Genomic DNA, 71251 nt, shown 5'->3' with positions numbered 1-71251 from the left:
ATAGAAGGAACAAAATAACATGCATCTAATGCAATAAAAGCTCCACTAGGCAGATGTAGGGCGACCTCGCCAACAGCTAATACAGCAACTTTTGCTCCATTACCCATCTTGAGGTCCATCTCGCCTCTTTCTAGTCTCCTAGGCCTTGCCAGAACCTGCAACGAATTGCATATATGATAAGCACTACCGGTATCCAATACCCATGTGTTATCATAAGAGTATGACAAATGGAGACTGATCATGAATGTACCTGAAGCTTCATCAAGCTTTTGTTTCGCCCTTTCTGCAAGATACTCTTTGCATTTTCTCTTCCAATGCCCATCTTTACCACAGTGGAAGCACTGGCCTTTGTCCTTTGCTGGGTCTTTCTTAGCAACCTTTGCTTTACCTTGTTTGCCCTTGCCCTTTCCCTTCTTAAGGGACCTTTCTGCTTTCCTTTTCTTTCTGGTCTCACCAGTGTAGAGAATTGGCTTCTCTTCCTTAATAGTACTCTCTGCCTCCCTCAACATATTGAGGAGCTCTGGGAGAGTCACCTCAAGCTTGTTCATATTAAAATTCATTATGAACTGTGAAAAGGAATCTGGTAGGGACTGAAGCACAATGTCTACACACAAGTTATCCTCTAGGACCATTCCTAGACCTGTGAGTTTCTCTATCCACTCAATCATCTTTAGGACATGGTTCTGAACCGGTGTCCCCTCAGTCATCCTAGCGCGGAAAAGGCTCTTGGATATCTCATATCGTTGAGTCCTTCCCTGTTCCTCAAACAATTTGCGGACATGTAGGAGAATGGATCTGGCATCCATCTTTTCATGTTGTCTCTGTAACTCTGGAGTCATAGAGCCCAACATATAGCACTGAGCAAGAGTGGAGTCATCAATGTACTTCACGTAGCGAGCGATCTCATCCTCGCTTGCCCCTTCTTTGGGCGTAGGCATCACTGTATCAAGGATGTACACGATTTTCTCCGCTGTGAGAACAATTCTCAAGTTACGGAGCCAATCCATATAATTTGGACCAGTGAGGCGATTGACATCAAGTATGCTACGTAAGGGATTTGAAAGCGACATTTTCTGAAAATAAAGATGTAGCAGAAATGAATAACATGCAGATTTTGCAAGAAATAAACTATCAAGATATGGACTTCTATCTTAATATGCTCCCACTATTTTACTATCGAGTCACGCGACATCCTCAGCACGTGAAATGGAAGTCTCCGGCAGACTTCTAGTGGGGATCAGGATCCAATCAGCGTTTTAGTGTAACCTCGAGGGACTCGACCAATCACACTAAGCCTAAAAGGTAGGCAACTCTTGCCGATCACAACTCCTTGTGATTCCCGTCCTGTTCGGCCTCCGAATCACCATGGCCTCGAGGGACTCGACCAACCATGATGCTCAGTTAAGTCAACACCTTCGTTACAAGATGAGTCTGATTTGATGATATACCCTCGAGGGACTCGACCAAGCATACCATGCCCTCAGGTCATCGGTGACATCTCTATGTCGTAAGCAAGATAGCGAATCGCGATATAGGTGAGTCTCGAGGGACTCGACCAACTCAACCTACACCAGGAATCGGTTCCTACTCATAACGATGGAAGGCCACGTGGGTCAATCTAATTGCCTCACGTTTACCGACTTAATATTATCGAGAGATGTTTCTATGATTTGGTCTCCTAATATGACATGTCACACATATACATATTTAATATATATCTACATCGCATGCAAATATATATACATATCTAGTATGTGTATAAGCAATCACACCAGATGATCATGGACCACAACATAATATGATTAGGCCCGAGCCAGTAGGCCTAATCACTCACATCAAGATCTATGTGTGCAACGGTGCATCTCCATGCCCTGTGATCGTCCATCTCGTCCTCGTCGGTTCCGTCGACATCTTGATGCATCTCCATGCATCACGATCGTCCGTCTCGTGGGTCCCGCTATCGCATCCACGCTCCCGCTGCACCTCCTCATATGATTACAACTTAATCATAGGCACGCAGGCCCGACAATAAACGAGAAATATAATGGAGGTTCGCATACCTCAAAAATAATAATCACAAGTACACACATCACACGGTCCATGATCATCCGTCCACACATCATATATCACATGTATAAATAATCATCATCATGTAGGACTACTAGATAATAATAAAAATAATAATCAACTAAACCTTTTAATTAATTAATATTTTTCTGAAATCAAGGACATGTAGGGAATTTCTCAATTCCTAAGGGTATTTTCATAATTTGGACAAAAGATAGAAACTAGAATTTATCAAATTCCGAGGGGCAAAACTATCTTTTTCCCAGAAAACCCTAATGCCCTTTCCCCTTTTCGCTGCTGCCGCCAACAAGAAAACAAAAATCCCCGATTCCCAAAAAGATGTTCGTCGTCATGCGAAGATTGGTGCGCAAAAATCCGCAAAACACAAAACTGCGTATAGAGATTGTGTTACCTAGGGAGATCGTATATCCCTGTTTCCTTGCAGATCCTTAGGAGAGGGTGAAGGAGGTCAAGCGTCCTCCTCTCTAGCGGTGATCCACACAGCAGGGTTGCGACGACGCTCCTCAAAACTCCAGGCCTACTCTGAGGTGGAGAGGGAGAGGAGAATAGGAAAGGCAAGCAAAGACTCTAGCCTATGAGGCTGTGAATCCCTCCTATTTATAGAGATCCCGTGTCAAACCCTAATGGGTCCTTCCCTAGTGGGTATTGGATCTGCATCCAATAAGACAAGGGCTCAGTCGGATATCTCATATCCGAACCTCTACTCATCGCAATGCCTACCATATGTGTGTGACCCTCTAGGTCCAATATCGAGCTGGCCGTGAGTCATACCTGTCAGAACTCCTTCTAACTAAGTGAATTATTATCTCTGTAATAATTCACTCGACTCATCGACTACGGACGTACTAGGCCACTACGCCGTAGTCCCCAGACGATACAGGGGAATCCAATCCATTGGACATGTCTGTCCTCAGTTACCATGTACCTATAGTCCCTCATCCATCTAATATCCCAGAGACCGTATATCGAGCATGGTGCTATCAGACCCATACGGTTTCTACTCGAGTCTCGCTCTAATCGGATTCTCCCGGAGAACTCTTTCTCTCTCAACCCGAATGACCCTGGCCAGGGATTTGTCTGAGCAAGAACACATAGGATATTCCTCTCATGACGCCGAGAGTGGATGATCCTCTATTGACACTCAATAGCCCTCGTAAGGTCGACTACCACTCCCAATGACCAACTGTACTAGATATGGGGACAGCCAAACCTATAAGTCTGGTATCAAAGAGTGGAGCACTCATATAGGACATCCTTGGTGTCTCAAGTCTAAGGACCAGATACACCACTAGGACTACGGAATCGCTGTCTGACAATAAGGCATCATCAACCATCCAGCATTCCGTAAGAGGATCAATCAGTGAACTCATTCTCCAATGAGCACCTGTACTGTATCCCTAGTGTCCCTACACGAGCAGCTATGAGACCAGCTGCATCCATCATATGGACGGGTATACAGCACACTAGTCTATCCGGTTATCACGATGTCCCTCTCGAGTAACCTATGACCGGGATTATTTAGGATATGTGTTTAAAGGGGAATCGATCTCATTATCGTGATCTCATCACGATCCGATTCCCATTGCACAAATCCAAGGACATCACAATATATATATGCATTTATGCGATAGTTATAAAGTGATATACGCCAAAATATAATAAGCAAAAAGATTATGTATCAAGTCACACGTGCCATCACTCACGTGATTGGCTTGCTGGGCACATATGACTAGCACCCAAAACCAAGCATCGGTTAGAATGGAGGTGGACTCGGAAGAGTGCCACAATGCCATAGAGGCAGATCTACCAATCGCAAAGAAAAGGATGTAGATGGGAGGTGACAAATAGTAGGGTCATGGGCATGGCAGTGCTATAATACCACAGATGTGGGACTTCCATGAAGTCATCGATCCCTCAATGAGTGCTTGGTCATGAAAAAAGCTAAGGAGGTAGATAATGCAAAAGCAAACTCCAAGTACCGAGACAAGGCCGAAGAGTAGAGGCTAGGAAACTTCATAAGACTAGTGTCAACGAGCTTCTCATCAAGATAGCTGAAAGTGGAGGACTTCGGATCAATACAAGAGTGTTCGACTAAGGAATAAAGTAGGTAGTACATGGTGTTGTACCTTTGTGACTTAGAGGAGTAGGCAACAAAGATGATGGAGAAGACGATATAATCCTAAAGGCAACCAAAACTATTAAAGACTTGCTCTAAGTTGGAGTAAAAACTTCTTGTATTCCAGAAGTTCAATGGCACTATTTAGAAAGAGAAACTAGTTCCCTATGCTGGTGAGACCATAAAGAAAAGGAAGGTAGAGAAGTCCGATAAGAAGGGTAAGGGCAAGGGCAAGGGCAAATCGAGTAAAGCAAAAAATTATTAAAAAGGACCCAACAAAAGACAAAGATTAGTGCTTCCACTATGGCTAAGATGAGAATTAGAAGAGGAACTATAAAGAGTACCTTGCAGATAAGGAGAAACAAAAGCTTAGAAAAGCTTTAGGTACATTCATGATCAGTCTTCATTTGTCAAACTCTTATGATAACACATGGGTATTGGATATCAGTAGTACTTATCAAATCTGTAATTCATTGTAGGTTCTAGCAAACCTAGGAAATTAGCGAGAGGTGAGATGGACCTCAAAGTAGGCAATGGAGCCAAAGTTGTTACAGTGGTAGTTGGTGAAGTCACTCTACATCTGCTTGGTAGAGCTATTATTACATTGAATGTATGTTACTTTGTTCCTTCTATTATCAAAAATATTATTTTTATTTCATATTTGACAGTTAGTAGATATAAATTAGTTTTTTAAAACAGTGGTTGTTCAATAATTTTGGATGATAAGATTATCACTAGAGGAACATTGCATAATGGTTTATTTATACTAGACACTACTCCACATATCATGATTGTAAGTGTGTCTAAAAGTAAATGAGATGAAGTAAATAATGCATACCTATGACATTGTAGGCTAGGTTATATCCATGAGGGAATGATTCAAAAGCTACTGAATGATGGATACTTAGATCCATTTGATTATAAGTCATATGCAACTTACGAACCTTATCTTCATGGAAAACTGACCAACTCTCCATTTAGTGAAATTGGAGAGAGAGCCACTAGGTTATTGGAACTAATACATAGCGATGTATGTAGTCCCATGTCAACTCAGGTCATAGGTGGTTACTCCTACTTCATTACTTTCACTAACGATTTATCTAGATATGGACATATGTACTTGATAAAATATAAGTCTGAGGCATTCGAGAAATTCAGGGAATATAAGAATAAGATAGAGAACCAGATTTGAAAGAGTATCAAGACTCTTCGATCATATTGAGGAGATAAGTACTTGAGTATAGAGTTCACCCAATTCCTCAAGGACTATGACATTATATCTTTATGGATATCTCCTTATACACCTTAGCTAAATGGTATGTCCGAAAGAAGGAATCACACACTGTTAGATATGGTATGGTTCATAATGAGTTTTGCTGACCTACCTATCTCATTTTGAGGATAGGCCATAGAGTTTGCAGCTTACCTTTTGAACAGGGTTCCGACTAAGTCGGTAGTGTATACACTATATGAGATATGAAAAGGGAAGAAGCCCGATCTTAAGGTTGTTAAGATTTGGAGCTGCCCTGCCCATATCAAAAGACATAACCTCGACAAGTTAGAATCTAGGACGGAGCAGTGCAAGTTCGTGAGATACCCGAAGGAAATTTGTGGGTATTATTTCTATCACCCCTAGAACCAAAAGGTCTTTGTAGTCAAGAGGGCAGTGTTCCTTGAGAAGGAACACATTCTTGTTGGAGGTAGTGGGAGCATGATAGAGTTGAGTGAGGTTGGAGAACATAGCTCAAGCATTATTCCGCAACTAGAGTCTATTCATATACCTAGCACACAAGTTCCAACTTTACGTAGATTCAGTAGAGTATCTCATCCTCCTAAAAGATATGTGGGACATATTAGAAGAGAGGATATTTAGAATATTGATCCTCAAACCTACGATGAGACCATTATGGGTATAGAATCTGGGAAGTGGCAAGAAGCCATGAATTTTAAAATAGATTCCATATACTCCAACAAAGTTTGTAACCTAGTTGATACCTCGAGGGTCTTATACCCATTGGTTGTAAGTGGATCGTCACGAAGAAGATTAAAGTAGATGGAAAGGAGGAGAACTATAAAGCAAGGCTCGTGGCTAAGGGGTATCGTGAAAGGCAAGGAGTTGACCATGACGAAACCTTCTCACTCATAACTATACTAAAATTTATTCGAATTATATTGGCTATTACAGTACACTATGATTATGAGATCTGGTAGATGGGCGTAAAAATTTTGTTCCTCAATGATAACCTTAAGGAGGAGGTGTATATGATATAGCATAAGAGATTCATGTCCAAAGAAAGTCCAAATAATGTGTGTAGGTTGCTTAAGTCTATTTATGGACTAAAGTAAACTTCACTAAGTTAGAACATAATATTTGATAAGGCAATAAGATCTTATGACTTTGTTAAGAATGAAGATAAGCCTTGTGTGTATAAGAAAGTAAGTGAGAGCACTATCACCTTTTTGTTGCTATATGTGAAAGACATCCTAATCATTGGGAATGATGTAGGAATGCTCTCCATAATAAAGACTTGGCTATCTAGATATTTCTCTATGAAGGACTTAGGGGAAGCATCCTATATCTTGAGAGTTAGGATATCTAGAGATAAATTCAAGAGGATGATTGGCTTATCCTAGTCTAAGTACATAGACACCAATGTCAAAAGGTTTGGTATAGAAAATTTTAAGAGACGTCTCATACTGATAAGATATAGGATATCACTTTCTAGGAATATGTCCCCAAATACTCTTGAAGAAAGGGCAGACATAGATAGGATACTCTAGCCTCAGTGATAGGATCTATCATATATGCTATGCTATGTACCAAGCCTAATAATATATGGCATACTATAAGTGTTACGAGCAAATATCAAGCATATCTAAGTTTAAAACATTAGAAGGCAGTAAAGTATATCTTTAAGCGCTTGAGGACTAAGAATCGTTTACTGATATATGGAGAAAGTAGCTTCAGTTGAGAGCTACACAGACTCGAGTTTCCAGTCTAAAGTCGATAATAGCAAGTCTAATTCAAGGTATATGTTCACCCTGAATGAAGGAGCAGTATGCTGAAAGAGTTCCAAGTAAGATACTACTACTTACTCGACCATAGAGACGGAGTACATCACTATAACAGAGGTAGCAAAGGAAGGAGTCTGGATGAAGAAGTTTATCATAGATTTGAGAGTCATGCTAGGTAGCGAGAAGTTGATTCCCTTATATTGCAATAACAAGGGGGTGATTGCTAAAGCGATGGAACCTAAGCCTCATCAGAAGTCTAAGCATATTTTAAGGAGGTTCTACCTAATCAGAGAAATCGTGGCCCGAGGAGATGTACTAGTGGAAAGAGTTCCATATGAAGATAACATTGCAAATCCACTAACGAAGTCATTATCTCAGATTATCTTTGAGCATCATAGGGGTCTGATGGGGATCAGACATATGTGAATGGCTTTAGGTCAAGTGGGAGATTGCTACTCATAGGTGCCTTATAAGCTAATCACGTAAGTGATGGCACATGTGATAAGATATACATTCTTTTTACTTATTAATTATTTGGCATATTTCTCACTTTATATTGCTTATTATATGTATTATGATGTATATGGATCTATGTAATGGGAATCAAATCATGATGAGATCATGATAATGAGACCGATTCACCTTTAAACACAAATCCTAAATAATCTTGATCATAGGTTACTCGAGAGGGATATCGAGTTAACCAGATAGACTAGTGTATTATATACTCATACATATGATAGAGGCGGCTGGTCTCATAGTTGCTCGTGTGGGGATACTAAGGATGCAATACAGGTGCTTATTGGAGAATGAATTCACTGATTGATCCACTCACAGAATACTGGATGGTTGATGATACCTCATTATTAGACAATAATTTCGTTGTCCCAATGGTGTATCTGGTCCTTAGACTTGAGACACCAAGATGTCCTATATGAGTACTCAACTCGTTGATATTGGACTTATAGACTTGGAAGTTCCAGATCTAGCATAGCCAATCATTGCGAGTGGCAGCCAACCTTCTGAGGGCTATTGAGTGTCGATATAGGATCATCCACTCTTAGTGTCATAAGAGAAATATCCTATGTGTTCTTGCTTAAACAAATCCCTGGCCAGGGTCGTTCAGATTAAAAGAGAAATAGTTCTCCGAGAGAATTCGATTAGAGTGAAGCTTTAGTAGAAATCATATGGGCTAGATAGCACGATGCCCGGAACATAGTCTCTGGGATATTAGATAGACGAGGGATTGTAGGTATAGAGTAACTGAGAATAGATAGGTCTAATAGATTGGATTCCCCTGTCTCATCTAGGGACTACGGCGTAGTGGCCTAGTATATCGGTAGTCATTAAGTCGAGTGAATTATTATAGGAGCAATAATTCACTAAGCCAGAAGAAATTTTGATAGGTATGACTCATGACCAGCTTGATATTAGGCCTAGAGAGTCATAAACTTATGATAGTTGTTCGAATATGAGATATCTGTTAGAGTCCATATCTTAATGAATATCCAATAAGCTCCTAAATTATTAGATCTTATAGATGAGACCTAATAAGAGCTAATGATAGATTATTGGGTAGAGACTCACTAATTTAAGAGGCTAGGATAGTTGGATGAAGATCCAGTACCCAATAAGGCAGGATCCATTAGGGTTAAGTTGACAAGGAACCTCTATAAAGGAAACAAAGGGCCATAAGCTAGACCTCTTTTTTGCTGCCACCTCCTAAACTCCTCACCCCTTCTCCTCCTTAGCTAGTTGCCCTTACTTGAGGCATGCGGACAGCAAGAAGGGCTAGCCCCTTCTTGATTGCGTGGTGCATGCGAAGATGAGATCTATGCTACGATTTGAGGGGTGTCTTCGTAGCCCCTACCGTGTGAATCACAATTAAAGAGGAGGATAGTTTACCTCCTTCAACCTCTCCCATAGATCTATAGGATTTCAGGGATATTCAATCTCTCTAGGTAACACTCATCCCTTAACACGCGTGATTTTTTTTAGTTTCACGGGTTTTGCACACTAATCTTCGCATAACGATAAAACCTTCTTTCTGCAAAAAATTCTAAAATTTTGATTTTCTATGTTCCTACCGTATATGTATTATCACTCCAAATTTCCCAATAGAACGTGCTCGAGACATGTGAGTCGAGAAAAGCTGACCCACGCCAGCAATGTCCACCATGACGGAGACTTTAGGCCAAGTGTGTCCAAGATATGTAAGTTCATAAAGCCCAACCCACACTACTAGATTTGTCATATCGAAGCCTTCGAGCTAAATGTGGTTGAGGCATGTGAGTCGGGAAAGCTCAATCCATATCTCTAGGCCTGCTCTGAGGTAGAGAAGGAGAGGAAAATAGAAGAGGCAAGCAAAGGCTCTAGCCTATGATATACTGAATCCCTCATATTTATAGAGGTCCCTTGCAAACCCTAATGGATCCTCCCCTAGTGGGTATTGGATCTGCATCCAATTACCCAAGCCTTTTAGATTAGTGGATCTCTATCTAATAATCTCTCATAGGCTCTTATTGGATCTCGTTCATGGGATCCAATAATTCAGGAGTTTATTGGATATCCAATAAGATAGAGGCTCCGGCGGATATCTCAAATCCAAATTTCTACTCATCGCAATACCTACCATATGTGTGTGACCCTCTAGGCCTAATATCGAGCCGGCCATGAGTTATACCTATCAGAACTCCTTCTAACTTAGTAAATTATTATCTCTATAATAATCTACTTGACTCATCGACTACGGACGTACTAGGCCACTACACCGTAGTCCCCAGACGATATAGGGGAATCCAATCCATTGGACTTGTCTGTCATCAGTTATCGTATACATATAGTCTCTTATCCATCCAATATCCCAGAGACCATATATCGGGCATGGTGCTGTCAGATCCATACGGTTTCTTCTCGAGTCTCGCTCTAATCGGATTCTCTCGGAGAACTTTTTCTCTCTTAATCCGAATGACCCTAGCCAGGGATTTGTCTGAGCAAGAATACATGGGATATTCCTTTCATTATGTCAAGAGTGGATGATCCTTTATCGATACTCAATAGCCCTCGTAAGGTCGATTGCCACTCCCAATGACCAACTGTATTAGATCTGGGACATCTAAACCTATGAGTCTGGTATTAAAGAGTGTAGCACTCATACAGGATATCCTTGGTATCTCAAGTCTAAAGACTAGATACACCACTAGGACTACGGAATAGTTGTCTGACAATAAGGAATCATCAACCATCTAGTATTATGTAAGCGGATCAATCAGTGAACTCATTCTCCAATGAGCACCTGTACTGTATCCCTAGTGTCCCCACACGAGCAGCTATGAGACCAGCTGCATCCATCATATAGACGGGTATATAGCACACCAGTCTGTCCGGTTATCACGATGTCCCTCTTGAGTAACCTATAACCGGGATTATTCAAGATCTGTGTTTAAAGGTGAATTGATCTCATTATTGTGATCTCATCATGATCTGATTCCCATTGCATAGATCCAAGGACGTTATAATATATATATATATATATATATATATATATATATATATATATATATATATATATATATATATATATATATATGCAATAGTTAATATAAAGTGATAAATGTCAAAATATAATAAGCAAAAAGATTCTGTGTCAAGTCACACGTGCCATCACTCATGTGATTGGCTTGTTGAGTACCTATGACTATCAGCTATTAGATTTGCCACGGCGAAGACCTTAGGCCAAATGTGTCCGAGGCATGTGAGTTGGGAAAGCTCGATCTACATCACTAGGCTCACAATAATGGAGACCCTGGGCCAAATGTGCCCAAGACACGAGGATTGAGAAGGCTCAACTCACATAGAGGAAAGGAAAATGAGTTTAATGCCACACTTCGAACCTCCCAGATCGGAACCCCAGAGCATGCTTTCAGGGGGGACAATTGATGGGGAATATTTTAATAATAAATCTCCACTTGCCAACTAATGCCGATGTGGAAGAAAAGGGTCGATCGTCTCTCCCCTATCGTTAACATGGTGGTGGTTATAGCTTGTCGACCTCCACGGACAAGAGTCCATAGGAGGTTGTACGGACTTGTCTCTCTTTTGTCGCCCCCATAGACAAAACGCCAATGGGAGATATTGAGGTCATTATAGAATAGTCCCTCGACCAATTAAGTATCAAAATCGATTCTCGGTGTTTGCCCTAGGGGTCAGACCCTTTTCAAAGGACCTTTCACATCTTATATAAACCTCAGGACTTACTTAAGTGTCGGAGATATCGGGTCGAAAAACTCCTCTCGACATTTGTTTTTATGCAGGGACCCCCTGAGAAATCAAACCCCACCTCAGGCACCTCAAAACTATACAAAGATGACCTTAGAGCCACCTTAGCCATTTTGGGGTTGTCTCGAGAGATCCATAGACGTCCCTATGCCTTCGGGTCAAGACCAAGCCGTATTGACTCATTCGTCAATTTATATTTTTTTCTATTATTTAGTACTTATGTTATTTAAATTTGTGTATGCTTGTAATATTCTTTATATTATGTTGCTTACCGCTTATATTCTTTTTAGTATTTTATAGTTTAATTTATATATTTTCTAAACAAATACTTGTTTATAATTTTTTATTAAACTAGAGTGAATTTTAAGAAAAATCTCTTAGTCTTGAAAATTTTCTATAAAGCACCCATACTTATATAAAAAGATCATCTTATCTCTATCTTCATCGAACAAACCATTGGCTTCGCCTTGCATCATCGCTTCTTCCTCTTGGATCCATCATGCCGTAGCCCTTGTATCAACCCTCATATCACCTCCTTCTTAGCATGAGAGCTATAGGCAAGACGCAAATGGGAGGGGTTGGTGGGGTTCGCGGAGATGATGGCGATCCTCGCACCTCCTCCTTCCTCACTAAAGAGCTATGGGCGATGGGTCCGATGAGGCCTACTGGAGTTTGCAGAGGTGGTAACAACCCTTGCATCTACTCTTCCCTCATGCGAGGGCTGCAGACAAGGCGTGCAGGGACAGGCCAATGAGGTTTGTGGGAGCAATGACAACTCTCACACCCCCTCCTTCCTCATGCAAGAGTTGCATGAGACGGTAGCCCTCATGCCCCCTCCTTTCTCACAGAGCAAGGGCAATGCGGGGTGATATACGGTGGCACAAGGTTGTAGGTGAGCATGACAAGGGTAACACAAGGGCTATGTAAGGCTAGAGACAAAATTGGTTATTTATAAAAAAAAATATTTTGTGATAATTTTTCACACACACATAATTATTTTAAAACTTTCCCTTATATTTTTTTGATACGTTATACTTAATATGGTTTGAAATTTATATCATTTTTGTTTATTATACTGCTGTTTAGTGTGACTTCGACAAGAATTTATCATATTCTAGCAACATTCATACTCTTCTTGGAAGATGCCACTGGCCGCAGATGATCAAATCTTCAAACTTTGGCATTCCAAGGGACGTCAAACGTGAACACACGATCAGTTCGCAACCAGTGAAAACCACATGTAGCTGAAGTGGGAAGAGCAGCGGAAACTGTAGAAGCGGATTTGATCACCAAAACAACATGTAGAAACACATGTTGGAGCACGCAAAGTATGTGACTTCTTTATTCGAACTGTAGAAGCACTTGTCCGTGCCCCAATTTATCCTTTTCGCACTAATCCTCGTTCACCTAAACAGGATTCCCTACCCACAAGCTCAACAGCTCACTCACAACCCGGCATATTTGAAGATAAGCTGCCGCCACTTCTCTTCTTCTTCCCGCCGGCGCTCCGGACCGGGCATGAACACGCTCTCCGGCTGCGCATTGAGCGCCTCTTCCACTTCCTCCGCCGGGACCCCGAAGGCCATGGCCTTCGCCGCCCTGTCGAGTCTGTTCAGCACGTTGTTCCTCCCCGCGAGGTAGTACCTCCGGTTGTTCTCCGACCGTATCCCGAAGCAGAGGACCTGAAGGTTTTCGTTAGCAGCGGCCACGACTGCCGCCGGGTGCCCTGCGGGGATCACGAACACCGACCCACGGGAGACTCGCGATCTCACGGTCCGATAGCGGACGCGCTGCTCTCCTTGGGATCCCGTCTCCTCCTGGGTTCTGCGTCGCTCGGCGGAGCGATGGGGACAAGCCATCTCGATGTAGCCTCTTCCTTCCACCACCATGGCCAACTTGGTCGACCGGGTGTCGTAGTTTGGAGCCATCATTGATCGCTACACATAACAACCGCAGAGGATGAATGATGAGAACGACTCTTACAGTGTGCATATAACAGTGCAAAAAAAGAGAGGAGTGAGATCACCTCGCTGATGTTAGTAATGGATACGTCCACATTCAGATCCTGGAGCATCTCGCACTCGTTACCTGTGGCCTCGTGTAGTTGACCATGCTCATTCGAATGAGAAGGGCTATTCTCCAGCAGATTGTATGGCTCATTTGAGAGTCCAAAAGGCCAACTCTCGGTTTTGGATTCATTCAATGCTCTGATCTGATCCTCGGTTATCTTTATGATTTCCCCCTTCCGCTGGCTCCTAAACATCCTCTCTAGTTTATCCCACGGAGTCTACAGATCAAACACAGTACGGTTAAAGTCCTAAAGGGGGGAGAGTCGCTGAGAAAATAGAGATGGAAGCAGATCGGAACCGACATTGAAGGCAGCTTCCAGTACTTCGTTGCTAAAACTGGTGTAGAAGGTCTGTGGATTCCTCCCGGCTGCACCATGGTACTCCTACGTCAAAGAAACCATGAGTCCTTCACATTGCGCCGAGGACCTAATCCAAAGGAGTACACTGAATCCAATCTACCTCAATCTGCCCGGGAGTCGAGACTGGGTGGAGGAGCATGGCGACTCGGAGCCTCTCATTACTGGCTTTGTTGATGGCATACACGATCACCCCCGCCGGAACCCTCATGATGTCTCCTCTCTTGATATCGTGTGACTCTCGCCTCTCCTCGTGCAGCAGTGTTATCGTCCCACGCCCTGCACGTGACGGCCATGACATTACGTACGTAGAGACCAGTGGGCTTTGATCAAAGCTTGCATGCATCGACTGGTATACCTTGCATTACGTAAACCACCTGTTCGGCGTCCCAATGGCAGGGCATGATAAAAGTCTGCGGCTCCGCCTCCAACACCGCCAGGCGGTAGTTGTCGACGCCCAGCAAGTGGTCGGATCTCCGAGCAAACCTCTCCAGCACCTCCAAACGGCCGTGCTCCGTTCTGCTCCACTGCTGGTAGCTCCGCCGTCCGAAGTAGTAAGGGTTGTGCTCTCTTCCAGATTCTTGCTCGCCGGAATGGTCTAAGCACCGGTGCACGCATAGCTTCCTCTGCTGCTGCTCCGGAATGCCTCTGCACTCCATGACGCAACGCTTCTTCTCTGGATCAGATTTGGAGGATGAAGCCAAGAGGCAGCTGGAGGAGAGTAACAGGAGGAGAAGTGGGAAGAGGAAGGCTTCGACTCTTCTGATGGCCATTTCGCTTTGGCTTCTGGTCTTTGCGGGAGATGGATGTGTGATGCAATGTGAATGGCTAAGCGGATATTTATAGAGTTGAGAGAGAGACAGAGAGAGAGAGAGAGAGAGAACGAAGCGGGTTCGCCTCCGGACGCTCGGCCGCGTGCAATGTGCATGGCTCGGCCTGGAATGAAGGGAGCTCACGTGGAGCGTATGATTTGGTCGTCGGTCACCGAGTCGTAGGCCACCTGGTTCTATCGTTGCCAAGGACGCTTGAAACTAAATCGACGCTTCTCGTGTAGTGCTACTCGTTACTGATACATTTATTGCCATAGACCCTTGTAGGGTCCATGCAGTTGGGTTTCTAAACACGAGCAGGAAAGCAAATGGGTGGTTTACGAAAGCTATTTCCGTCTTGTGCTCATCATGGTGAAAGATTGCTCTCAATGGACTGACGATTGCAACGATGACCAGCAGATGACTACAGAAGTATCGTTACTCCTTAATTTGGGACCGTTAATTTAGAATTAAATATTTTTGATCATTGGAGTTTAATGATATTATCGTTCATTTGAGATTAAATATTTCATACCAACAGTTCAAACACAACGAAAATACTATCGAAGCTAATCCCAAGCTTGGACGAAAAAATATAGAGAATTACTTTACATCACTGATAACATAATGAATAGGAGATTGTCGGAAAGAGACCTATTGATATAATTCTTTATAAATCTCAATAGCAATAAAAAAAATCCATATAACCAAATCTTATTATAACCTAGCATTAGATAATACTACCAATACCGATGGAGCAGTTCGTATTGCTGCAATAAAATTGTGTAATTTCCAATTGAAAACGGATTGTCACTCAAAAATGAGGTAAAGTTAATAAAAAGCCAACTTAGAGTACCTTTGGCTGAAATTGACATTTCCACTTTGACATGCTCAATGCTGTTTAGACTACATATAACATGAATAATCTTGCTTGCAATCAACAAGTGAGGCTCTCTTGTGACCTCACTTGCTCTCAGATGATGAAAGTTCAAGTTTCGAACAAAGAAAATTAGGTTATTTTTATTAAAAAAAACCTTTTTTAAAAATTCTTAAAATATATCCATAATTTTTAATTTTTTCATTTGGTATTCTTTTCTTCTCTAATATACTAAATGTTTCTTATCACCACCACGGTGGGCATTATCAACTATCAACTCCGTCCCACTGTAGTCACCTTCAATCTTGTTGTAGTCGAATTCAGTCTCGCCACCTTCACTTTTTGCTTTCTCAGGAGGCCTCTACAACTTTTTTCGTATCATTTGGTGGTCATTCAGGAACCACAAACGTTCTACAAATAAAATCCTGTCTTCCTCCAATTCATCTGTTTCAGCTCCCACAAATATTTATGCAATTCATTCAGATTCATCACAGAAAAATACCTAAAAATCATAACTGTAACAATATAAAACAGCGACGAACCAGTGTTCCACAAAATTCTCCAAAATGCGGATAGAAATCCACTATCAGAAAACTTTTAATGTCAATAAAGGATTGATTATATGCAGAGCTCAGCACTAGACCACCCACTATTGGATAGATATATCTTGCTTACATTGCCACAGAGTTCAACAAAAGTTTTATGGTATTGACTCACTAAAATCCAAAATCATACAAGCCACAATCCATGGAGGATCAACCTCCTTTTGTAGAATAAAAACAGTCACCTCTGCATCAAGCTCAACATGTAGCGTCTTCATCCCTTCCTGTTTGGCATGAAGCATAGCCTCATTGATAGCAGCTAATTTATTATAAAGGTTTTCTTTTCCACTGATAAGGATACAGTCATCAATATTAGTCCTTAAGATAAATTTAATATCACCTTTTATCGGGTTCTCTTAAAAGAGTCATCCGAGTTCAACTTATATCGTGGTTGGAGCTCGCTTTATTTAACTGGTTAATTGTATTCATGTTTCTCGTGCACATTTGCACTTATGTTTATGTCGAAAAGAAAACACATACTTTAAAGAAATATTTCATTAAGGGTATAAAAGTCGACGCTCGGTGCCGGTGCCATGGGTCAGATCCTTTCTAAGCACATGCTTTCTTACGAACCTCCTCGAGAAGTCAAACTCCACTTCGAACACCTCGGAGCCACATGAAGACCACCTCGGAGCCATCTTAGCCATTTGGGGCTACCTAAAGAGATCCGTGGAGGTCTCTGTGCCTTTAGGTCAAGACCAAGTCGGGTTGACTTATTCGTCGATGGAACTTTCCTTTAATATTTTTGCACTAGAAGGAGATTCCTGAATAATGCACTAGATGAAACTTTACCCACTAACCCTCTCAACGAGCGCTCTAATGAAGAGACTCTACCCCCAACCTATAGCATATTTACACATGGTAGGCAACTACCCTCCTTTCCCTAAGCGGATACGTTCACTTCCGCTCATACATTGGGGCATTACTGATATCTACTCAATGACCCCAAACTTTCACCTTCGGGGATGAATATGAGACACTTGATTGTTCTCACTAAAGTATTCTTGAACCTCACCCATTAAGTACAGATGCTTATGGGTATGATATAGGTAATTGCCCCGCTCTTGCCCTAGCTAGCTCAATAGACCATGCTATTATCTTAGCCACAAATGACGTCTCAACCACTGGTGGCACTCACGCCTGTTAGGATTCCCCACCCCGATCTAGTGCTGGCAGCTTAGGACCATCCCCAGCCCGTTGAGCTACCAACAAAAGTTTTGGAAAACCTTAATAGAGTATTATACGCATAGCGAAAAAATAAAAAACAAAATAGGTTCCCATAGTTTCAATATCGGATCGTTGTGAGAAAATTGGTGTGTGAAAAATCATAAAATCGAAAATTGCTTAACATATGTGAGATGATATACTTAGGGAGATTATATATCTCTAAAAACATATATCCAAATATATAGATAAAGGAGATAATATGTTCTTCTCTCTAACGATAATCCACATAATAGGTCGTGTGATGACGCTCCACCTTTCGCTATGTGATCTTCCTCTCCTTTGCACACCATATGACTCTATCAAGATCAAGAATGGGCCAGCCCTTCTTGTTGTCCATACACCCCAAATAGAGCTATTGATTGAGGAGGAGAGGGAGGGAGGAGAGTAGGAGGTGGCAGTCAAAAGGAGTCTAGCCTTTGGCCTATTTGGTTCCCTCTTATTTATAGATGTTCCTACCCTATTGGGTATTGAATTTCTATCCAACAACCCTAGCCTCTTGGATTAATGAACCCCTATCCAATAATCATTAATTATGCTTATTGGGTCTTACTTAAAAGATCCAATAATATATGGGCTTAATAGATATCCAATAAGATATAGGCTCAATGGATATCTCAAACCTCTACTCATCTTAAGACCTATCATATATGTATGACCCTCTAGGCCCAATACCGAGCTAGTTGTGAGTTGCACCTATCAGAAATCCTTCTGACTTAGTGAATTATTATCTCTATAATAATTCATTTGACTCATCAACTATAGACGTACTAGGCCACTATACAATAGTCTCCAGATAATACAAGGGGATCCAATCTATTGGATATGTCAATTCTCAATTACCGTTTATCTATAATCCATTATCTATCTAATGTCCTATATATCGTATATCGGGCATAGTGCTATTAGGCCATACATAATCTACTCGTGTCTTGCTCTAATTGGATTCTTTCAAAGAATGCATTTCTCTCTCAATCCGTATGACCTTAGCTAAGGATTTGCTTGACCAAGAATATATGGGACATTCCTATGATGACATTGAGTGCGGATAATCATCTATCAACACTTGGCATCCCTTGTGAGTTTGGCTACCATTCTCGATGTATGGCTATGCTAGATCTGAAACGTCGAGACCTATAAGTCTAGTATCAAAGAGTGGAATACTCATACAGGACATCTTTGGTATCTCAAGTCTAAAGATCAGACACACAATTAAGACTATGAAACTATTGTCTAACAATGAGGTATTATCAATCATCCAGCATTCCGTGAAGGAATCATTTAGTAAACTCATTCTTCAATGAGCAACTATATTATATCCCTGGTGTCTTCACACGAGCAGCTATGAGACCAATCACCTCCATCACATGGATGAGTATATAGCACACTGATTTGTCTATTTATCTCGATATTCTTTTTAAGTAATCTATGATCGAAAATATTTATGGTCTATATTTATAGGCGAATTAGTGTCATTATCATAATCTTGATCTAATTCTCATTGCACAGATCCAAGGACATTATAATATATACAATAGGCAGCATATAGTGATAAAATATTAATAATAATAATAAGAAAAAATGATTACGTAGCATGTCACACGTGCCATCACTTACGTGATTGGCTTGCAGGGCACCTATGACCAGTAGGAAGGAGCACCCCGCTCCTTGATCGTGTAGTTCAGCATGTAGGCATATCAGGGCCTAGCCCTACTCAAATTAGAGATCCAATTGGCAGATTCAATGGACGACTCCTTGAGGGCCCAACTATGATAAATAAACCAACACCTAGACGAGATACATCGGGAGTTCCACCAATTCAAAAGGGAAAGTTCGGATGACTCCATCTAGGGCCACTCCCCATTCACTCATAACATCTAGGAGGAACTAATCCTAACAAATTTTTGCCTTCACTCACTAGAAGCTTTTGATAGCAATTCCGACTCAGTATAGCACATTATTGCTTTTCGCGCTCATATGTCTTTGTACGGCACCTCAGATCCTTTGATGTGTCGTGCATTCCTAACGATGCTAAGGGGCTCGATGTGAGAGTGGCACAACTGCCTAATGCCACTTTCAGTTAGTTCTTTTACTTAGCTCACAAAAAATTCAAGCTTCATTTCCTCGAGAACATATGCCCGAGGTCATTTACACCGATGTTGCTGAGGCTCAAATAGGAGGAAGAAACCCTCTCCGATTTCATCACATGGTTCATTAGTAAAATCTGAGGCATGCAGGAGGCCAACCCATCCCTCATGATTTAAGCTTTTATAATAGGCCTCAGGCCCACTCACTTTTTCCAGTTGTCGGTAGAGAGGCCATCGATGACAGTGCCCGAGGTCCTCCAAAGAGCTAACCAGTACATAGTTGTGGAAGCAATAATCTCAAGTAAGAGCAAAGAAATGCATAAAACGCCACACCAAGAACCATCTTTAATGCCGACCTTGAGCTCACCTCGGTGGAGGAAACATTGCCTACTTGAAATATCTCACCCGAGGTCCAGGTCAATGCCCCTAAACATGACAAGAACCAAGATATGCTTACAAATAAAAGAGAAAAGACCTACAACCGATGAGGACAAGTCAAAGTATTATTGCTTCCACATAGATTATGGTCATAACATGGAGGAGTCTTATGATTTGAAGGAGCAGATTGAAGAACTCATTCATTAGGGGCACTTTTGGAGGTTTATCTGAAAACCCCAAGAACTTTCACCCTGCCCATAAGGTCTGATAGAAAGAAAAATCGATATGATCATTGGTGGACCTGTATCGAGAGTGGATAGCTCCTCTAAGCGCAAGGCCTATGCCTAAGCCACCATCAAAAAGCACTTGAGATTGGGAAAAGGCATCAAAATAACTTTCAAAAAAGAAGAGATGGAGTATGTTAACCCAAACCACAATGCCTTCATGGTCTCCATAAAGATGATCAATGCCCAAGTAAAAAGTGATAAGAATTAAACGAAGAAGATAGAAAGATAGAAATTGTAAAAGAAACTATGAAATGTATAAGATGTAATTGGCTAATACATTTGATAGTGAGCTCTTGATAGCAATTTATACACACTCAGTAGGGAGGTTATACACATTCAGCAGGGAGGATTTTTCTCAACTACTTAGAGATTTCCTCAACTGCCTTGAGGAAATCTTATCTATTTATCATGCCCCCGCAAGATTGAGCTTCCATCAAGGATGTCGATCTTGGACCGATGAGATGAAAATGGTTTCCGAGCGAGAGGCTTTCTGAGTGAGTCTACTAGTTGATCAGCTGTATGTATGTGAGAAACACGGAGTTGATGTCTGACAACTTGATCTCGCACGAAGTGGAAGTCGATGGCAATGTGTTTCATGCAGGAATGGAACACTAGATTGGCACATAAGTAGGTAGCGCCAATATTATCACAATATATTGTAGGAATAACCGTGGAGTTGACGTTGAGTTCCTTGAGCAGATTTGTGACCCAATTGAGTTCAGCAGCGGTGGTGGCGATGGTACGGTATTCAGCTTCAGTTGTAGATCGTGCAACCGTCTATTGTTTTTTAGAACTCCAACTGATTGGAGTGGCTCCAAGGAAGACTTGAGGTGTTGTATACCACAAGCAGAGAGACAAGATATGAGGGCTTGATATTCGCCTCCACCATCAGAGTAAATCGTTTTAATGGAAGATTGAAAAAAATTTTCGACCAACTTTCGAAAGTTGGTAAATACTATGGAAACATCAGACTTATGGTGGAGAGGATATAACCATGTGTACTTAGTAAAATAATCTACAAAAATGATATAAAAACGAAACTTGTCAAAAGAAGGAATTGGGGCAGGGCCCCATACGTCAGTATAAATGATTTCAAATGGTTTAGAGGAAGAAATGGAGGTTGTCTCAAAAGGCAGTTTATGACTTTTATTGCAAAGACAAGCATCGCAATGACTGACAGTGCTATTGATTTTCAAGATAGGAAGAGAATAACGAGAAAGTAATTTTTGCTGGATAAAAGGGGAGGGATGACCAAGACGACGATGCCATACATCAACCGGAGCTGCGACTGAAGAGTGAGTAGTAAGAAGGGTAATTTGCGAAGCGGATGGCCACTTATAAATGTTATCTTTGTTCTGGCCTTGAACCAAGGATGCCCCCGTGCTCAAATCCTTGACAAGAAAAAAGTTAGGAAAGAATTCAATTGAGGTATTATTTTGTTTACAGAATTGAGAAACAGAAATGAGGTTTCTTTTAATGTTAGGTGCACACAGAACATCATCGAGTGTAAAAGTTGTGGTAAGTGAACTAAGCGTTGAGGAACCAGAATGAGTAATAGGAATTCTTTTACCGTCACCGATGATGATATCTTCATTTCCGTCATAGTTGTTGTGGATGGACAAGTTTTGAAGATCAGAGGTGATGTGATGAGAGGCGCCCGAGTCCACAATCCAATTAGGTTGGGTAGGAGTTGGAGTAGCCATGAAATTTGCCTGAGGCCACTGTGATGGAGCAGGGAGCCTGGGGCGAGATCGATAAACTTTCGCAGAGTGTCCGACTTTATCACATAGTTGGCAAACGACTCGTTGGTGGCTTGTGAAGTCAGGACGCGACGATTGAGGATTATGAAAGTTACCACCTTGATATGGATGAGGGGGGTTTGGTCTGGGAGCTATAGGGCTGGGAGGCAGCTTAGCCAGACCGTTGTTGACGTGCTTATTGTACCGGTTGCTCTTCCTCTTGGATTTTTGATTGACCTGAGTTGTAATAGGTGGTCCTGGAAACATATCATCATGCTTCAAATATGTCTCATAGTCGATCAACTTATCATAAAGTTCTTCGAATTATATTGGTGAGTCGCGTGCCCGAAGAGCTGCTGCCAGTTCTTTGTACTCGCCTCCTAGGCCATTGAGGGTATGGATTAGGACTTCTTCATCACTGAGAGAATGACCTATCAAAGCTAAGTCATCGATGATAACTTTGATAGTTTGTAGATAATCAGCAATAGTACTTCCCTCTTGTTTTGTTTTCATCAGATTGGAGAGAAGTCCGAGCATACGAGTACGTGAGCGATTTGCCAAAGTTGTTTGTAACTTGCACCATGCTTCTACAGTAGTCGTACATGAGGATATTGTTAGGATCGAGAGCACTAAGAGGAGGGGGGGTGAATTAGTGCAGCGGAAATCTTTCAGCGATTAAAAACGAAAGCTGCGTTCGTTCGATAAAAACTATTTTAATGCAAAAGCCAATTCTAAGATTACTTATGATTAAGTGCAGTTTATGTCTAAACACAGTTTGCGTCTAAGCGCAATTTATGCAGTTTGCAGTTTGCGTCTAAATGTAGATTGCGTCTAAGCGCAGTTTGCATCTAAGCGCAGTTTGCGTCTAAGCTCAGATTGCGTTTAAGCGCAGTTTGCGTCTAAGCGCAGTTTACGTCTAAACTCAGATTGCATCTAAGCGCAGTGCAGTTTGCGTCTAAACGCAGTTTTACGTCTAAACACAGTTTTACGTCTAAACGTAGTTTTACGTCTAAACGCAGTTTGCGTCTAAACGCAGTTTTACGTCTAAACGTAGTTTTATGTCTAAACGCAGTTTACGTCTAAACGCAGTTTTACGTCTAAACGTAGTTTTACGTTTAAAAGTAGTTTACGTCTAAAACACAGTTTTACGTCTAAGCAGAATCAAGACGTAAACGTAAACTGCAAAGAAACTTGTTCGCAGAAATCAGTTTGCAGTTATAAACAGAATCAAGACGTAAACGTAAACTGCAAAGAAACTCGTTCGCAGAAATCAGTTTGCAGTTATAAACAGAATCAAGACGTAAACGTAAACTGCAAAGAAACTCGTTCGTAAAAGCGCAGAAGACAGTTTACAGTTATAAATAGAATCAAAACGTAAGTGTAAACCGTAATGTAGAGATCATACGAAAACACCGATTTATGTCTGGATGCAGATTTGAAAAGAACAGAACTTAGAAACTTGTTCGTAAAAGCGCAGAGAGCAGTAGCTATGTAGGAGGTTTGCAGTAATGATAAAGTGCTCAAAATGAAAGCAAACCAGAGATTTAGAGTGGTTCGGTCAGTCTTGACCTACTCCACTTTTGGCTTCCTCCACCGACGAGGTCACCGACGTCAACTAGAAGCCTTCCTTCAATAGGCGAAGGCCAACTACCCTCTTACAGATTCACTCCTTTTGACGGGCTTAGGAGACAACCCTTACAGAAGTTTTCTCTCCTCTCTTTACAACTCAAACTTGAAGAATAGAAAGAGGAGAACTAGCAGTTTTGAGCTCTAAGAAACACAGAAAGATAGCAAGATTTCGAGTGTGTGTTCTTTGCTTTCAGTGCTGAATGGGTGGGGTATTTATAGGCCCCAACCTAGTTCAAATTTGAAGCTCAAAACGATCAAATCCCGGAATTCCGGGATCAGGCGGTTGCACCTCCTGACTGGAGAGGTTGCACCGCCTGGCAGAGCTCGAAGACTGAGCCCAGGCGGTGCCACCTCTTGACTGAGGCGGTTGCACCTCTCTGCCAGAGCTCGAAGACCGAGCTCAGGCGGTGCCACCTCTCTGTCAGGGAGGTTGCATCGCCCAGTCTTGCTCGAAGACTGAGCTCAGGCGGTGCCACCTCCTGGCTGGGGAGGTTGCACCGCCCAGTCTCGCTGGGAGGCTTAGCCTAGGTGGTGCCACCTCCTGGCTGGGGCGGTGCCACCTCTTTCACTATTTCAGCTCACTTGGTTTGGCTCCAAACTTGGCCCAAACCAGTCCGAACTTGGGCCTAATTGGCCCCTACTTGGGTTATAGGATTAATACCTAATCCTAACCCTAATTAATGTGCTAACTATGATTTTAAAGACATTTTCTAAGCTATTACAAAGTCCGCAAGTCAAGACTTCTTCTAGCGAGCTTCCGGCAAACTTCCGGCGGTCTTCCGATGAACTCTCGGAAACCATTCTACGGACTCCCGGCAAGCTCCTAGACTTCACGATTTGTTCTTAGCGAGTTCCAATGAGCTTCTTCGGCAAGCTCCGATCTTTCTCAGCGAGCTCCGCGAACTCCCAACGAACCTTCGGACTTCCATCGAACTCTCGAACTCGCAACAAATCCTTCGCGCTTGACTCCGACACTTTGTTTCGCTTTATGTCTTCATCGTTATCATAGTTAATCCTGCACAATTAAAACAAAACTTCGATCGAGACAATTAATCCTAAGCAATTAACCAAGTTGTCCGGCATGTCATTGGTCCCTCGACGCTTCGTCTGATTCTTCGGCGCATCGTCCTCTCCTGCGGCCTATTGCCCAATCGGCCAGTTGACTCCGCAACTCCGATATCCTTGGCACAATAACCGCTCTTCTTGGCCCGATGCCCGAGTCCACTGCCCGAAGCCTTCTGTCGATACGTCGACCGATCTACCGGCCCGACGTCCAATCTTCTGACATGTTCCTCCGGCACAACATGATTTTCCTGCTTTAATTGTCTCATCCTGATCAAAGCATCCTGCGTCACTCAAAACGCATATTAAATCATAAACATATATCAAGTAGTTTCATCATCAAAATACGAGATTCAACAGATATCAGCGGGGCAACGGATCCAGCAACGGAAGCTTGAATAGCTTGGAGGATGAGGCGATCTTGACGTAACCATAGTTTGTGGGCTGGATTTGGCACTGGACTGGGTTCGCCTGGGATGTTAACCATGTCAGGTGGACACGGGAGAGAGCCATCAATGTAACCTAGGAGATTATAACCAAATAGAAGATTAGAAAGTTGTGCCCGCCAAGATGCGTAGTTACCGCCTTTGGATAATTTGAAGGGAATGAGTGCTGCAGCATTGATGGTTATAAGACTTTGAGAAGTACTCAGAATTCTTGCAGAAACAGGGATAGGAATATCGGAAGGGGAAAATGAAGACATCCCAGATATTTTGTGGCGGTTTAAGTGATAAGATGTAAAGATATAGGAGGGAGAGAGGAGGAGAAAAGCAGATCAATGCGCTGCAGAGGAGACTGCAGCGATGAAGCTGCAGTGATGAACTGTAGAGGAGGCTGCAGAGCGATGTAGAATGAAGGAGAGATTGTTGCAGCGAGGTGGGAGAAATCTCTACAGCTTGCAGTGATTTCTGCAACGATGCTGGAGAAATCTGCAAGGTTGGAGATAGTTGCAGTAATGCATTGTTGGAGTTTGGTGGCCGGAAGAGCGGCGGAGTTGTCAGCGGAAGACTTCGGTTGGCAAGGGAGCAGCAGCCGGCGGTAGAAACAAAGGTCGTGACTGTGCTTCCTTTAGGAGCGTTGCCCACGGATCTGATATTAGCAGCCACAAGTGTTGTAGTAGGCTGCAGTGAATGGCTACGGCTGAGGGGCGGAGACGTCGCCACGAGAGGGATGGTAGAGCGGCTGCGGCTGCGACCCAAGGGGAGGCGGTGGACTCCGGTCGGGAAGCAGTTGTGACGAGTCAAACAGCGAGAAGAGGGCTTGCTCTAGGCAAATTGCTCTGATACCATGATAAGAATTAAACGAAGAAGATAGAAAGATAGAAATTGTAAAAGAAACTATGAAATGTATAAGATATAATTGGCTAATACATTTGATAGTGAGCTCTTGATAGCTATTTATACACACTCAGCAGGAAGGTTATACACATTCAGTAGGGAGGATTTTTCTCAACTACTTAGAGATTTCCTCAACTGCCTTGAGGAAATCTTATCTACTTATCAAAAAGAGTCATGATCGATATAGGTAATTCTACCAACATACTTTATTTCGATGTTTTTCAAAAGCTTGGGCTATTGGCTAATGACATCTCTCCTATGGTACCTTAATTGATGGGATTCATGAGTGACTCAATTTGCCTGCTCGGGACCACGAGCCTGCACATCATATTTGGCGAGGAACCTTGCTCCAAGATAGTGATGACCAAGTTCATAGTGATTGACATTCTCTCGGCATACAACACGATCGTAGGCTGACCCACTCTCAACCGATTGAAGGCTGTGATATCTACCTATCACATGGTGATGAAATTCTCAATGAGGACCAATGTTGGGGAATTAAGGAGCAATTGGATGGAGTCCCGATAGTTCTATTTCATAGCAATCTTATTGCCAAAGAAAGCTAAGTCTGAGGTGTCGGTGTTCGATCCCCAAGACTTTGTCAAACGCCTCCCGCATTTGAAGCTGATTGAAGCACCATTGGATAAGACCCATCCCAATTGGATCGTTATGGTCAAAGTAGCACTCCCTAAGGATAAACGGGTGTAACTCATCAACTTCCTCGGAAAAAAAGTCAATGTGTTCACTTGGTCACTAAGAGACATGCTAGGCATAGATATGAACATAGCCCAACACTACCCGAATATCGCCCCCGAGGCTTATAAAGTAAAGGCCTTGTAGGTTTACTCTCGATTGCTAGCAAGCGATTAGTGATGAAATTAATAGGTTACTAGGAGTAGGGTTCATTACCGAGGTCCAGTACCCTATTAGGACTCTAGCTAAGAGAGTCCTAATTGAAAGGGGCACTCATGTAAAACCTACCTAGCCAACCCCTATTAAAGAGGTGAAGAGGCCGGCTAAGGATAGGATTAGTTTGGAGGTTGCTTTTTAGATAAGCATTAGGAGTTGGTTAGAAGTAGGAGTCTTGAGTAGGAGTCCTATTAAGAGTTGGGGTTTGGAAGCCCTATAAATAGTCATGTATTCATCCTCTTTTAATAAGAAATAGATGAATCTTTTTAGTAACCTTTGAGTAGCAACTTGGAGGAAGGAACCACTATAGAGTTCCAAGGAGGCCGATCCCCTAAAGAGATCAACCCTAAGCTTAGAATCTGTAAGGGTTCTATCACTTGGTCTTAGAGCAGCGTAATTGGCATCTCGTTGCCCTTCCACATCCATCCATCAGCCCTCCATAGTCGCCCAAAGCAATTCCCACAATTACTTAAAAGATCGTCGCTGAATTCCGTCGTCATCTCCACCACCTTGGATCATCCTTTGATCTCCCCGTGAATTACAACAGATTCTAGTTTTCTACCTTATTGCTGCTGTAATCTAGTTATCCTTATTCAAAAATCTAAAAAAAAAATTCCTATATTGCTACATAAACTTTTCGTTGCAAAGTTTTTATTTCTACGACGAAAGATGCACTGCACAATTCCAATCGCATAGCACAGTTTGTTTGATCTTGCTACTGTATTTTTTCTGTCCAAATCTTTACGAAATTTTTACGACAACTTTGACACTTCCCAACAGCAGATTTTTCTTTAGTTTCGTTAAAAAAATTCTTAATATAAATCACTGACCTTTTATGTCCAAACTGCTATACTTTAGATGTAAAAACCTACTACAGTAGCTTTTCGTGATCCTCAATTTTTCCAAAACTTCCACCACCCCATGCCAATAACCCATCAACAAAAAAAAGACAGAGAATCTCTGATCTACAGGAATATGCTATGGCTTCTCAAAATCTAATTAATGTCAAATTTAAAGCATTGGAATCTCGTATTGAATCGCGGCTTGAATCGCGCTTGGAGGACAAATTATGTGCTTTGTTTGCAGAATTTAGAATTGGACAACCGCCTAGTCCAACAAAATTTTAGTGAGGAAAGAGTTCAAAGAGACCTCCATAGAAGGAGGGACAGTCCTCGAACATGCTTTAGCCATGCATGAGGGTGGACTTCCTATGATGGGAAGAAGGAGATCCAACGGGGTGGATTTCACGTGTCAAACGTTACTTTCACTACTACTGAATGTCGGATGATGCTATGGTGAAATTTGCAGCCATCAACCTTGAAGGAGATACTATTCAATGGTATAATTGGCTAAAATACAATCATGGGGCTCCGACATGGAATCAATTTAAGAACGCACTGCTGAATCATTTCGGACCTACGGAGTATGAAAATATCGATGACCAACTCGCAAAGATTCGATAAACCTCTATGATTCAAGAGTACCAAACCAAGTTTGAGAATCTCTCCTACCTTGCTTGTGATTGGACTGACCATTAATTGTTAGGAATATTCATCGAAGGACTCAAGCTAGAGATAAAAAAGGAGGTTAAGGCGCAACAGCCCCGTACCGTGACAGCTACGATTTCTTTCGCCCGAATACAAGAAGAATGGCTCAACCAAGATGCTTGGAGGCTGAGAACCTCTCCTAGGCTCATGGCATATAAACCTTCTTCTACTCCTAGTCATCCTTCGCTGCCAAAAAAATTGATAAGAGAAGAACTACGTGACCGATCAACAAAGGGTCTTTGTTGGCATTGCTACAAGCCGTGGAACCGTGATCATTGCTGCAAAAGGGGCTGCCTCCTACTGATTGAACCTCTTGAAGACATGGAGGAGGAGGTCCAAGAGCATGAGGAAGAGGTCGCGGATGAAGAACAGTATCCGGTTGATGTTACGATATATGCCCTTGTCGGTTACACGAACCCACAAACGATGAAAGTGGGAGGACTTTTGAAGCAACAACCTATCACCATTCCTATTGACACCAGGAGCACTAATAATTTTATGAACAGCAAGGTTGCTGTCCTAATAGCCTTATCTATTGAGAATTGTAGCAAGTTTGACGTTAAGGTCACCGACGGATGAATTTTGAAGTGTGATCATAGGTGCCCGTGGGTGAAACTGTTGCTGTATGACCAAGAGATACTTGCAAATTTCTTTCTCCTCCCTCTTGATGATTATAAGGCCATACTCAGCATCAAATGGTTGAAGATATTAGGTGATGTTTCTTGGAACTTTGTGAAACTAATTATGAAATTTTACAGTAAGGGAAAACATGTGATATTGCACGGGAAACATGGGGGCGACGTAACGACGATTTGCACACAACGAATGGAGAATGTTTTGCATAAATTATGCAGTAGCTTTTTAGTATAACTTGAGTAACAAACTAAGGGAGAGCCAACAAAATCTGAAGACCCAAACCTACTTCCTTTGCTTGCTGAATTTTTAAATATATTTGACGAACCGCACAACCTACCTCCTACCCATCGGCATGATCATTGTATACCGATTCTTCCAAGCAAACCTCCAATAAATACTTAGCCATATCGGTATCTACATCTCTAGAAAGATGAAATATAAAGTATTATAAAGGAGATGCTCAAAATAGGAGTTATTCAACCAAGTTGCAACCCCTACTCTTCACCGGTGCTCCTCGTACGAAAGAAGGACGGAACATGATGAATGTGCATTGATTAACGAGCTCTCAATAACATAACTATCAAAGACAAATACCTTATTCCAGTAGTAGATGAATTGCTAGATGAATTAAAGGGAGCATGAGTCTTAACAAAGCTGGACCTTCGATCTGGGTATCATTAAATATAAGTGTGTGAAGAAGGCATACCGAAAACCGCCTTTTGAACACACAACGGCCACTACGAATTTTTGGTAATGCCCTTTGGTCTCACTAATACTCTCTCCACCTTCCAGAGCCTTATGAATGATATTTTTCAAAATTATCTTTGTACATTTGTGCTAGTTTTCTTCGACGATATCCTTATTTACAGCCCTTCTCTTGAAAGTCATTTTCAGCACTTACGATTTGTTTTGATAATTTTGCGAGAACATGTTCTTTTTATCAAAAAATCAAAGTACAACTTTCTTCAACAGAAGGTGAAATATCTTGGGCATATTATATTAGAGGAAGGTGTAGCGATGGACCCCTCCAAAATTAAAGCAATGCAGAACTGGCCGACCCCGAGGAATATAAAATCGCTATGTGGCTTCTTGGTTTAACAAGCTACTACCGTAAGTTCGTGAAAAACTATAAAAAGATCAATACACTTCCTACTTTCTTGCTGAAAAAAGATACTTTCCAATAGTCAGACAAAGCCACCACCGCCTTCGACGAACTTAAAGCTGCAATGATGACAATGCCCGTACTAGCACTACCCGACTTCGGCAAGACTTTTATTATTGAAGTTGATGCCTCCGGAGTCGGAATTGGTACTATACTAATGCAAGATAGCCACCCCCTCACTTATACCAGTAAGGAACTATCTCCTTCTCATCTCAGGATGACTATTTACGATAAGAAGATGCTCGTAATTGTGCATGCGATGGCCAAATGGAGACCGTACTTGATCGAGCGATGCTTTCAAATTAAGACCGACCATAAAAGCCTAAAATATTTCTTAGAGCAGAAGATAACTTCCCCCGAGTAACAAAAATGGGTAACAAAGCTTCTTGGATATGATTATGAAATAACTTACAAAAAAAGGGAAAGAGAATGTTGCTGCAGATGTGCTTTCGCGATTACCCGAGCAAACTGAATTTTCGGTCGTTTCACTACTAGCCATGACTTCCTTAAGGATATTAAGAGGGAATGATAGGAAGATCCAGAGACTAGTAAGATCATAAAAAAATTAGAGGAAACACCAAGCTCCTTGGCTCATTACAGTTGGGACTCAAAAGAATTACGTTATAAGGGATGCATTGTGCTTTTGTCAAATTCTATTTGCATAAAGACCATCCTTCAAGAGATGCATTTCACAACTACAACCGGGCACTCCGAGTTCTTTAGAACCTATACAAAAATTAAGCAAAATTTTTATTGGGTAGGGATGAAAAATATTATTGCTAAATTTGTGACATGATGTGATGCATGCCAGCGACATAAAGGCGAGATAGTGGCAAGTCCCGGAAAACTACAACCTTTACCCATCCCGGACTCAATATAGATTGATATATTAATGGACTTCATCGAAGGGCTTCCCTCATCACAAGGAAAAGGTACAATTTTTGTCGTGGTGGATTGCCTTACAAAGTATGCTTACTTTTGTGTTGTTCGTAATCCCTACACTGCTTCTAGTATTGATCGAATCTTTATAGAGAATATTATAAAATTACATGAGATGCTGAGATCTATTGTAAGTGATTGTGATAGGGTCTTCATGAGCAGATTTTGAACAAAGTTATTTCGGATGCAGGGCACTAAATTGAAAATAAATATGATGTATCACCCACAAATCAATGGCCACACTGAAGTGGTGAACAGGTGCTTGGAGACATACCTCAGATGTTTCACTAGTGACTAACCAAAAGAGTGGACAAAGTGGTTTCCCTGGGTCAAGTAGTTGTATAATACAACTTATCATTCATCTACAAAATGTACTCCCTATGAGGCTATGTACGACCGACCTCCCCCTATGATCCCAAAATATGTGTTGGGCACCTCTAAAATAGAATATAGATAGGGAACTATAGGACAGAGACAAAATGCTGAAGTTGCTAAAAGATAATCTCACTACAACTCAAGCAAGGATGAAACAATAATATGATCAACACAAAGACGAAAGTGAATTTTTAGTAGGAGATTGGATCTTCCTATGGCTCCTACCATACAAGCAAACATTAATCTAAACCAGAGCATTTATGAAGCTTTCACCTCGGTTCTATAGACCCTACCAAATTTTGGAGCGCATCAGAGTGGTAGCATACAGATGAGACTTACCCGCTAACTCCATAATCCATCCAGTCTTCCATATGTTATGTTTAAAGCTCAAGTTGGGACAAAATGAGACAGCCCAAAGCCATCTACCAAATATGACTACCCAAGGAGAATTCCAGACTCAGCCAAGTGCCATTACTGATTGACAGATCGTGACTCGACGACGACGACCTACTACTGAAGTGCTAATACAATGGGTGAACCTACCAGCAGAAGATGCCACTTTGGAGAAATATGACGACTTAAAGATCAAAATCCCAGAATTCATAGATCGTTAGCCTCGAGAATAAGGCTGATTTGAAGAGGGTGGATATGTTAGGACTCCAACTAAGAGAGTCTTAATTGAAAGGGGCACTCATGTAAAACCTACCACAATGCTACCATTCAAGTTGCCATGAAGGAAGTAGTGCATAACGGAGATTGCACTGGTGGGGGCAAAGGCCCAGGATCCAAGGAGTGAATGTCATGGTATTGTAGAGGTGGGACTTCGATGCGTACATCGAATTTTGTATCGGATAAAAGCCTTGATCATCAGCATATTGGGGTTGTGTACCATAGAAGGAGAATTTTGAATGCAAGTACTAGTGACTCTCATGAGGGGGGACTTGATTATGTAAAGATATAATCAGAGCGGCTAGAGAGTTGGACTGCTCCAGAGCTCATATTCGCTTAAGGGAGCTCGATAAGTCAGAGGACAATGTTGAATAAGCAAACGTTGCTACTAAGAAAGCTAAGGAGAACAGAATCGATGTGAACCCTACAACATAATGGAGAGGCCATGCATGAGAGTTATAGTCTATTTTTCTATTGACTAAGGGGAAATACTTGGAGAACACAGAGATGTTGAAGTAGGGAGTTGAAAGGACCAAGGAAGCGATGATAAGTCTAGAGGGACTTAGCTACCCAAAACCAAGCATCGGTTAGAATGGAGGTGGACTCGGAAGAGTGCCACAATGCCATAGAGGCAGATCTACCAATCGCGAAGAAAAGGATGTAGATGGGAGGTGACAAATAGTAGGGTCATGGGTATGGCAGTGCTATAGTACCATAAATGTGGGACTTCCATGAAGTCATCGATCCCTCAATGAGTGCTTGGACATGAAAAAAGCTAAGGAGGTAGAGAATGCAAAAGCAAACTCCAAGTACCGAGACAAGGCCGAAGAGCAAAGGCTAGGAAACTTCATAAGACTAGTGTCAACGAGCTTCTCATCAAGATAGCCGAAAGTGGAGGACTTCGGATCAATACAAGAGTGTTCGACTAAGGAATAAAGTAGGTAGTACATGGTGTTGTACCTTTGTGACTTAGAGGAGTAGGCGACAAAGATGATGGAGAAGACGATATAATCCTAAAGGAAACCAAAACTATTCTACAAGTTCAAGGCACTATGAAGAAAGAGAAACTAGTTCTCTATGCTGGTGAGACCATAAAGAAAAGGAAGGTAGAGAAGTCCGATAAGAAGGGTAAGGGCAAGGGCAAGGGCAAATCGAGTAAAGCAAAAAATTATTAAAAAGGACCCAACAAAAGACAACGATTAGTGCTTCCACTATGGCTAAGATGAGAATTAGAAGAGGAACTATAAAGAGTACCTTGCAGATAAGAAGAAACAAAAGCTTAGAAAAGCTTTAGGTACATTCATGATCAGTCTTCATTTGTCAAACTCTTATGATAACACATGGGTATTGGATACCAGTAGTACTTATCATATCTTTAATTCATTGTAGGTTCTAGCAAACCTAGGAAATTAGCGAGAGGTAAAATGGACCTCAAAGTAGGCAATGGAGCCAAAGTTGTTATAGTGGTAGTTGGTGAAGTCACTCTACATCTGCTTGGTAGAGCTATTATTGCATTGGATGTATGTTACTTTGTTCCTCCTATTATCAAAAATATTATTTTTATTTCATATTTGACAGTTAGTGGATGTAAATTAGTTTTTAAAACAGTGGTTGTTCAATAATTTTGGATGATAAGATTATCACTAGAGGAACATTGCATAATGGTTTATTTATACTAGACACTACTCCACATATCATGATTGTAAGTGTGTCTAAAAGTAAATGAGATGAAGTAAATAATGCATACCTATGATATTGTAGGCTAAGTTATATCCATGAGGGAATGATTCAAAAGCTACTGAATGATGGATACTTAGATCCATTTGATTATAAGTCATATGCAACTTATGAACCTTATCTTCGTGGAAAACTGACCAGCTCTCCATTTAGTGAAAATGGAGAGAGAGAGTCACTAGGTTATTGGAACTAATACATAGCGATGTATGTAGTCCCATGTCAACTCAGGTCATAGGTGGTTACTCCTACTTCATTACTTTCACTAACGATTTCTCTAGATATGGACATATGTACTTGATAAAATATAAGTATGAGGCATTCGAAAAATTCAGGGAATATAAGAATAAGATAGAGAACTAGATTTGAAAGAGTATCAAGATTCTTCGATCATATTGAGGAGATGAGTACTTGAGTATAGAGTTCACCCAATTCCTCAAGGACCATGACATTCTATCTTAGCGGATATCTCCTTATACACCTTAGCTAAATGGTATGTCTGAAAGGAGGAATCACACACTGTTAGATACGGTATGGTTCATAATGAGTTTTGCTAACCTACCTATCTCATTTTGAGGATAGGCCATAGAGTTTGCAGCTTACCTTTTGAACAGGGTTCCAACTAAGTCGGTAGTATATACACTATATGAGATATGAAAAGGGAAGAAGCCCGATCTTAAGGTTGTTAAGATTTGGAGCTGCCCTACCCATATCAAGAGACACAACCTCGACAAGTTAGAATCCAAGATGGAGCAGTGCAAGTTCGTGGGATACCCGAAGGAAATTTGTGGGTATTATTTCTATCACCCCTAGAACCAAAAGGTCTTTGCAGTCAAGAGGGCAGTGTTCCTTGAGAAGGAACACATTCTTGGTGGAGATAGTGGGAGCATGATAGAGTTGAGTAAGGTTGGAGAACATAGCTCAAGCATCATTCCGCAACTAGAGTCTATTCATATACCTAGCACACAAGTTCCAACTTTACGTAGATTCAGTAGAGTATCTCATCCTCCTATAAGATATGTGGGACATATTAGAAGAGAGAATATTGAGAATATTGATCCTCAAACCTACGATGAGACCATTATGGGTATAGAATCTGGGAAGTGGCAAGAAGCCATGAATTTTAAAATAGATTCCATATACTCCAACAAAGTTTGTAACATAGTTGATACCTCGAGGGTCTTATACTCATTGGTTGTAAGTGGATCTTTACGAAGAAGATTAAAGTAGATGGAAAGGAGGAGAACTATAAAGCAAGGCTCGTGGCTAAGGGGTATCGTGAAAGGCAAGGAGTTGACCATGACGAAACCTTCTCACTCATAACTATACTAAAATTTATTCGAATTATATTGGCTATTACAGTACACCATGATTATAAGATCTGGCATATGGGCGTAAAAATTTTGTTCCTCAATGATAATCTTAAGGAGGAGGTGTATATGATATAGCATAAGAGATTCATGTCCAAAGAAAGTCCAGATAATGTGTGTAGGTTGCTTAAGTCCATTTATGGGTTAAAGCAAACTTCACTAAGTTAGAACATAATATTTGATAAGGCAATAAGATCTTATGACTTTGTTAAGAATGAAGATGAGCCTTGTGTGTATAAGAAAGTAAGTGAGAGCGCTATCACCTTTTTGTTGCTATATGTGGAAGACATCCTCATCATTAAGAATGATGTAGGAATGCTCTCCATAATAAAGACTTGGCTATCTAGATATTTCTCTATGAAGGACTTAGGGGAAGCATCCTATATCTTGAGAGTTAGGATATCTAGAGACAAATTCAAGAGGATGATTGGCTTATCCTAATCTAGGTACATAGACACCAATGTCAAAAGATTTGGTATAGAAAATTTTAAGAGACGTCTCATACTGATAAGACATAGGATATCACTTTCTAGGAGTATGTCCCCAAATACTCTTGAAGAAAGGGCAGACATAGATAGGATACTCTAGCCTCAGTGATAAGATCTATCATATATGCTATGCTATGTACCAAGCCTAATAATATAGGGCATACTATAAGTGTTACAAGCAAATATCAAGCATATCCAAATTTAAAACATTAGAAGGCAGTAAAATATATCTTTAAGTACTTGAGGACTAAGAATCGTTTACTGATATATGAAGAAAGTAGCCTCAGTTGAGAGCTACACAGACTCGAGTTTCTAGTCCAAAGTCGATAATAGCAAGTCTAATTCAGGGTATATGTTCACCCTGAATGAAGGAGCAGTATGTTGAAAGAGTTCCAAGCAAGATACTACTACTGACTCGACCATAGAGACGGAGTACATCACTATAGTAGAGGTAGCAAAGGAAGGAGTCTGGATGAAGAAGTTTATCATAGATTTGAGAGTCATGCTAGGTAGCGAGAAGTCGATTCCCTTATATTGCAATAACAAGGGGGTGATTGCTAAAGCGATGGAACCTAGGCCTCATCAGAAGTCTAAGCATATTTTAAGGAGGTTCTACCTAATCAGAGAGATCATGGCCCGAGGAGATGTACTAGTGGAAAGAGTTCCATATGAAGATAACATTGTAAATCCACTAACGAAGTCATTATCTCATATTATCTTTGAGCATCATAGGGGTCTGATGGGGATCAGACATATGTGAATGGCTTTAGGTCAAGTACAAGATTGCTACTCATAGGTGCCTTATAAGCTAATCACGTAAGTGATGGCATATGTGATAAGATACACATTCTTTTTACTTATTAATTATTTGGCATATTTCTCACTTTATATTGCTTATTATATGTATTGTGATGTATATGGATCTATGTAATGAGAATCAAATCATGATGAGATCATGATAATGAGACCGATTCACCTTTAAACACAAATCCTAAATAATCTTGATCATAGGTTACTCGAGAGGGATATCGAGTTAACCAGATAGACTAGTGTATTATATACCCATCCATATGATAGAGGCGGCTGGTCTCATAGTTGCTCGTGTGGGGATACTAAGGATACAATGCAAGTGCTTATTGGAGAATGAATTCACTGATTGATCTACTCACAGAATACTGGATGGTTGATGATACCTCATTATTAGACAATAATTTTGTTGTCCCAATGGTATCTCTGGTCCTTAGACTTGAGACACCAAGATATCCTATATGAGTACTCAACTCGTTGATACTGGACTTATAGACTTGGAAGTTCCAGATCTAGCATAACCAATCATTGCAAGTGGCAGCCAACCTTATGAGGGCTATTGAGTGTCGATAGAGGATCATCCACTCTTAGTGTCACAAGAGAAATATCCTATGTGTTCTTGCTCAAACAAATCCCTGGCCAGGGTCATTCAGATTGAAAGAGAAATATTTCTTTGAGAGAATTCGATTAGAGTGAAGCTTAAGTAGAAATCATATGGGCCAGATATCACGATGCCCGGAACATAGTTTCTGAGATATTAGATAGATGAGGGATTGTAGGTATAGAGTAACTGAGAATAGATAGGTCTAATAGATTGGATTCCCCTGTATCATCTAGGGACTACGGCGTAGTGGCCTAGTATATCGGTAGTCATTAAGTCGAGTGAATTATTATAGGGGCAATAATTCACTAAGCCAGAAGGAGTTTTGATAGGTATGACTAATGACCAGCTTGATATTAGGCCTAGAGAGTCACAAACATATGATAGTTGTTACAACAAGTAAATGTTCGAATATGAGATATATGTTAGAGTCCATATCTTAATGAATATCCAATAAGCCCCTAAATTATTAGATCTTATGGATGAGACCTAATAAGAGCTAATGATAGATTATTGGGTAGAGACTCACTAATCTAAGAGGCTTGGATAGTTGGATGAAGATTCAGTACCCAATAAGGCAGGATCCATTAGGGTTAAGTTGACAAGGGACCTCTATAAAGGAAATAAAGGGCCATAAGCTAGACCTCTTTTTTGCTGCCACCTCCTAAACTCCTCACCCCTTCTCCTCCTTAGCTAGTAGCCCTTACTTGAGGCATGCAGACAGCAAGAAGGGCTAGCCCTTTCTTGATTGCGTGGTGCATGCGAAGAGGAGATCTATGCTACGATTTGAGGGGTGTCTTTATAGCCCCTACCGTGTGAATCACAATTAAAGAGGAGGATAGTTTACCTCCTTCAACCTCTCCCATAGATCTATAGGATTTCAGGGATATACAATCTCTCTAGGTAACACACATCCCTTAACATGCGTGATTTTTTTTAGTTTCACGGGTTTTGCACACTAATCTTCGCATAACGATTAAACCTTCTTTCTGCAAAAAATTCTAAAATTTTGATTTTCTATGTTCCTACCATATATGTATTATCACTCTAGATTTCCCAATAGAACGTGCTCAAGACATGTGAGTCGAGAAAAGCTGACCCACGCCAGCAATGTCCACCACGACGGAGACTTTGGGCCAAGTGTGTCCAAGATATGTAAGTTCATAAAGCCCAACCCACGCTATTAGATTTGTCATATCGAAGCCTTCGGGCTAAATGTGGTTGAGGCATGTGAGTCGGGAAAGCTCAATCCATATCTCTAGGCCTGCTCTGAGGTAGAGAAGGAGAGGAAAATAGAAGAGGCAAGCAAAGGCTCTAGCCTATGAAATACTGAATCCCTCATATTTATAGAGGTCCCTTGTCAAACCCTAATGGATCCTCCCCTAGTGGGTATTGGATCTGCATCCAATTACCCAAGCCTTTTAGATTAGTGGATCTCTATCTAATAATCTCTCATAGGCTCTTATTGGATCTCGTTCATGGGATCTAATAATTCAGGGGTTTATTGGATATCCAATAAGATAGGGGCTCCGGCGGATATCTCATATCCGAATTTCTACTCATCGCAATGCCTACCATATGTGTGTGACCCTCTAAGCCTAATATTGAGCCGGTCATGAGTTATACCTGTCAGAACTCCTTCTAACTTAGTAAATTATTATCTCTATAATAATCCACTTGACTCATCGACTACAGACATACTAGGCCACTACACCGTAGTCCCCAGACGATATAGGGGAATCCAATCCATTGGACTTGTCTGTCCTCAATTATCGTATACTTATAGTCTCTTATCCATCTAATATCCCAGAGACCATATATCGGGCATGGTGCTGTCAGACCCATACGGTTTCTTCTCAAGTCTCGCTCTAATCGGATTCTCTCGGAGAACTTTTTCTCTCTCAATCCGAATGACCCTGGCCAGGGATTTGTCTGAGCAAGAATACATGGGATATTCCTTTCATTATGTCAAGAGTGGATGATCCTTTATCGATACTCAATAGCCCTCGTAAGGTCGATTGTCACTCCCAATGACCAACTGTACTAGATCTGGGACATCTAAACCTATAAGTCTGGTATCAAAGAGTGTAGCACTCATACAGAATATCCTTGGTATCTCAAGTCTAAGGACCAGATACACCACTAGGACTACGGAATAGTTGTCTAACAATAAGGCATCATCAACCATCCAGTATTCTGTAAGCGGATCAATCAGTAAACTCATTCTCCAATGAGCACCTGTACTGTATCCCTAGTGTCCCCACACGAGCAACTATGAGACCAGTTACATCCATCATATGGACGGGTATATAACACACAAGTCTGTCCGGTTATCACGATATCCCTCTCGAGTAACCTATGACCGGGATTATTCAAGATCTGTGTTTAAAGGTGAATCGATCTCATTATCGTGATCTCATCATAATCTGATTCCCATTGCATATATCCAAGGACGTTACAATATATATATATATATATATATATATATATATATATATATATATATATATATATATATATATATATATATATATATATATATATATATATATATATATATATGCATATATGTAATAGTTAATATAAAGTGATAAATGTCAAAATATAATAAGCAAAAAAATTCCGTGTCAAGTCACACGTGTCATCACTCATGTGATTGGCTTATTAAGAACCTATGACCAGCAGCTATTAGATTTGCCACGGCGAAGACCTCGGGCCAAATCTGTCCGAGGCATGTGAGTTGGGAATGCTCGATCCACATCACTAGGCTCACAATAACGGAGACCCTGGGCCAAATATGCCCAAGACACGAGGATTGAGAAGGCTCGACTCATATAGAGGAAAGGAAAATGAGTTTAATGCCACACTTCGAACCTCCCAGATCAGAACCCCAGAGCATGCTTTCAGGGGGGACAATTGATAGGGAATATTTTAATAATAAATCTCCACTTGCCAAATAATGCCAATGTGGAAGAAAAGGGTCGATCGTCCCTCCCCTATCATTAACATGGTGGTGGTTATAGCTTGTCGACCTCCACGGACAAGAGTCCACAGGAGGTTGTTCGGTCTTGTCTCTCTTTTGTTGCCCCAATAGACAAAACGCCAATGGAAGATATTGAGGTCATTATAGAAGGGTCCCTCGGCCAATTAAGTATCAAAATCGATTCTCGGTGTTTGCCCTAGGGGTCAGACCCTTTTTAAAGGACCTTTCACATCTTATATAAACCTCAGGACTTACTTAAGTGTCGGAGATATCGGGTCGAAAAACTCCTCTCGACATTGGTTTTTGTGCAGGGACCCCCCTGAGAAATCAAACCCCACCTCAGGCACCTCAAAACTATACAAAGATGACCTTAGAGCCACCTTAGCCATTTTGGGGTTGTCTCGAGAGATCCATAGACGTCCCTATGCCTTCGGGTCAAGACCAAGCCGTATTGACTCATTCGTCAATTTATATTTTTTTTCTATTATTTGGTACTTAATGTCACGGACAAACTTCGAAACAGGATGTTTGATGTAATGCTTATGTATGTCCGTGTCTTTTGGCATGTTCATGCCTTGTACAGCATGTAGAGGGGCGGTCGAAGGCTTAATAGTCCCATTTTAGTTGGGTTGGTGGCCTCTTTAGGCTTGTAAATAAAGGTTGTGTCATGTGAACATATGTGAGAGATTTTCGGTCTATAATGGACCATTTTACCCTTTGTTGTGCAACTGTTCAGAGCTTGTAACGTCTGTTTATAATTTGCATTGTCTATAAAGTGTTTTCGGAGATGTTTACTTGTGGATCCCGATTGAGGCGTTCTCTCTAACTCGTTCTCTCTTTTGTTGGTCCTAAGGGACAATGGGAGGCTTCGGGGAGGCTGACCTTTGCGGACGGATACGCAAGGGTGCCGCACGACTTAGGCAAAACCAGCTAAGTCCGTGATAGATGGTATCAGAGTGGGACAAGCACTCATAGAAACACTTAGCATGCAAACGTGGGGGACCTAGCGAGGCTGCGTTGAGGGCAGTCAGCACACACGCGACCGTTTGGGGGAAAACGGGCATAGAGATGTAGGGAAAAGGAGTCGCTCGGAGGAGCGGGCATCTAAGATTGGCATTCAGAGGAATGGCCAACCCTTCGCGTAAGAGGCACCACGAGAATAGGCAAGCTTGGAAGAATGTGGAGCGCACAAAGGTTGGGATAGCTGAGTTTGAGCTACGGCTCAACGTTGACAACTATACTTGATGGTGCTCAAGGCAAGCGAGGCGCTTGGTAAAGGATGAGACCATGCAAGGTGGAATGAGTTGCTCAGTGATCGAAAGAGTTGTGCAAAGCTCACAGAGGTGAGAGGAATTGCTAACTCAAAGAATTCGGTACTCATGCATGGGCTTGTATGCGGACGATGGAATGTTCACGGTCATCCCAAGGCGACCGAAACTTGGCGCCATGGAGCATTGGAACTTTCTCTTCGTCATGTGAAGGATACGTCCGTAGGAGGCTGGAGTGTGCAACGAGTTCAGCATATTGCTAGGCCTTGAGGAGTGCAGCGGGGGCTGTATTGACGTGGAGTCGTAATCTAGCAAGTGCGTTCGCAAGAGGCAGAACAATGCACAGTTTGTTCAGCAGATCGGAGTAGTCCAAGGGGATGGTGGTCTCCGAAACGAAGAGAGATGTTGCTCCAAAGGGACAGTTATCCAGGAGGGATAAGTCCCGGCTCTCCAGAGGGAGAATCATGTGAGACGGACCTCACATGTTGAGGAGGAGTACCTCAACAAATAACAACTCCACGAAGCTCGATGGACTGAGCAAGTGGCGAGGAGTCATCGCATGATCTCGCTTGAGAGAATGCATTGGTGGATGCATTGCGAGATCAAGTGGGGGAGCGACCCAAAGCAACTCAAATGAAGGCACACTTGAAGTCGATGTGGAGATCGGACTCAAGGGAGGGCTAACCCGTGGAATGGTGGGCGCGAGGGCCACCATCGACTCAATGTGAAAACGAGGAGCGGAGCAACTTGGGTGTAACTTAGCGAAGTACTCAAGCCGCATGAAGGGAGCCAGCATAGAAGTTGGAACGTGGAGCAGAGGCACAGTGCTTTCCTTAGACAGAGGTCAAGGACATGAACTCTTGCAGAGGCAAGAGTAGGATCATGTTATTCCATGGGTCCTTCATTCTGACGGAGCGGACTCATCTTGCATGGTGCCAAAGACGAAGGGAGCTTCGGGGCACATGCACCTTATCTCGGAGAAGCATTTGATGGAGGAACTAAGGCGACTCAATTTGCGGAGGCGAAGTTGGGTTCAGAAGGCCTTAGCACGGGGCAAGAGGACGCAGAGGCGGGTACTCTTGAAGAATATGCCACAATGTTGCCATTCGAGTTGCTATGGAGGAACCGGTGCGCAGCGGAGATTGTGCTGGTAGGGGCCGAGGCCCAGGATCAAGACAATGGTGCACAAATTACAGTGAAGTCGGTGGACTTCGAGAGCTAGTAGGCGACGGACTGCCCTAGAGCGGTGCTTCATCTAGGTGTGACCCAAGAGTGGGTGGATGAAGGTCGATTGCCAAAGGAGCGAACAAAATCGAAGGTGGAGGAGACCCTGCGATGTATTGGCAGAGGCCATACATGGAGGGTTCACAATTCGAGTTTATTCCACAAGGATCAGAATGTAATGGAGATGTCACCAGGAGGTGACATGGTGCAGCGAATCGTGGTGGAACAGTCCGTGGCAATGCAATACACACGATCTAGACCAGTGAGGGACTAGATCATATGGAGGTATGATCGGGAGCTATTGGGAGCTCCACTTCGGTGAACAACACAACGGCAAGAAGGGCTATGGATTCAAGGAGTGAAGGCCATGGTACCGTAGAGGCGGGTCTTCCGTGCGTGCATCGAATTTTGCATCGGATGAAAGCCTTGGTCATCAGCATATGGGGGCTGGGTTCCACCAAGGGAAAAGTTCAAATGCAAGTACCAGTGAGTTCCATGGGAGGGACTTGATCATGTAGAGGTATGATCGAAGCAGTTGGAGAGTTGGACTGCTCTAGAGCTCATATTCGCTTAAGGGAGCCCGGCAAGTCAGAGGACAAGGCCGAGTAAGCGAACGTTGCTACCAATGAAGCTAAGGAGAACAAAATCGGTGCAAACCCTACAACGTGATGGCAAAGGCCATGCATGGGAGTTGCAGTATGTCTTTCCATCGACCAAACAGACTGCTTGGAGAACACAGAGGTGTTGAAGCAGGGGGTCGAAAGGGGCGAGGAAGCAACGACGAGTCCAGAGGGACTTAGCTACCCAAAATCAAGCATCAGTTAGAATGGAGGTGGACTCGGAGGAGTGCCACAAAGGCATATCTACTGATTGCGAAGAAAAGGGATACAGATGCGAGGCGACGGATAGTAGGGCCATGGGCATGGCAGCACCATGGTACCGCAGAGGTGGGACTTCCGTGAAAGTCATTGATCCCTTGCTCTCATGGAGGGAGAGTGCTTGGTCGTGAAAGGGGCCGAGGAGGTGGAGAATGCAAAGGCAATCTCCAAGTACCGTGATAAGGCTAAAGGGCAGAGGCCAAAGAACTTCGTAAGACCGGTGTCAATGTGCTTCTCATCAAGATAGCCGAAAGTGAAGGACTTCGGGTCATGCAAGAGTGCATAACCAAGGAATGAAACAGGCAGTACGTGGTGCTGTACCTTTGCTACTCAGCGGAGTAAGCGGCAGGGTTGATGGAGAAGATGGTATAATCCTATAGGCGACCAAACCTATGAGAGAATTACTCCAAGTTGGGGTGAAAACTTCCTACATTCCAGAAGTTCAATGGCATTGAGAAGGTGAATCACAGTAACTAACTCAACGCAAGGAGTGCAAGCACTTCAAGTACTTCAGAATTGTGAGCAAAGAGCAGGCGAAGTCCAGTAACCAGCTCGATGCATGGAGTATAACCTCGGGGAGGCGGGCGAAGTCAAGTAACCTTTGCCTTCTCAACTCTTAAGAGAATGGGCGAAACCGAGTACCCCAATTCTCTTATCTATCCAGCAGAGGAGCTCTACACAAGTTCAAAGACCCTTCGAAGATAATGGAAGATAATAGTTGTCAAATCCTCACCAACGATGATCAGTGCTACTGAGAGTAGATTGTCCGCTTCATTTCCCAACGAAATGCCAATCGAAAGCGGAAGTGATGCGAACCTACTTGGAGGTGACAACTAAGTGAAAGAAGAGTCAATAAGCAAATTTTGTAGAGGAAGGACCCAAAACTTCAGAAGTTTACGAGACGATGCTCGTTAAAGCTCTAACAAGCATCCACCCAGTTCAAACAGCATGAGAAATTTGAGAGACTGGCGCAGTAAGGATGGTCTTTTCCTTCATTTGGGGGATCCGCAGGAATCAACAATGATCAACACAACTCAGCCAACCCCACACCAGAGTCAGAGTCATTGGTGAGTTGAAGCAGCATGGCGGATCAAAGATTCGACTACTCAAAAACAGCAGCTAGGAGCCAAGAGGCGCATTGTAGCTGGAGCAGAAGATTGAAGACTCAGCAAAGGCGAGGAGTTGCAGTGTCGACAAAGGCTTCAACGAGGATGTCGAAGGAATAAGTGGGCGAGAATGTCATGGACAAACTTCGAAACATGATGTTTGATGTAATGCTTATGTATGTCCGTGTCTTTTGGCATGTTCATGCCTTGTACAGCATGTAGAGGGGCGACCGAAGGCTTAATAGTCCCATTTTAGTTGGGTTGGTGGCCTCTTTAGGCTTGTAAATAAAGGTTGTGTCATGTGGACACGTGTGAGAGATTTTTGATCTGTAATGGACCATTTTACCCTTTGTTGTGCAACTGTTCAGAGCTTGTAAAGTCTGTTTGTAATTTGCATTGTCTATGAAGTGTTTTTCGGAGATGTTTGCTTGTGGATCCTGATTGAGGCGTTCTCTCTAACCCGTTCTCTCTTTTGTTGGTCCTAAGGGACAATGGGAGGCTTCGGGGAGGCTGACCTTTGCAGACGGATACGCAAGGGTGCCGCACGACTTAGGCAAAACCAGCTAAGTCCGTGACATTATGTTATTTAAATTTGTGTATGCTTGTAATATTCTTTATATTATGTTGGTTACCGCTTATATTCTTTTTAGTATTTTATAGTTTAATTTATATATTTTCTAAACAAATACTTGTTTATAATTTTTTATTAAACTAGAGTGAATTTTTTTAAAAAAATCTCTTATTCTTGAAAATTTTCTATAAAGCACCCATTCTTATATGAAAAGACCATCTTATCCTTATCTTCATTGAACAAACCATTGGCTTCGCCTTGCATCATCGCTTCTTCCTCTTGAATCCATCATGTCGTAGCCCTTTTGCACTATGACCCTTACACAAGGAAGGGGGGAGCGTGAAAGTGACGATGAGTTTAATAATGTTTAACGGGAAGTAGCAACCCTCATATCACATCCTTCTTAGCATGAGAGCTACAGGCAAGACGCATAGGGGAGGGGTTGGTGGGGTTTGCGGAGATGATGGTGACCCTCGCACCTCCTCCTTCCTCATACAAGAGCTATGGGCAATGGGTTCGACGAGGACTACTGGAGTTTGCAGAGGTGGTAACAACCCTTGCACCTACTCTTCCCTCATGCGAGGGCTGTAGACAAAGTGTGCAGGGGCAGGCTAATGAGATTTGTGGGGACAATGACAACTCTCACACCCCCTCCTTCCTCATGCAAGAGTTGCATAAGATGATAGCCCTCATGCCCCCTTCTTTCTCACAAAGCAAGGGCAATGCGGGGTGATGTAAGGTGGCACAAGGTTATAGGTGAGCATGACAGGGGTAACACAAGGGCTATGCAAGGCTAGAGACAAAATGGTTATTTATAAAAAAAATATTTTGTGATAAATTTTTCACACACACATAATTATTTTAAAACTTTCCCTTATATTTTTTTGATACATTATACTTAATATGGTTGAAATTTATATCATTTTTGTTTATTATACTGCTGTTTAGTGTGACTCGACAAGAATTTATCATATTCTAGCAACATTCATACTCTTCTTGGAAGATGCCACTGGCCGCAGATGATCAAATCTTCAAACTTTGGCATTCCAAGGGACGTCAAACGTGAACACACGATCAGTTCGCAACCAGTGAAAACCACATGTAGCTGAAGTGGGAAGAGCAGCGGAAACTGTAGAAGCGGATTTGATCACCTAAACAACATGTAGAAACACATGTTGGAGCACGCAAAGTATGTGACTTCTTTATTCGAACTGCAGAAGCACTTGTCCGTGCCCCAATTTATCCTTTTCGCACTAATCCTCGTTCACCTAAACAGGATTCCCTACCCACAAGCTCTACAGCTCACTCAAAACCCGGCATATTTGAAGATAATCTGCCGCCACTTCTCTTCTTCTTCCCGCCGGCGCTCCGGACCGGGCATGAACACGCTCTCCGGCTGCGCATTGAGCACCTCTTCCACTTCCTCCGCCGGGACGCCGAAGGCCATCGCCTTCGCCGCCCTGTCGAGTCTGTTCAGCACGTTGTTCCTCCCCGCGAGGTAGTACCTCCGGTTGTTCTCCGACCGTATCCCGAAGCAGAGGACCTGAAGGTTTTCGTTAGCAGCGGCCACGACTGCCGCCGGGTGCCCTGCGGGGATCACGAACACCGACCCACGGGAGACTCGCGATCTCACGGTCCGATAGCGGACGCGCTGCTCCCCTTGGGATCCCGTCTCCTCCTGGGTTCTGCGTCGCTCGGCGGAGCGGTGGGGACAAGCCATCTCGATGTAGCCTCTTCCTTCCACCACCATGGCCAACTTGGTCGACCGGGTGTCGTAGTTTGGAGCCATCATTGATCGCTACACATAACAACCGCAGAGGATGAATGATGAGAACGACTCTTACAGTGTGCATATAACAGTGCAAACAAAGAGAGGAGTGAGATCACCTCGCTAATGTTAGCAATGGATACGTCCACATTCAGATCCTGGAGCATCTCGCACTCGTTACCTGTGGCCTCGTGTAGTTGACCGTGCTCATTCGAATGAGAAGGGCTGTTCTCCAGCAGATTGTATGGCTCATTTGAGAGTCCAAAAGGCCAACTCTCGGTTTTGGATTCATTCAATGCTCTGATTTGATCCTCGGTTATCTTTATGATTCCCCCCTTCCTCTGGCTCCGAAATACCCTCCCTAGTTTATCCCACGGAGTCTACAGATCAAACACAGTACGGTTAAATTCCTAAAGGGGGAAGAGTCGATGAGAAAATGGAGATGGAAGCAGATCGGAACCGACATTGAAGGCAGCTTCCAGTACTTCGTTGCTAAAACTGGTGTAGAAGGTCTGTGGATTCCTCCCGGCTGCACCATGGTACTCCTACGTCAAAGAAACCATGAGTCCTTCACATTGCGCCGAGGACCTAATCCAAAGGAGTACACTGAATCCAATCTACCTCAATCTGCCCGGGAGTCGAGACTGGGTGGAGGAGCATGGCGACTCGGAGCCTCTCATTACTGGCTTTGTTGATGGCATACACGATCACCCCCGCCGGAACCCTCATGATGTCTCTCCTCTCTTGATATCGTGCGACTCTCGCCTCTCCTCGTGCAGCAGTGTTATCGTCCCACGCCCTGCACGTGACGGCCATGACATTACGTACGTAGAGACCATTAGGCTTAGATCAAAACTTGCATGCATCGACTGGTATACCTTGCATTACGTAAACCACCTGTTCGGCGTCCCAATGGCAGGGCATGATAAAAGTCTGCGGCTCCGCCTCCAACACCGCCAGGCGGTAGTTGTCGACGCCCAGCAAGTGGTCGGATCTCCGAGCAAACCTCTCCAGCACCTCCAAACGGCCGTGCTCCGTTCTGCTCCACTGCTGGTAGCTCCGCCGGCCGAAGTAGTAAGGGTTGTGCTCTCTTCCAGATTCTTGCTCGCCGGAATCATCTAAGCACCGGTGCACGCATAGCTTCCTCTGCTGCTGCTCCGGAATGCCTCTGCACTCCATGGCGCAACGCTTTTTCTCTGGATCAGATCTGGAGGATGAAGCCAAGAGGCAGCTGGAGGAGAGGAGCAGGAGGAGAAGTGGGAAGAGGAAGGCTTCGACTCTTCTGGTGGCCATTTCGCTTTTGCTTCTGGTCTTTGCGGGAGATGGATGTGTGATGCAATGTGAATGGCTAAGCGGATATTTATAGAGTTGAGAGAGAGAGAGAGAGAGAGAGAGAGAGAGAGAACGAAGCGGGTTCGCCTCAGGACGCTCGGCCGCGTGCAATGTGCATGGCTCGGCGTGGAAGGAAGGGAACTCACGTGGAGCGTATGATTTGGTCGTCGGCCACCGAGTCGTAGGCCACCTGGTTCGATCGATGCCAAGGACCCTTGAAACTAAATCGACGCTTCTCGTCGGCTACTCGTTAATGATCAACTTTTACTGCCATAGACCCTTGTAGGGTCCATGCAGTTGGGTTTCTAAACACGAGCAGGAAAGCAAATGGGTGGTTTACGAAAGCTATTTCCGTCTTGTGATCGTCATGTTGAAAGATTGCTCTCAATAGACAGACGATTGCAGCGATGACCAGCAGATAGACTACAGAAGTATCGTTACTCCTTAATTTGGGACCGTTAATTTAGAATTAAATATTTTGGATCATTGGAGTTTAATGATATTATCGTTCATTTGAGATTAAATATTTCATGTCAATAGTTCAAACACAACGAAAATACTATCGACGCTAATCCAAAGCTTGTACGAAAAAAGTATAGAGAATTACTTTATGAATTTCAAGTAGCTGCAATAAGTTTCAAAAACGGATTGTCACTCAAAAATGAGGTATGGATAATAAAAAGCCAACTTTGAGTGACTTTGGCTGAAATTGACATTTTGGCCCTGACATGTTAAATGCTGTTTAGACTGCATATAACAGGAATAATTTAATTTTTCTTGCAATCAACAACTGTGGCTCTCCTCTGATTTCACTTGGTTTAAGATGAAATTTAAAGGTTTAAACAAAGAAAATGGGATGATTTTTCTATAAAAAAACTTTTTTAAAGATTTTTTAATACACTAAATGTTTTTTTTATTTTCGTATTTGATGTCCCATTTTTCTCTAATACACTAAATGCTTCTCATTATTGCCACCACCTTCTTAGCGTGGCTATTGTCAACTATCACCTCCACCCCATGTGGCCACCTTCCGTCTCGTCGTGGTTATCGTCACCCTTTGCTTTGACCCTATTGACTCCTTCTCATACGTGTGAGACTCTTCTAGATTTTTCATATATTAAGTGGGTCCGGATGAAAAAAAAATATCAAAGGAAAAAATTAAAGCCCAAAAGATCCTTTGGTAGTCATTAAGGAACTCATACAATCATCCACAAATTAAGAATTCTAATTCAAGCAACTGAAAATAATTCTTGAATTTGATTATAGAAAAAAATCCCTTATTCCAATTTCCAAACTACACCATTCCCTCCACTTTTACCTTATATATGAAACTCCAACACAATCCACCTTGCTGAGAATGACATCACTTGTTACCGCCAGATTGACGGGAACGACAAACGTTCTACAAAGAAAATCCTGTCTTCCTCCGTTTCATCTGTTTCAGCTCGCACAAATATTTATGCAATTCATTCAGATTCACAACAGAAAATACCTAAAAATCATAACTGTAACAATACAAAACAGCCACAAACCAGTGTTCAACAAAATTCTTCAAAATGCAGATAGAAATCCACTATCAGAAAACTTTTAACATCAATAAAGGATTATAGGCAGAGCTCAGCATTAGACCACTCACTATTAGATAGATAGATCTTACTTAAGTTGCCATAGAGTTCTACAAAAGTCTTATGGTTTTGACTCACTAGAAACGAATTACTTCTGAAGAACCTTTGAAATGCCTCTTATAGTATTTGGAGTAGTCCTGCAACAGCCGCCAATGAGGCAGGCTCCAGCTTCACACCATACCCTTACATAAGAGACAAAGTCCTCATCCGTAACACCGGTGGATGTCTGCAATAGATTAAGGATCACAATTAGCAGACTCAATCTTCACCAACACATGTTCTTTCTTTAACAAAAATGAAAAGAATAAGGACATGGTATTGCCATATGCTACCACTTGAGGTACCTACCAATACTTGGATGCTATTACAGTGACAAACTATAATCACTTGGATAGGCTATTAGTAACATGATATTCATTGAAAGATGAGATTTTGAGAAACTGATCGTTAGGCCATGGAAATTTCCCCGACTGCCACTCCAGTAGTTCAGTGTACAAAACCGTAAGTTTCTGCTAGTCTTCGCTATGCTCTATTAACATTGGAATACATTTCAAATAAAGCATGATTCAGTCCTGACATCTTTCAACTTAAAAACAGAGTATATAAAGAGAAATAAAAACATTCAAGATATGTCTATAATAGCAAATGAATTTCCGTTGAAAGTATAGATTTCTCTTTACATAGGTAAGAAATGCATAGTCATGATTCACCAAATGATCATAAACTAAAAAATTATTCCTAGTCCAAGTAATACATAGACACCACAAAAAAAATTAAAAATCAACAAAGAAATTAGCAAAACACTAAATTATATTTCCATCTATAAAATTGCCTCTTATGAGACATCAGAATGCTGGCATCAAGTTTTTAATTGTCAACTTACCACCCATTCCTTTTTTTCAGCATCATATCTCTCTCCACTGTTTGGATATATCAGAATTGGTTTCTTCGTCACCTGCAAATTCGATGATAATTCAACACTATTACAAAGTTAAATGCACATCACACATTGTGCAGAAATTCCATCCAAAAGATATCATGGCCGCAATCAAACACCAAAGAATTGGATGAATGCAACTTTGCTGGGGATATTGAGGTGATTACAAAATATAGTTGAGAATTTTCTGTCATTGTTTGTGTTTATGGTACAAGAAACAAAGATTTGTCGCCCAACATAATTAGAGCATATTAGCTGGAAAGGGTCAATACTATTTTATGATGCATCCTTTTAAATCTAGAGGCTTCAGGATTGAGGTTGAAAATATAGTTTACACAAGCAGGAACCTCCAAGAATTGAGTTAGCAGATGTGAGGTTATCAGTGACAAGTGGAACATATGTACTCATTTTGTGCACAATAAATAGAACAGGATAATGACATGACAGCAACAAGATTAGACTGGTCACCTGCCACTTAGCAAGCTAGGACTATAATAAAGATTAGAGTGATTTCCCCAAAATTATCAATACAGTTCAAAGCAAAGAAAGCAGAATGGAGATTGGTAATTAATAATTGACAGCATCAGCTTCATGGCAATGATAACTTAGTCTACCTAATAATCCTACCAAGAAAGGACAAGTTGCACCTGAGACTTCAATTGAGTCGCTACTGGGACAAATCATCTTGTATACAAAAGTTGTTAAGCCACTAAGATTTGAGGTTCAGGGTGTTCCTAGTTGTTAAGCCACTAGCAGTTTTCATAATTTGGTGCTTGCAATAAGAATATGAAACAAATATAATTTATGAATGACTATTCATAATAAAAAAGTGGAATCCAGATATATATATTTGCTTTCTCTAAGTGGCAAGTATACAGTAGTACCTTCCTAATTGAGAGAATTAATCCCTGGATGAATCTTGGGGGGGTGCAATTTATTCCGATGGCAACAACCTTCTTGCATGAATCAGCAATAGAGGCACATTCAATCAATGAATCTCCGCTGACCACATTAACGCCGTCTTTTGAATTAAAAGAAAACCAAGCTGGAGTCCTTGTATTATTTTCCTCAAGAAGTTCAGCATATGCCTGTTAAATTACAGATAGGAAGATATGATGGAATTTAAATACATCAACCAAATGCAGCAGTTGATGAAGTTGCTACTAATTGCTCTGCCGTGAAATCATTTCTCTATGAATGACAGGCATATTATTTAAAAACAGCTTGGGGCCACCAGAATTGGACATACTTTCATGGATTCTATAATGTGGGCATTCAGTCGACAGACACATAAAAGCTTACTGCACACTGAACTGGCATTTATCCTCCGTTAAAAATTGAGGATTATCAAATTCATATCAGGGCATAATATTACATATTGGACAAGTCTAAAAGCTTCAGATGATATTCCAGAACGAGCTAAAAGCCACACTTATTCACTTACAACAAAAATAAGGTATTTTCTTTAAGCAAAAGCACCAATCTAGGCAGGAGTGGTCTCTAGATGTCCAAATACTTGCAGACCTCATAGCTTCGGTGGTAAAAGATAGTGCTTCAAATGATAATGTTGTCGAGATTTTACATCAACTTATCAGTTTGAACTAATGGAAATTTCGGCAATTCAAAAAAGATAAAGTGATTCAAGAAATTTCTAACACCATACTCAACACCGCAGAACATCCTATCCAAATTATTCATGGTAATACTAGCCAAATCGCAGACACTTCTGCACAACACAAACCTTCTTTTCCATCCATCAGAAACAAATGGATCAAATGAAGATGGATGAAGCACTTGAATGGATTGGGAAAAATATAATTCTCCAAAAGGAGTAGAGGGATCATAAGTGGATCTGGGAATAGCTCAACTGTGACTCTAAAGTTGCTGGAGTTAGGGTTAGACCTCTAGAGAGGCCTCAGGGCAGAACAGGTCGAAGGGAATAATCATCAAAGGTACAATCTTATTTCAGTGAGAGATTTTGGTGAAGGATTAATGATCGAAGGATTATTGATAGAAGGTTCTCTTGCAGTAAATAAATTCAAATACACCAACCAGCTACCCTGGTGGTTTGTGTACTCGGACTCACCACAGTGCCTTGTGTGCCACTAGTACTTTCGTCCTCTGTATGAGCTACTTCCCCCAGGTGGGGTCTATATGAAAAGTACTTATGTTGGGGTTTTAAGGTACAACAACAATTATACAAACACGTTAAATAAACAAATCAAAGTGCATAGCTAATGCAAAAATAACTCTTCAATGAACTTGCTGAAAGAGATTGCAAGTTTAACAATTGCAATCATATCAAATAGAACCACCTGAGCTTCCAATTTATTAGGAATTGTTTCAAAAGCAATTAAATCAGCACCAGATTCTGCAAGGACTTCAACTCTTCTCCTGTGAAAATTCTTCAACTTTTCGAGGGTCATTTCTTTGCTATATTCCCCACTAGCAATATCAATCACTCATCAGTAAGAAGCAATAAGTGGAAAAAATTTAGTAATGAAGTCCTCAGATGGCCAACCTATACTCAGAACCATCTGCTAGATATGCTCCGTAGCTTCCTATAGAAGCTGCCACCAATACAGTGTGCTTCTTAGTTTCATTATGATTTTCAAATCCTTTTGAGCATCCTTTATAAAATATATCACGTGCTTCACATGCAATTTCAGCACTTTTCTGCAATAAGGCTTCACTTTCTTCTGCAGAGAAGCCTCTTGATTCGAAACCCTGAATGGTAGCCTGCTCTAACAGAAGTCAGCATAGATAAGAGTTCACCAAAAGATGAATGATCAGAAAACAAAAAGCAAGTTACCTGATAGGATGAAGTGATTATAATATTTGCACCAGCTTCAAGATAGTCCAGATGGACCTGTCCAATAAGGTAAAAGAAAAAGGTGCTTCAGGGTGCAGATGCAGTGAACTCTAGCTTCTTCAGAAAAAGGAAAAATGATGAAGCAACATGTGGAGGGAGTAATTTCCAAAGGAATTGATTAGTTCCCATATAATGATGAATGACGACCTACAAGAAATTTTATAATTTTCTCATACACTAAACCAAAAAGATAAGTCTTTATTTCTGGATGTGAGAGGTGGACACAAGCACATCGACTCCCATAATAAACTCATATAATACACATTCTTATTGCTACCACCAAACTATAGTTGGATTGATCAGGGACGATCTCAGTACTATTCTACCTTGTTCGGTCAAGCAAAGCCTAAGCCCAAGAAACAGTAGCCCTCTCACCTTAATCCAAGTCCTAATAGAACTCCGATTAGGGCGGCCCTCATCCAAATAAGGACAGCCACCAAGCAAGTGGGATGCGACAGCCATACAAGGAAAGTTGTAGCTGTGCACGCCCTACAAGGAAAGCTCTACAAGGGAAATCCTAGTTGTTGTGCCCCACAAGGAAAATCCTTAGACCTTAAGGATTTAGTGCACTCCTCTCTCTATAAAAACAAGGCGTGTGCCTCCATCTGAAGGAAATCAAGAAAAGCCTTTAACAAAGAACTAGTTAGCCCTAGTTTTGCAGCCTTAGAGCAGTGAGGAGAAGAGAGGGAAGAATTCTGCACTACTGCAGCCAACTTCTTCCAACCACAACCTTTTTCCTCACGTTCCAGTAGCCCAAAGCTTCATTTAGCTACTATGAAAAATCCTCAACGCCTACTGCATGCTGTCCAAACTTCAAGAGGAGGTTCCAGCAACAAAGAGAGGAGGAGATTAAAGATCGGCAACAATTGCAACCTATTGAGAGCACCGACGTGTTGTCCAAAAACAACTTGTGTTTTCACGCGCCCATAAGCTTTCTTTCACGTTTCTATTTCTATTGTTTCAAGTCTTGTAGTTAGGACTTTGACTTTATAAACAATAAAGGCTGTTTGCTTTCGATTTCACACTTGGTTTTTTTGTGATAATTCTCTTTTCCACCAAAAGTTTCATATAAAAGGTCGTATCGAGTCAACAGAATGTCAAACCCGAACCCCCTACAGATCAAGTGGTATCAAAGCAACGTTCTTGTGGATGGTGACCACGAGACACGAATATGAAGTGTTGCGCGAAGAACTACAGGAGTTGAAGTTCACGCCACGATCACCCGGAGGAAGAAACATCGATGAGATGGCGACTGATAACCTAACAACCTTGGCTGACCTTACTGCCCATATGACAGTATTAGCTTAGTAGATGTAGATTGTCATGGACTGGATGCAAGCCCAAAGCAACCTTACAGTGTAGGCTGACCGAGCAAAGAGCGTCACAGCAAAGGAGAGAGCATCATCTCCATCTGAGACATGCAACTGCAAAGAAGATGCTTTTGAGTGAAACTTCGCAGCAAGGACTTGACCCTTTCGCGTCAAGGCTCGCATCGACATACCCTCCTACAACAGCTCGATCAATGCTGAGGTATTAGACTTATGGATAGATCAACTTGATACTTATTTTGATCTATATGACAACAACAGTGAGGATAGGGTGATACTTGCATGACTCAACTTGACCGGACATATGCTCGCATGGTGGAAAGCCTCTCTTCAAACTAACAACAATGAAGACATATCATCGACATGATTCAAAAGGCTCACACGAGAAGAATTCTACCCTACGAGGTATCTCAAGGAAAGATGAAGGAAGTGGCACTACCTATGCCAAGGAAGAGACCACTCTATGCAAGAATACACCATCGAGTTCTGACAAAAAGCGGTGGTACTCGGAATTTCCCTTGACAACCAATCGACGGTGATGAAATACATTGTTGGCTTCCATGCCTAGATAAATATAGAACTGAGCCTCTTCAAAACTCACGGCATCATAACCGCAAGCATGATGGTAGCAACAACATCATAATAACGAGTATGAAGGTATCGACGATCGAGAAAAAGAATCAAACTTGCACTGAGAAGAAAAAAAAGAAGGCAAAAGGGAAACACTCGAAAGCCAACAAAAACCCCAGGAGTGGTAAAACCACATCTTCCAAAACAAACAATTTGTTTTGCGATAACTGTAAAATTGCAGGTCATACACGGGAGAAGTTCTAGAAGGTTCACCACGAACTCTTCCCGAAGAAATGGAAGAACAATCAAAATCGGCGTATGACGACCGCTAGCGTAGGAGATGATAAAACAGAATTAGCATCGATTTCACGCCCGGATCTGAGTTTATCCTTGATGGCTAGATTGAAGGTTATAAACTCGAATCCGACCCCCAACCTATAAGTTCGAGAAGAATTATTCATTCTCAAGATCCAAATGAAACAAAAGGTCATCGATGCAATCATAGACACCATAAGCCAAAAGAATCTCATCTCGACAAGCTTAGTGCAGAGACTTGGACTCGAGACCTCTCCTCATCCAAAGCTATATCCACTGGGATGGATCCACAAGGACGTTGAGATGATGATAATTCGTTGGTGCATATTCAAATTTGCAATCACCAATAAGTACATTGATGAGGTGACATGCGAGATGGTGCCCTTCGACATATGTCAAGTCATCTTCAGGAGTCCATACTTATGGGATCAAGAAGTTATCTTCTATTGTCGGCCTCAACAATACATGTTCTTGAAAGACGAAAATAAGTTCATCATTAAGAGGGATTGAAGTGGACAGTCAATTAACCTTATGATGGTCGCCCAAGCAACGAGGATAGTGAACATGTGCTTAAAGTTTGTGCTATTAATCATTTGATCGATTATACTAGCAACACAAACATTAGCCCTAGCATCGGCTCACAAAACCATAGAAGACGAAGTTCTACAGCAACTCATCAGCAAGTACCCGAAGCTCCTTGAAGAACGCAACAAGCTTCCCCCACGGCATGTAGTGGAGAACAAAACCAGTTTATCTTCGATGCCCCTTTACCAAATCTTAGCATGTACAAGAGTTCAATCGTGGAAAGCTAAGAAATCCAAAGATAAGTTGCTGAGCTTATCAAGAGCGGCATCATTCAGCCAAGTAGTTCCCCTTGCAACTCACCAGTAGTGATGGTGCCAAAGAAAGATGGAGGTTGGTCCTTGTGCATCAACTATCACGCCTTGAACAAGATCACTGTGAAGAACCGATACCCGTTGCCATGGATCAATAACTTGCTAGACTAACTACAACCTGTCATGGTCTTCTCAGAGCTGGATCTTTAATTAGGATGTCATCAAGTTCGAATCCGAGAAGAAGATACCTAAAAACTCAATGCGGCGCCCGTGCCAACCGTGCCAAATCTGCAGCAACCATTCGAGTTGGAAGCAGACACATCGGGATACGAGATGAGGGCTATTTTGATGCAAGATGGCTGACCCGTGATGTACTACTATTAGATGTTCTAAGGATCTCAAAAGAATTATCTCACTTATGGTAAAGAATTGCTTGTGCTACATCAAGCGATTAAATATTGGTGCATATATCTGCTAGGGAAGGAGACGATCATCTACACCGACCATCGACCACTTCAATACCTTCAAACTTAATCCAAATTTTAGCAAGCACGACGCATGAAGTGGATGTCATATATGCAAAAATTCAACATGTTGATCAAGAATAAAAAGAGAGTAGAAAACAAGCTAGCTGATATGTTATCATGACCCTCGATCACAAGTGTTTGCTTGTCTATGCATATGTAGGTCATACCAAGTTTTCATGAGGATTATGCGAACATGTACATGGAAGATCCATAATTCAAAGACATCATGGAGAAGGTCAAAGCAAGAACTAACATATAATTCACACTCCAAGAAGGACTGCTCTACAAAGGTGCTCAACCTTATGTACCGAAGAAAGCTGGTCGCGTGAATTAGATGCGAGAAGCAGACTTGTCGAAAGTATAGGACACTTCGATGTGAACAAGACTTTGATAAACCTACAATGGCATGTTTACTGGCCCTAGATGCAATAAGACGTGGCTCGGTTCATGCAAGGATGTGTCCTTTATAGCACTTTAAAACCAGCAAACCGAAAATTGGATTTGTACACTCTGTTGCCTATTTCGTCATGACCTTTCTAGAGAGCATATCTATAGACTTCTTAGGAGGTCTACCTATAATGAGACGGGGACACAACTATCTATTTGTGGTGGTCAATAGGTTCTTAAAGATGTTGGTGATTATGCCTTGCAAGAAGACAATCACTAAAGTAGCCTGATTATTCTTCCAACACATGTGGACACACTTTAGCCTTCCGAGTTCCATTGTGTCTGACTATGACGGGAGTTTCTTGAGAAGCTTTTGGAGTTTACTTTGGAACATGATGGACACCAAATTGAATAAGAGCACAACCTTCCATCCACAAATCGATGGCCAAACCAAAGTAATGAATCGCATCATGGTTTATCTCCTTCGATGATACAACTTTCGACACCCGAATACATGGAACGAATGTCTTCCGTTCCTTCAATTTGCTTTCAATCGGGCAGTGCATAGTTCTAGTAGCAAATCATTATTTAAGGTATACCTGGGTTATTTACTTTAAAGTCCCGATTTGTAATTCATAATCAATTCGGAATCAGTTACCCTCGACAAAAGTAATGGAACTCAACAAGCCCAGAAATTTTTGGAGAATATCGACAAGGTTCATGAAGAGGTTGAGAAGCAACTTCAACGAAGCCAATATAAATATAAAGAATAACGTGATTGACATCGTGTCAAAGGATGATGCCTTGAAGGAGACCTTGTATGGGTACACCCTAGGAAAGAACAACTCAAAGGAGAAGGAAAGAAGCTAAAGCCCATTCGATATAAACTATTCAAAGTCTTGAAGTGGATTGGAGACAATGCATGCCGATTCGAGTTGCCGCCCTACATGGAGATATACTCAGTTGTGAACGTTGAGAACTTGAAGCCATTCAAGCCTTCAATGCTAGACGATGAGCCAAGCAAGACTTTGCCACCTATCGAAGACTTGGTGACCGACCAAGAGAAGCCCCTTGAAGAGGACACTGCTGTTAAGAAGTACATTACCACTCGACAAGGCATTAAAGTTGTCTTCCGAATTGGATACAAAGGGCAGAAACCAAGTGTCGCAAGATAGTTGTTCGAAAAAGTTGCTAAAGCCAAATTTCTTCAACTTCAAAGCAAGATTCAATGGGATGTGAATCGCCCAGTTGGGGAGCAGTGATCAGGGATGATCTCAACACTATTGAGCATTATTCGATCAAGCAAAGCCCAAGAAACAACAATTTTCTCACCTCAATCTAAGTCCTAATAAGACTCGGATTAGGGCAGCCCTCATCTACGTAGGGGTAACCACCAAGCAATGGGGGTGCAACAGCCCTACAAGAAAAGTAATAGCTATGTGCACCCTACAAGAAAAGCCCTACAAGAGAAATCCTAGTTGCTACGATCCACAAGGAAATTCCTTAAACCTTAAGGACTTGAGGCACCCCTCTCCCTATAAAAACAAGGGGTGTGCCCCCATCTAAAGGGGATCAAGAAAAGCCTTCAGCAAAGAGCCAGTCATCCCTAGTTTTGCATCCTTAGAGCGGCGAGGAGAAGAGAGGGAAGAATTCTGCACCACTACAACCAACTTCTGCAGTAACCAACTTCTTCCAACCGCAGCTTTTGTCCTCACGTTCCAGTAGCTCAAAGCTTCGTTTAACTGCTGTGAGAAGTCCTCAACGCCTACTGCCTGTTGCCCAAACCTCAGGAGGAGGTTTTGACAAAAAAGAGGATGAGACCGAAGAGCGACAATGACCGCAACCTGCCAAGAGCACCGACGTGCTATCCAAAAACAACCTGCATTTTCAACACCCATAAACTTTCTTTCATGCTTCTATTTCCATTGTTTCAAATCTCATATTATGACTTTAACTTTACAAAAAATAGAGGTTGTTTTCTTTTGATTTTATGCTTGGTTTTTATGCGATAATTCTCTCATTTGCCAAATCTTTCATCCAAAAGGTGATATCAAGTTGACGGATCATCGAACTCAAACTCTATACAGATCATGGATAAAGAATCTAATGATCTGTTAACATTGTTGGGGCAAGGCAGGTGAAATTGAAATCCTTCATTATCACCATTTGTGGTATATTTCATGATGTACTCATAAAATCAGAAGCTAACATTTCAGGATCAAATTAGCTAGACTAAAAGTCTTATTAAATTTTAATTAAACTCAATGTTTCTCTTCAGATAACTAAATTTGATGTGCCTTTGACCACTAACTTGTTTTGAATCTTTGATCACTGCATCACAATTATTTGATGTTTACAATATGGCCACAGTCAACAGATGCAGAGCTTCATTATGCTACGTTGTTTGGCAACCCTACGGACCAACTAAGCTCGTGGCTGAGTGTTCATACCTGACATAAACCAATTATAAGTTCCTATTATCTCTGGTTGAGGCTTCTCAAACCCACTTGTTTTACGGATGTATGTGAATTAAGAATCCTGTAAACTCATCAGGTTACTCAAACATTAGTACCCATTTACTATTAATAATCGTATGCAAGTAATTTTACATATCATCATCTAAAGAACCATTTTTGTTTTACTTCACTCGACAAGGATTTTTATTCTCCCATTAAACTTCATTCAAACTTTTCCTTGGCTATCACAACACTGGAATAGGTGAAGTTTCTGATGATCACAACCTAGTCACTAGTTTAACTGCATAACATAATTATTCATCAATGAAAACAATCAAAAACCTGTTTTTTGGCTTTTTTTCTTTCCTTCTAATATCTTCACAACGCACGGCTAGCATAGTATCTAATTTAACCTAGAGAGTTATCCACTTGATTGATTCAACTGCATAAGGAAGCTCTCATTTTAGCTGTGGAATGAAAACAAGAGAAACCGATACCCAGAAAGGTTAGTACACTACATTACTCGAAGCAATGGGAGGGAAGAAGGAAGGCCAATGGTAACCTTGCGGATGAGGTGGGGGGAGCTAATGAGGCATTTGGCGCTCCAGAGAGGGTCATTGAGATCCGCGCCGTTGGCCTCGAGCTCCGTCGCGAGCCCGCCGTCGATCACCGCGCAGCCTCCGAGCTCGCGGAGGAAGTCCCTCATCAGCGCCTCCGGGTCGCCGCCCCCAAATCCCATCGCATCTCTATAACACAGAAAGGGTGAGACGGAGGCAGAAGAGGGGAGTGGGGAAGGAGAGGAGAGGAGTGAGGGACGCCGCCATCGCCTTCCCCATTTGTTCCAATCTTAATAGGGAAACAGCAATATTTTTCGTACAACTTTTAACGTACCTATTCTGTTACCCCGTTCCCAGTTGGACTGCCATCAAACCCCACAGTGACTCTCCAATGAAATCCCAAACGAGCACCCTGACTCCTACCTGTCTTACTATTGGAGATTCTGTGGGGCCCAACTACACGACGCAGTTTAAAGTTGTCGTTAATCCAAATCAAATCATGAGGCAGGTAGCATATCGGTAAGTGACAAATGATCCACTTGGAGCGGTGATGTGGAGAAGCGCGCGGTGTCCAGCGATCCGATATCTGTCATGTGAGTTACACGTGATAAGAGGAGATTTTTAGTTTAAAACATTAATTAGTGCAAATGACATTTTAAATATTATAAAATATCGGTGAACTTTATGCATCTGTGATCACTTTGATGATGAATTATTAATCATGCTAGTTTAGTTATTTGTTGGACCTATTATCAACGGGTTCCAGTTGTCATTTGCAGGGTTGATCTAATTGACTGTTTTGTGTTCGTCACTAAGCATCCAATCCCTAAGTGCACAGACTTTACCTTTTCTTTTTCCTTGTAAAAGGAGGCTGCCAACCGCATGCTCCAAGATTCGTGTCCGTATATCACTGACAAGTACCGTAACCACCGCTTAGTCCATCAAATCACACCTTCCTTGAAGTCCCCGCTAAGACGCCTCTGCGTTAACAACGAACTCCATCGCCAGGGTCCCACAAGATACCTCCGTATCGGTCGCCGGGTCCGTTTTCAGGGAACGGTTTCACGTCACTATGGAAAACGGCGTCCGCGCCCGACGAAGAGCGTAACGGAAACCCCCGCCATTCTCTCTCCGGCCCCATTGTATGCTCACCGCGGAACACCGGATTCGTCTAAGCACATCCCATGCTCTGAATATTAACATGTAATGAGATTAAAGAAAGACCGAGGTGAAGTTACCGTTGGTTTCTCGAAGCGGGTGTCGGTAAACCCCGAAGCCCAAGGGAGAGCGCCAAAAACAAAGGTGGCGGTCTCCACCGACTCTGTCTCACTATTAACTCCGCGAGTCGCCGTCCTTTTCTTATCTCGCTCGCGACGTGGAGGCCATTGGCCATATCCTTTTCACCCCAAAAGTCTACGAGGAGGAGGTAGATGGCGACATAGGGCGGGTGGTGGTGGTGGTGATGGTGGGGACGGCCGATTTGGTAGAGAGAGAGAGAGAGAGAGAGAGAGAGAGAGGGAGAGTGGAAGAGGAGGATACATTTAGATTGGATCGAGGAGGAGGAGGAGGAGACGGAGGAGGAGGGCCCAAAAGAAGAGAAAAATGGGGTTCCCGCCCATTGGCCCTTCTTGAAATCTTAGAGCGCACTGATAGGAGAGAAAGCCGAGTAAGGCGGGGTAGACGAAGAAAGGGAGATGTTGGGGTGAGCTACCAGAGCTGAGGCGCGTCGCGACGAGATGGACACGCCCGAGCGGGCTAAGATCGCGGGGACGCCGCTCTCCAAGTTCGAGGTGATTCGTGTCTGACGCGACTTTGATCGATCCATGTTGTTCTGTTTCTTGGGATCTCTTTGCTTGGAACGCATAAGGGTTGTTTTGCTTGTGTTCTGAGGGAGGATTGGGTTGGAATGCCTTTGATGCAAGAATGGAGGTTTTCTCGGTTACGTTCGCGTTCTGATTTGGATTCTTGGTTCTCGACGGGAAAAAGTCGTCTGTTTGGTTTCTCTTTCTGCTCTTCCTTTAATTTTACGGCACGGGCCGCACGGTTGCTTGTTGATTTCTTCGTTGCCGTGTTCTTTCTTGTAAGAAAAGCGTTAAAAATGGTCAATTTGGCTACAATTTGCTTGGGATCTTTGATTTCGTGGTGATATTTTGACTGAAATGCGATTCTGGTGTTTTCCACTGTTTTCTCGTGATCCAGAAGGAGGATCGTGTCGAGTGTCTTTGATACGAGATGGGGTTTAGTGGTTCTTGACTGCATTTTTGCCAAATGCGCTTTCACTCAGTGGGTTTCCACTGTTTTCACATCCTTTCTTGAAAAATACGCTTAATTTTTCCAAAATTTGCTTGGGATCTTGGCTTGTAACTGGCATAATACCGCCCTTATGTCAATCTTAGTAGCTTCTTGTGATCCGAAGCGGGATTGAGTTGAGTGTCTCTGATGCAAGAATGGATCTTCGTTAATTTTGCGCTTTGGTCCGCCTGCAAATCTTGGTTTCTTGACGGAAAAGAGTGTGGGCTTTCGGTCATGGTTGTCCTTTTTCTCTAATGTTGACGCCGGACAGAGTTCGGGTTGCTCGATGATCTGCGTCTTCCGTTGGATATAATCCAAGTAAAAGAAGGTGTTTGACATGGTAGTTTCTTGCTACAGTTTGCTTGGGTTCTCGGGTTCATGTGGTGACATTTTGACTGAATTGCCACTTGGTGGTTATCTCTAATTTTTTTCTTGTATTTTTGAAGGAAGATTTATTTTGAGTGGCTTTGATGCAAGTGGAGGTTTGGCTTTAGTTATGTTTTCCTTGTGTTCTGCCTTGGATTATTGAGTTCTTCACAGAAAATGCTGGTTTTTATCAACTTTTGTGTTCTTCCTCTGATTTGAACGATAATGACCGGTCAATGTTCTGAGTGTATTTTGGATGCTTTATAAGTTTAGTCTTTTGATTATGGTGATTTGTTTGAAAGAATGCGTTTCAAGTGGTTTTTTTGTTAAAGATGGTATCTCTGTATGCACAGTGACATTTTTTACTGACTGTTGCTTGGATGTCATCATAACGTTGAGTGTTTCTGATAATGCTGGTCTTAATTGATCCGCATGTAGTTTGGACACATTACGAGTGTAAGGTTTTCTTAATTGTTTTTGATAAAAAAATTTCTTAAATTTGTTATATGTTTTTATTATCACAATTTGATTGAGATCTCTCTTCTTGGTGACATTTTTACTAAATCTGATGTTATTACAGTAATATCTGTGTTCATAGTTTTCAAAAAATTGATTTATTTTGGGTGCGTGCCATAGAAGGAATATATTGATTCTTTCTATTTCTCACCACTAAATTTATTTTGTTCGGTGTTCTGGTTTTTGCTGTCTTCGTATGGTCAATTTTCCATCTAAAGATTAATCTCTGATTGAAGTGACAAGATTTACATGTTTTTGTGATCATGCTGATTTGCTGTCTTCATTGTGCATTTATCACACTTTAAAAGAATTTTGAGGATTCCACCATGTAATCCAAGAATTACTTCCAATATCTTACTAGATTTCTGCAAAATCCTAAGTTTTGCGATGTCATTCACCTTTCAAAAGCAATTTTCTGACTTATTGTTCCACCTAAGATTTAATATTTTATCCTTGGTAGCCTCTGACTGGTAGAACAACCTGTGTAACTTGTTGCTAGCTCAGATGCTGTATGACATCAGTGTGCTTGTAGGTCAATGACACGGAATATACTACTGTCATGTATGTAACATGTCGATGCCGAAACATTTGCACATTTGATATATAGATAGGTGAATTTGTTTTCTCTATAGACGCGGCTGTGCCAGCTTGTTGCTTGCATGGTGCCCAATATGTTTCATTGCATGACCAGCAATTTGCTCAGATTAGTAGTAAGGTATGATGATTGAAGTTCATTTATACTGGTTGGTCTTGTTACCAATATTATTATTTCTTTTTCTTGGTAAGGTATGCATCTTGTAATTTGATTGGTAAGTACCATCGACATTCTCATGCTGCATTTATGACATGTTGTTGGTTTTGCACATTATTTACTCAGTGTGTCTTGTAATTTGTTTAGCAAGTATCATCAATATTCTCATGCTGCATTTTCGATGATCTATGACATGTTGTGGGTTTGACACATTATTTTGCTTAGTGATTTCATTTTGTATTGCAGGATTCACCAATCTATAACTTCATCAATAATTTGTCTCCTATCCAGCCTGTCAAGTCGATAGATTCAGTACCTATTGCACATACACATCAACCATTGAACTTTGCTTCTCTTTCTTCCATATTTAGTTCACCACATGACAATCCTCCAAGGGAAACTAGGTTTTTGACAAGGTGATAAACATTTTTCTTATATTTTAAGGTTATTATTTCAATTTGATTCCCATTTCGTGATGATTTTTTTCCCTGTTCTCAGGCATCCTTTCACAGACTATTTCAAACAAGAAAATTTTTCAGACAATGTTGGTGAAAGTTGCCTATGCCCAGAGGTTTCTGATGCTGGTAGGCCATCCGGATTCACTTCCAGCTCACAGGAAAATTGCACTATGACATGTTCACTTAATGAGGCTACTGTTGATCCTCCTGATGAATGCCCAGCCCTCCCTAGTACCTTTCCTCAGTCTACACAATATTATTCAGGTAGTCCTGACCATAATGTGGAACCATGCCTTGGTATTAAAATGGATCTTAAGCTCGATGTAGGACATACACCAGTGGAGTTTCACTTTGTTCAAAATGGGGTAGAAAGGCGAAAAGTTTTGTTTGCTATGGAGGATGGGGTTCAAGAAAATCTTCCACTTGAGCTGAACAAAGACAAAGGAGTTGGGTGTGTCTGGGAAAGTTTAATCCCTGATGATGGTCAAAGTCTGTTGATATTTGATTCATCCACAGAATCAGAGGCCCACAAAGGAGTGAGTGAGAAAGCTGTGGACAATGATGGGCATTCCATTGTTTCTCTGTTGTCAAACTGCACAGAGAATGCTGATCATCTACAGAAAACAAAACCTGATATCTCTCATGGCCCTTGTGTCCATAATGTCAACCAAGATCCTTCTCAGAACTGTAGCAAAGTTTTTGAGAAGGAAGATGAAACAGATCATGCTACAAAAATGTTGTCAGATATGTGCCATGATCAGGTAATATTGAGTTATCCAATTCAGAAAATGAGTGATGTACTTGTTATTGCATCCCATTGGCAACATGGTAGTTCTTTATCATTGTTATTTGTTTGATTTCCTCTTGCTTCTTTGTATCTCAGTTTATATTCTCAATCTTCACATCCCTTTTCTTGTTGTTGTTTATGCATTCTTCCTACATGGACCGTGGACTGAAGTTTACATGCTTTTGTGGATCTTATGTTGTCATGGGCTATAAAACTTTTAACACTTTTTTTACCCTTTTATTGTTAGAGGAGTAACCTGTTGAATGGTTAAGCACCAAGTAGTTTCTTTTCCCTTCTCATGGGGGTTCTGACTGATTGCAAGAGCCTAAAGCACTTTACATATATTTGAACTCTACTAAAATTGTGTGATTTTCTTAAGTTAATATATGTATCATGTTGTCATCTAATATCTCTGCAGAAGATTTTTAAGATGCATTGCACCTGTTAGTTTGTTTGGAGTTTTGAATCATCATTTCATGTAAATGAAAAATAAAAGAACTTACAATTGAAATTTCTGTATTTAGTTGACCTGCTCACTATTGTCGTTGAGGGGATTTAGAGTGGATTTCTTCATGTTTTTTCAAAGGGTAATGGGTCATTCTATTAAATACTACACACATGTCACTCTCCTACAGCAAAGGCAGGGGAGATGGTCTCTGGATGCTGGTAGGCGTTAGTTAAACTAAAGGAGTTTAGATTATAGCCAAGCTTGGGTATCACAGTCTGCTGAAGACCTGCCCATCCCCACACCACACTGTATGAAGCTGATCATTGTGCCTTCATTATGGAACTTGGTTATCTTGAGTGCATCGAGTATGTTTTCGTCAATATGCAGGTGCAGTAACTGTTGCCATTTTCTCTTGTTAGGTCGACAGCCACCAACAACGTGGCATGCGCAGACGCTGTTTGGTTTTTGAAGTGGCTAGTGTTTCTAAAAGGAATATGTATAGTGACTCCAAGCTCAACCCATTGACTTCTTTGTCATTCAAAGGCAAGAGCGTTTGTGACACCAAGAATTTGAAACCTGAAATTAGAGAATCACTGTATGCTTTGCCGGGTATTGGATTACATTTGAATGCCCTTGCAACAACATCAAAGGATAGAATGGTTAATAAGGAGACTCTGGCTTCTGAGAAACAAATAATCAGCAATCCTTGCTCTGTTGGTTCCTTGACATCAACAACAGCTGGGAGGAACAGTCTGAGGAAGTCCTCAGCTGTCGAGAAGGATCTCTGTCCCAGTGGGAGTGAAGTTGACCTTCAGATTGTTTCCGATGATGCTCCAAAGGATGCCACACCTAATATCTGTGAGGAATTAAGTCAAGGCAGTCCAAAGAAGAAAAGGTATGCTGCTGTATGTGATCCTGGCTATCGCTCTTTTATTTTTTCACTTTATCAATAACAATGGAACCTCATTTCTAGACGCAAGTCAGGAAATGGAGGCGAAAGTGACGGATGCAAGCGTTGCAACTGTAAGAAGTCGAAATGCTTGAAACTGTGAGGTTCTTTTATTTCATCTGAATTTGTTATAGATATGAAATTATTAAGAGCTTCAGTTAAGATTTGTTCTTTTATATTTTTCATCTTGCTTTCATATACTGTACAAGTATTTCCTAATTATTTGTTACTTTTATAAGAAAGATAAAATATCTGATATGCCTTCTATTCCAAGCACAAAATTAAGACTACCTATTGTAGTTTTATGTTTTCCATTTTCCAATTGAATCTGTTATTTTTTCTTGTCACTTACAAAGCATATGCAGTCTGAGTAATACTAAGTTCTAGCATTGAATTGAATGTTGGCATCTTATGTAGCTATTGCGAGTGTTTTGCTGCTGGAGTCTACTGTTCTGAGCCCTGTTCTTGTCAAGGATGTTTTAACAAACCCATCCACGAGGAAACAGTCCTAGCTACTCGCAGGCAGATAGAATCTCGTAATCCACTTGCGTTTGCCCCAAAAGTAATTCGAACATCTGAATCTGGTCTGGAAATGGGGGTAACAATCCAATCTGATACTTTTCTTTTGTTTTTCTTTTTCATGTCTCCCACTATTGGTTTACATAAGATCATCCCTTTAACACCTCTAGGATGATGACAAAAAGACTCCTGCTTCAGCACGTCATAAAAGAGGGTGCAATTGCAAAAAATCAAATTGCCTGAAGAAATACTGTGAATGCTATCAGGTTTTGTGGCTCGAGCAACCAGTTGCTTCTACAATAGTATGTTGTCTGATTTGGACATACTTGTGGTTTTTTTTGTCTTTTAGGGTGGTGTTGGATGCTCCATCGGCTGCAGATGTGAAGGATGCAAAAATTTATTTGGAAGAAAAGATGGTGAGTATTGATATTTGCCTTTTTTTCTAAATGAACAACATAGCAGTTACATAGAGGAAAGACCACTCGTTTGCTTCTTTGATAAATAGGTGAAATTTCTAATTATTTTGAATATCATGGCCTACAAACATAGAAAGGAAACAGGGTATCCTATCCTGCTCACGTTTGGTTCCACATCAGAGAGCCAAGGTTGTTTAGGAGAAAACTTTTATGATTTTGTTGTATATTTTGTTATAGTTATCTTCCTTCGCCAGTTCCTATATATATATATATGATATAACAGTGCATTTGATATGCTGTGAATAGATTTAAATCGAAATTTGAAGTATTCTCAAGCGCAATTCATTGTTTTGTTTGGTTTGTTCTGGCCTGAAAGTTCTTTGACAGGTTTTCTGCCACGATTTGAAGAACTTGAACAAGCGGAGAAAGAAGCCAATTCTTGTGAGAAGGAAAATGAAAGTCTGGGTGATGATCAACAGAACACCAGCATCCAGATCGACGAACATCATTCTTCAGGACACATTTTACCCATTACACCTTACCAGAGCTGCAGGTGAAACATTCTGTCCTTGTTCTGATAGCTTAGACTTCAATCTTGTTCTCCACACAAATAGCTAGCGAAAATTTATTTTCCTTTTTCAGGTTATCAGTCGAACTGCCATTTTCTTCAATTGCAAGCAGCACAACAAGTACTAAGCTCTCCATCGGACGTTCTCCTGCATTATATGGCTCTCACATGCTTCGGAAGTGCGAAATGGTTCTCCCTCCACCTAAGTTGGAAAATAATGTGAGCACAGTGGTGGAGGATGACACTCCAGCTATTCTAAGACCCACTGTATCACCCACCACGACGGGCATTAGGATTGCTTCCCCTAACCAGAAGAGGGTTTCACCGCCACACGGTGGAGTTGGGTTGTCGCCGCCAAGCCGTAAAGGTTGCAGGAAACTGATACTGAGATCCATCCCCTCCTTCCCACCGCTCGGTAGCGATGTATCAACTGAACATCCAGTGAACTATTCCAACAGCTCTTTCGGTTCATCTACCGTCATTTGATGTGTGGAGGTATTATATCGAACACATTATTTACTCCTGTTTTCTACTTCGTATCTAAAGCATCCGTGAATCTACAGTCATTGTGACTCTGAAGGGCTGACTGCCTGCCATGATATCTGCCTATGCATGAGATCGATGCGGTCAATAAACACCTTGGCAAACTCCAGCAGTCTGTCTCGGAAAAGATACGGTGTAAAGTTAAAATGTTTTATTGCTTGTACTGTTAATGCCGGATAGTTTCGTCCCTCATGTATAATTCTGTAACAGGATGATGCTCTTCGACATTTTCTGTATCTCAATCACATATCTTTCTACTTCTGTATCACTGTGGCTATGTGATCATCACACTCGGAAGCATGTGTTAATAAGTCGTACAAGACTATTCTTACCAGAAATCACAAGAAATTACAGTCAACCCACAGCTTCGAAAAGCAGCAAGCAGCAGAAATAAGAAGAAGAAGAAGAAGAAGAAGAAGAAGAAGATGATGATGACTTACGTGAAGCCGCAACAGTACCGACACCCTTATTTCGATCTATCCACCAACGCCAACGACAATGCGAATACAACTCGATCGTAAACACAATCTCATGCACCATTCCACTCTAATAATGCACCGGCGGTGGAGGTGGCGCCATGCAGCCGTTGGTGTCACAGTGTACCGGCTTGGACGAGAACGCGATGCACTCCTCCTCCGACCTCTGGTGCGGCCGCTCTGGTATGCAGTTCTCCCGGTCGTCCCTACTCCGGACCTTCAAGCACCGCTCCGGCTCCCCGCAGAAATAGTTGTAGGAGTACGTGAAGTTCTTCAGCCTCGGCAGCTCGCATATGCTCTCCGGTATGTCGCCGGAGAGGTTGTTGTGCGCCACGTTCAGCTGCTCCAGCTTCCTCATCTCCCCGATGCTGTCCGGCAGCGGCCCCACGAGGTTGTTGAAGCTCACGTCGAACACCGTCAGATTCTTCAGCTTCCCGACGTCCTCCGGGATGCACGACGTGATGCTCGCGTTCAGCAGTATCAACTCGTTTAGGGTGTCGGCCAAGTCGGTGATGCTCCTCGGGAAGCAGCCACTGATCCGGTTGTTGGCCACCACGAGCACCGAGAGGGAGGAGTTGCCGATGCTGTCCGGCAGCGAGAACGCGAACTGGTTGTCGTTGAGGAACAGCGCGTCGAGCCTGAGGTCGAAGACCCGGCGGGGGACCTCGCCGCGGAACCTGTTGAAGCGGATGTCGAGGTACTTGAGCGACGGCAGGTGGAGCACCACGGCGGGGAACGGCCCCTGGAACCGGTTGTTGCTCACGTCGAGCTCGTAGAGGAGCTGGAGGCGCTCGAACGCCTCCGGGAGGCCGCCATGGAAGCGATTGGAGTTGAGGTGGAGGAGCGCGAGGTCGGAGAGGAGGCCGAGCTCCTCGGGGAGCGTGCCGGCGATCCTGCCGTGGTTAAGGTCGACGCCGGCGACGGTGAGCTCGTGCCGGTCTTCGGGGGCCGGCGCGCAGAACACGCCGGTGTAGTTGCACACATGCGGGCCACACCAGTCGAGAGTCAGGTTCTTGGGGTCGGCGGTGATGGCGTGCTTCCATGCTTGCAGGGCGACGTAGGCCTTCTCCAGCCTCGGGTTGATGGGCAAATAGTCTTCTGATAGAGAGAGGAAGGGGAGGAAGAGGAGTAGAAGGATGCACACCAAGGCCTTGTGGAGGCTTGTAATGGTGGCCATGTTCTCTGCGATTTGTGATGCTTGCATTGAGACTATGTCTTGCAGCGTGTGTTGGGGTGTGGATATATATACACTGATACAGTACTTGCAGATTGACCATCCTTTTCTTTTGGGTTTGGTCCCATTGATGGGAGTACAATGTTGGAGGAGTGGTCCCTTCTGGTGAGAGAAAGTTTGCCTTTGTTCATTCTTGTGAGGACGCAGCACACTGCCTACAGGCATGGAATGAAAGATTTCCAAGTCCAGCTTCTGTGG

At 42.1% G+C, this 71251-nt stretch overlaps 5 protein-coding genes across 7 annotated transcripts; 1 reads left to right on the top strand and 4 right to left on the bottom strand.

Moving 5' to 3' along the window:
• Positions 1-12863: 12863 nt before the first annotated feature.
• LOC135645093 (vicilin Cor a 11.0101-like) lies at positions 12864-14710 on the bottom strand. The gene is made up of 5 exons (XM_065163165.1): positions 14281-14710; positions 14026-14201; positions 13869-13949; positions 13524-13784; positions 12864-13434 (listed from the first exon to the last, which is right to left on the bottom strand). Exons 1-5 carry the CDS (start codon positions 14693-14695, stop codon positions 12943-12945), a joined length of 1425 nt encoding a protein of 474 aa, XP_065019237.1. The 5' UTR covers positions 14696-14710; the 3' UTR covers positions 12864-12942.
• Positions 14711-46526: 31816 nt separating this feature from the next.
• Positions 46527-48311, bottom strand: LOC103995147 (vicilin Jug r 6.0101-like). Its single transcript, XM_065161669.1, has 5 exons — positions 47867-48311; positions 47610-47787; positions 47453-47533; positions 47108-47368; positions 46527-47018 (listed from the first exon to the last, which is right to left on the bottom strand). Exons 2-5 carry the CDS (start codon positions 47715-47717, stop codon positions 46527-46529), a joined length of 942 nt encoding a protein of 313 aa, XP_065017741.1. The 5' UTR covers positions 47718-47787; positions 47867-48311.
• A 1498-nt stretch (positions 48312-49809) lies between these two features.
• LOC135645157 (homocysteine S-methyltransferase 2-like) lies at positions 49810-60998 on the bottom strand. 2 transcript variants are annotated; one of them, XM_065163269.1, is made up of 8 exons: positions 60736-60998; positions 53695-53751; positions 53404-53621; positions 53198-53327; positions 51767-51970; positions 50829-50900; positions 50294-50474; positions 49810-50171 (listed from the first exon to the last, which is right to left on the bottom strand). In XM_065163269.1, the coding sequence occupies exons 1-7, from the start codon at positions 60910-60912 to the stop codon at positions 50310-50312; spliced, it is 1023 nt and encodes a 340-aa protein (XP_065019341.1). In that variant the 5' UTR covers positions 60913-60998; the 3' UTR covers positions 49810-50171; positions 50294-50309. The 2 variants fall into 2 exon arrangements, with proteins under 2 accessions (XP_065019341.1, XP_065019342.1); XM_065163270.1 differs by lacking the exon at positions 50294-50474.
• A 1293-nt stretch (positions 60999-62291) lies between these two features.
• On the top strand, positions 62292-69608 carry LOC135646250 (protein tesmin/TSO1-like CXC 2). Of its 2 annotated transcripts, XM_065165593.1 has the most exons (11): positions 62292-62520; positions 64902-65071; positions 65154-65874; positions 66768-67243; positions 67322-67396; positions 67715-67895; positions 67987-68082; positions 68166-68232; positions 68620-68785; positions 68875-69295; positions 69364-69608. In XM_065165593.1, the coding sequence occupies exons 1-10, from the start codon at positions 62467-62469 to the stop codon at positions 69284-69286; spliced, it is 2418 nt and encodes an 805-aa protein (XP_065021665.1). In that variant the 5' UTR covers positions 62292-62466; the 3' UTR covers positions 69287-69295; positions 69364-69608. The 2 variants fall into 2 exon arrangements, with proteins under 2 accessions (XP_065021665.1, XP_065021664.1); XM_065165592.1 differs by having other exon boundaries at positions 68875-69608.
• Positions 69609-69752: 144 nt separating this feature from the next.
• Positions 69753-71021, bottom strand: LOC135646251 (leucine-rich repeat extensin-like protein 6). Its single transcript, XM_065165594.1, has one exon. It carries the CDS (start codon positions 70994-70996, stop codon positions 69890-69892), a length of 1107 nt encoding a protein of 368 aa, XP_065021666.1. The 5' UTR covers positions 70997-71021; the 3' UTR covers positions 69753-69889.
• Positions 71022-71251: the final 230 nt, after the last annotated feature.

Source organism: Musa acuminata, chromosome BXJ3-8 (assembly GCF_036884655.1).
Source record: "Musa acuminata AAA Group cultivar baxijiao chromosome BXJ3-8, Cavendish_Baxijiao_AAA, whole genome shotgun sequence".
Taxonomy (NCBI): Eukaryota; Viridiplantae; Streptophyta; class Magnoliopsida; order Zingiberales; family Musaceae; genus Musa; species Musa acuminata.
The sequence above is the reverse complement of the archived record's forward strand: the minus strand, read 5'-3'. Positions and strand labels throughout refer to the sequence as shown.

What these genes read in the sequence shown, in the direction of transcription:
- LOC135645093 (XM_065163165.1), bottom strand. Translation starts at nt 14,695, where the DNA reads ATGGCCATCAGAAGAGTCGAAGCCTTCCTCTTCCCACTTCTCCTCCTG. An exon ending in GGTGGTTTACGTAATGCAAG is followed by an intron (nt 14,202 to 14,280) that starts GTATACCAGTCG and finishes CGTCACGTGCAG; the next exon opens with GGCGTGGGACGATAACACTG. An exon ending in CGACTCCCGGGCAGATTGAG is followed by an intron (nt 13,950 to 14,025) that starts GTAGATTGGATT and finishes TCTTTGACGTAG; the next exon opens with GAGTACCATGGTGCAGCCGG.
- LOC103995147 (XM_065161669.1), bottom strand. Translation starts at nt 47,717, where the DNA reads ATGAGGGTTCCGGCGGGGGTGATCGTGTATGCCATCAACAAAGCCAGT. An exon ending in TACTGGAAGCTGCCTTCAAT is followed by an intron (nt 47,369 to 47,452) that starts GTCGGTTCCGAT and finishes TTTGATCTGTAG; the next exon opens with ACTCCGTGGGATAAACTAGG. An exon ending in CCATTGCTAACATTAGCGAG is followed by an intron (nt 47,019 to 47,107) that starts GTGATCTCACTC and finishes TGTTATGTGTAG; the next exon opens with CGATCAATGATGGCTCCAAA.
- LOC135645157 (XM_065163269.1), bottom strand. Translation starts at nt 60,912, where the DNA reads ATGGGATTTGGGGGCGGCGACCCGGAGGCGCTGATGAGGGACTTCCTC. An exon ending in TAATCACTTCATCCTATCAG is followed by an intron (nt 53,622 to 53,694) that starts GTAACTTGCTTT and finishes CTGTTAGAGCAG; the next exon opens with GCTACCATTCAGGGTTTCGA. An exon ending in CTAATAAATTGGAAGCTCAG is followed by an intron (nt 51,971 to 53,197) that starts GTGGTTCTATTT and finishes GTAATTTAACAG; the next exon opens with GCATATGCTGAACTTCTTGA.
- LOC135646250 (XM_065165593.1), top strand. Translation starts at nt 62,467, where the DNA reads ATGGACACGCCCGAGCGGGCTAAGATCGCGGGGACGCCGCTCTCCAAG. An exon ending in CGCCGCTCTCCAAGTTCGAG is followed by an intron (nt 62,521 to 64,901) that starts GTGATTCGTGTC and finishes TTTGTATTGCAG; the next exon opens with GATTCACCAATCTATAACTT. An exon ending in CAGATATGTGCCATGATCAG is followed by an intron (nt 65,875 to 66,767) that starts GTAATATTGAGT and finishes TTCTCTTGTTAG; the next exon opens with GTCGACAGCCACCAACAACG.
- LOC135646251 (XM_065165594.1), bottom strand. Translation starts at nt 70,996, where the DNA reads ATGGCCACCATTACAAGCCTCCACAAGGCCTTGGTGTGCATCCTTCTA.